Source organism: Punica granatum, chromosome 4 (genome assembly GCF_007655135.1).
Source record: "Punica granatum isolate Tunisia-2019 chromosome 4, ASM765513v2, whole genome shotgun sequence".
Classification (NCBI taxonomy): Eukaryota; Viridiplantae; Streptophyta; class Magnoliopsida; order Myrtales; family Lythraceae; genus Punica; species Punica granatum.
The window spans coordinates 34,575,364-34,642,215 of record NC_045130.1 but is presented as its reverse complement, the minus strand read 5'-3'; the positions used below and the strand labels follow the sequence as shown (position 1 = coordinate 34,642,215).

The window sequence follows — 66,852 nt, the reverse complement described above, 5'->3', positions numbered from 1 at the left end:
TCAAGAAGAAGATCATCAAACGACAACAACAACCGCCGATCAACAGCTTGATAAAAGTTCTCCGCCCGAGAGTCTACATCACAGATTCCTCCGCTTTCAAGTCCCTTGTCCAGCAGCTCACCGGGAATGGAGTCCCTGGTATGCCTCCAGTCGATGCTGATATCCCAGTTGCACCGGCCTCCAAAGCTCCGGTCGTAGATATAGGAACTGTCATGCGAGAGCTGGAGGAGATGGTGTCGCCATCCTTTCATGATTATTCGTCACCATCGGGTCATCTGGCATCCCTCGATGAATCCTCGCCATGCCCATCTGACGATCATAGCTCGTACAATAGTCAGCAGGAGGCTGATCACCATGACCACCAGATGATGCTATCTGATTCTCCGGTCGATGAGAGCCTGAGCTTCTTGTTTGGTGATTTGGACATGACGATGACAGAAAATTTGTTCTCTTACCATGATCTGGAGTCCTGGCTTCTCGATCTGGAGCCACCGGAGGTCAGCGTATATGACTACCCGCTTACTGGGCTTTTTTGATCAGTTTTGTCTATTGGAGTTCTTTTGTGTGCGTGTGTGGGTATAATAGGCATGTTCATATATCGATTTCAACGTTATCGGCGAGAAGATTATCAATCATTTACTAATATATAGCTCGGGGACGTCTGAAGAACTGGAAGTTAAAACCATGCATGGTTTTTTATGCATATATATATATATATATTGTATGTGTATGTCCGTCTGTATGTAACAATGTTTTTGTATATATATCAGAAAACCATGCATGGTTTTTGCTGTATTTCTTGTGTACCTGTAAATTAATGGTGTATATATATACACACACTCCCTTGTTTCGAGTATTATGGAAAGCAATGATCGATGGCGCAGATATACATTTGTATATGTACTTGTGACGCGTATCAAACTCAGGATAACTATTTAATTACTCTTGCTTAGTATAATTCCAATCCTTATCCGAGATAATGATCGATCCATATATGAAATTTCAATTACCGTGATGTTGCGCGATGTATTTTTCATGTAGTTTGATTTCTAGGTTGTAGATATCTTGCAATTACATATGCCAACTCCTATTTACTTTAGCTTCAAGAAATTAATTTTTGCTATTTCTAAAAGTACGTAGAATATATCTATACATTCACTTCACTGGGAGACAGATGATATATGAGCTCATCTGATTCGCAATCGACATTAATATACATCGAGGAGAGGACTTGCATGCGTGCAATTGTCCCTCGATACAAATCTTCCAGTATCTTGTGTTTCACAAAAACCAATTCACATCGTGCCCCCGATTTTTCTCTATCATATGTACATGATAACATGCGCAACACATTGGCATAGGTTGGGATATTATTCCCCTCTCTAATCTTGGAGATAAATTGCGCAGAATGATCGCTATTGGTGCTATTTGAACCCCCCCCCCCCCCCCCCCCCCCCCCCCCCCCCCCCCCCCCCCCACGTAATCTTTGGAGGGCAGAACAAATTGATCGTGCAAGTCCAATAACATCTTCTGTGGAGTTTTCCGATCACGTCCTTCAGAAAATATTGTGAGAAATTTCTAGGAAGTGTAACGGATGGAGGACGACTGGGACCGCGTTTGCTTCCCGAGCTCACGTCACGGAAATTGAGACTTGATTTCCTCGACTTTGTACATTCGGAGAATTCTGCTGAAATTTCATGGCTTTTGCATCATACTGCAGCAGAGAAAAGGTTTTAGACATTGAAACAATAGTTATACATATCGTTAAAGGAGCAAGAAATGACTCCGTGGCCCAATGGATAAGGCGCTGGTCTACGGAACCAGAGATTCTGGGTTCGATCCCCAGCGGAGTCGTTTTGCCCTTTTTCCTGTTTTCCAATATTAGCAGACGTTTTCTTCATCGTTTCTGGGTGGAATAAGAGATGAAAAACATGCATTTTTTTTTTCTCTTTTACCTCCCGAGTCTTGGACTTATCTCGTACTTGTGGATCCCGACATATAAACCATATCTATTCCGAGAAGACACTGTTTTTTTTCGGTGAGTCCGAGAAGACTAGTGTTGATCGTAACACAAACTCGCTCCCTCTAGTAAAACCCTCTGGGTATGTTGGATCGGATTTCTCTTCCGGCTAATCCCGCTTGGAACATGACTATAAGACTGGCGGATCGAACCACATCCCGTGCAGCTCCCGGGTGGGGGAAGATTAATCTTGACGGTGCTTACACGTTCTCCATGCTTTGGGAAAAAAAAAATCTATTATTTATATTTTAAAAAAATAGAAAATATTGACCCGTCAGATGAAGAGCGTGGATGATCCCCGCCATTGATGTGAACTGAACTGAACTGAACTCCCCCCACAGAAGAAGCCTGCATATTTTATGTGGAGGAGATGTTTTCGCCTTCTCCTCCTCTGTCCCATTCCATAAGCTCGAGCCTGAGGTGGCCATAAGACGACAATGGAAATTAAAAATCTTTTTCCTTTTTTTTTCCCTTAAGACTCAGAGGCAATGGAAAATGCCAGAACTCAAACAGAACACCAGCAGGGACGCCATTAATAAAGCTCGAGGAGAGAGGATCAAGACACCGACTCCATGGCCTTGAAGTTCATCTCTGCTCCCGTTCTTCCTTCATTCCACACTTTCCCAGAGCACAGCCGTCTGTCCAAGCTTCACCCTTTGTCACCATCTCCATCTCTATGTCCTTCTCCTTCTTGTTCGAAAGCATTTGCTCTGTCAGAAGGAGCTGAAGGTGGAGTCACCGAGGAGGACCCTCCAGGTGAGCTAAAAAAACCACTTTTACCGATTGTTCCGTCTTGTTTTTGCCTCGAGTCGTTGATTGATGAAGACCCTTTCGCATTGAAGGATCGCTGTCTTCTGCTCGGACGCAGCTCGGTCTGTTGGAGCAGCTCACGTCTTCCACCTCCTCTGTCGATGGTGAGTGGTTCTTCTACTCTGTGATTCTGTGATCAAGCTGAGCTTTTGATTGCTTGTTACTTGCTGGGAAGGTCAGTTATTTGTTGCAAGAAATTCCGGAAATCGATATCGCAAGTATGCTCTGCATGTTGCGGTGAATTTGATATGAGATGCGTATTGCGGTGTCTGTGTCCCGTGATACAACATGCAATATCATCACTTGTGTTGTCTGATTTTCTAATCGGAATGGGTCGAGAAACACGGAGTTAAGACCGTCTTTGATGTTGCGGGATGAAAGGGGCAACATTCGGATTTCAGGATTTTCTTCCTCTGTACCAACTACCAAGCATCGTGGATTCCAGTTAGTTGCTGCTCTGCTCCGAATCGGAGTCTTAATTCATTGGCAAAATGTGATCAGGTTATGAGAGCTATGGGAGCTCCCAGAACCTTACGATCCGTGACCAGCTCGCACAAATGGTGGGGGATAGAGAAGGAGATTTTGTCGTCCCGCTCGGCAAGAACCTGAAGAAGGTGAGTGCAAAGTTCCTCACTGTCTCTCAGAAGAGAAACATCAGAAGGCAAACCTACCTTAACGAGGTCTCTCAGAGGAACGATTCAGTTTTCTTCGCCACCATCGGGGCATTTGTGATCCTTCCCCCTTTCATCATACTCGGTATAGCTATACTGACTGGTTATGTGCAGCTCTTCCCCTAAACATTCGTAGTTTAATACACTAGGATTTACATATGTATACCTTTCAGGGCTTCTGCTCTTTTGCTATTGTTTCGAGCATTACGAGATTGTAGGAAGATGATCTGAATCATAAAGTTTTGTTCGAATTTGCTCGATATTATTGTTTGTTCCTTCTTGCAAAAACTATCTAGTTGCTCACGTTGACCTGATTAGCCGATAAAATGATATGTTATGACCTGCATGAAATCATTAGAGATGCTTCTAGGGGGTTGTTAGGTTGAACTTTCTTTCAAGCAATCATCTCCTGGAGAAATTATTCATACTAACTGAGCTTTTAATGAATTCAAAATCTTATTATTATGTATGGGGACACCAAAAGTCCTCTCTCGCAAAAGCAATTGATCCTGAAATAATATATGACTCTAAATCCAATTTACAGAGGCGTTCACTATCTTCCGGATCCTTGTTCTAGAAAAAAAAAAAAAGGCATCTTATCGGCAATCCATCTGCTGCTATGCCTGCAGTATATAAACATCACTGTTTCACCGGGATCAAAGCCATGATTGGAAGCTGAATTTGTATAAAGAATGTTAGTACTTTAATCTCATAAAGCAAGCAAAGATCCGGGAAGGACTCAAGCAAGTTGCAATCCGTTCTGTTTCTCATTTGGTGAGGCGGTTTCATCTGTTGATTTTGATGAATCGGTCCTGGCGATCGACTGGCTTTTCTGTATGTAGACCCACTTGTCTTGGATAAGGTAGAGGAGAGCAATGATGGAGGTCTCCGCGGTAAAAATAATTGTCCAAGTGCTTATACTCCGCGATGTCTTCTCATGGTAAGCAAGCAATCCCGTGTATATGTTGATAACTCCAAGCAAAGCCACCACAGTTCCTAATGCCCAATGCCCTAAGAACCACATGCTTCTACCTCTCGATCCTCTGCAAAAATAGCACAAAGTCGGTCAATTTTTTTTAAAAAAAAGTCAACAATTATTCAGTATCCATTCAAATGTTGCACTCAGTAGGTTTACCTTTGGGGTCGTGCAAACCCGGTTATGGCTTGGACCCAAATAAGGCCATATAGGACAATACCGATCCTCTGGTGACCGTTGTTGAAGGAGTTATTGAAGTTCTTGATCGACATTATTGCTGCCACTGTGGAGAGAAGTACAGAGAGCATCTGCTGGAGAAATCAAAACTGCTCATTTAACTGATAGAAAATACACACAATTTTGGCAATTGGTTATGTTAGTTATCGGTATCCCGGTTTTATGTTTACTGGTACCCGGTGATAGGAAAGATGAGTTGATCCACAAGGCATAATGAACTTGAAGATATGTTCTAACTATTAGCACCATTGACGTTAATGCATTGATTGTAATTATCTCAATCAATTTTAATGCGAACTAACTATCTGGGTTCAAATGGTGGTTACAAGGTCATGGTCGACGCATAAGAGAAGCAATCATTATATTTTTTAATTTTCTCTTCATTATTCTGTAAAGTTTCATAGTGGGGAATCTCCTTTAGATTACGTTTTAGAAACCTCTTCTAATCTGTAAAGGGAATGAATGATGGCTGTGGTGGAAGGCTATCTATACGAATAGCTGTTTGATTGTTTCTATTGGGAATGTCAAAGATTTGCTGGAAAAGTAAGCGTCTGAGAGAGGGAAATCCATTTACTCGCCTGAAGAATTGCGTGAGCTCGAAAGAGGGCTGTGGCTCGTTTCCTGCTAATTTCTTCTCCATTCGCCATCCTAATGGTAAGAATCCCGATTGGCATCAAGAAACCCAGCGAGGCCCAGAGGAGGAACCCGTGCGCTGTGATCTCGTACATTAGTTGTGAGTTCACCTAATACAAGAAGTTTCTGAAAACTGTTAACTTGTAGTAATTCAGCTTGGAGAACAGCAGAGTTATGTTTTTTGATGTTTCAGGCCTGTCGTGCGACCCTGAGTGGTTGCTTGGATTGAGGGTTATGGTCATCGTATAGAAACTCTCATAACCCTCCAGAATCCTAGCCTCCATAACCCGCAAACCAAACAAGATGTAAGAGTATCTAGGAAAGGAGTACTCGGTTGTACAGATAAAAACCGAAGTACCTTATCAGAACTGCTGCCTGCATTTCCGGGGTTCTCCTGCGACGAGCTGATGGCTGGAAGCGAGAGAACCAGCAGAAATGCACGCGTTGTGAAAGAAACTACTATGCCGGAAACTCGCATTTGTTTCTCCAAGACCATGAACGGATACAAGAACCGAAGGAGACCCAATAACCCTTTTGAGGAGTGACCACTGAGGATTTTGCAGTCTCAGAGGATACAGAAAGATTGTGATAAATTGAATGTGGGAAGGGGATGGAGGGATTTAAAAGGAGCAAAAGTTATAGTGGGGAGAAAAGGGCATGTGGGGCTGAAGTTTGACAGCTTTTTATGGAATTGGTGGAGTTGAAGCAGAGAGCAAAATGGAATGTCAGGCTTCAATGGTGGGACGAAAGAAGGCAAAAGGAAAGGGGCAAAGTGGGTAGAGACTAGAGTGTATACAACGATATGTGGTGCAATTGGCAAAATGCATATTATGTGGGAAGCTTTACATGCAGTGCAAGGTTTTTAATCTCACTGAAAGCATCTCATGGCTAATCCTGCACATATTAATTTAAGTCAATAAGATGAGGACACTTCGGAATTTCATTGGAAGAAAAAAGTGAGTGATGTGTAGAATCTCCCGTAGCAGTTAAGATCTCTTTCTGCAATCCCCACTTACGCTACAATATCTGTACACTCTTGAGCATGGACAATGCCGTCCACCCGAACAGCAGAATGGATGAAATCTGTTATCGACATGGCATAAAGCGTTCGAATGGAACAGTTATCGTAACAAAAGATAAGGCGGTAAGTGCTTATTTTACTGCAGTGAAAGTCGAGGGTCAGTTTTCTGTTGTCGTTTTTCTTTAACGACACTAGGTAACATGTAGTTAAGCTATAAAACTGGTCATTTTACATCTGAAAAAGTCAAAGAAAAACCAAACGCGTATCGGAGCATTTTCTGTGCTACCAGGATCCAGAATGCTGGATCGGGTCAAGTGCATATGAGAGACATGGATGGAAGAAACAACACGCATAGAGTTCACGCCTTTGCTTCTTTGCGGGTGTTCAAAGATGAACTAGGAAGCCGAACGGCACACCAGATCATTAAAGCAAATGAGTCTTCAGGCTTTGCCTTTGCCATTATGTCACACTCTTCTTCGGAACCGGAATAGCAGTTATCAGAAATGAAGATTGTGGTTCCAACAACTCCATTGCCCGTCCATCATGTGTCTAAGGAGCCAAAAAGAAGGATCATGACACAGGGTAAAGTACGTACAGAGGATTGGTCAATTTCATGGTTGTAGAAGCAGAAAAGTGAAACTTTTGGCTGGCTGTAAGTTTCAAATGGTAGGATTTTTCATTAAAAGCAGCAAAACTGGGGACCCTCTCATCAAGTATTTTCCTAGGAGTCCTTTAGTTCATGGTAGGGCCTTTTCCATGAACTTTTGTTTAATTTATATGTTAGCGATGCGAATATATACTTCTTTAGCTAATTGTTTTTACACTCTCTCACGATATATGTTACCTTGAGCTAGACATTCAAACCTAGTTCAGGGTCCTGAACTTGTAGTCCTTCACTGTGGTTGGAAAATGCTATATGAATAGAAGTATAGTGCCAATCGACATGGACCGATCTCTTCCATTAGGTCATCATTTAAGGTCATGTTTGTTTTGGACGAGCTTGTTTTGTCATTCGAGTGGATTTTGAATTAGTTGTTGCGTTCGGGCCCTAGGAATTCGATTGAAATCATTCTCAGTCATCCAGATAAGTTGGTATTATATATCGAAGATGGTTCATGGACTGAAATTTGTGGCTCTTAGAATGTTTTCTGGTTATATGAGCCCCTCGGTTCCGGCAATCTTAGAGTCCCTTACGAGTTTCACCATAGCCAGAGGCCATGTGGTCGTCCTTGCTCTAGGTCGGGATTGCTTGCCTTAATTAGTTAACTACGTCCCCGCTGAAGCCTATGGAGTATTCTGTCATCTTTAGAAACATCGGCTACTGGGTTAATTAACTGGACTAATTAACCGGTCGTTGATGACAGGAGCGGCAGCAGCAACTCCCTCAATTGCCATAACAAAACATCGATATGCAATAAGACATCCTAAGAAGCTACCTTAAAAATGTTTTACTATGCTAAACAGACACAGTCGAATATTAGCCACAACATTAAAAATATAATCTTGCGCGCAGATTTAATCGAGTCCCCACACGGGCGCAAACACATGTGCCGATCATCACTGACATTCCCTAACGTTGGTTGGCATGTCTCATTATGTCCCTCCCAACTGCAAAATTTCCACCATTCCAATCATCAGAATGCGAGAAAATTGGGCTTAATTACTAACTGCAATGATGCAGAAATCTCCATTTATTGATGTAAGATAAGGAAAAGGTAATCATGGGGCTGTAATTTCTATACGGGGTCAGCATATATTTTCAAAAGCCATGAATAGTAATGAAAAAGCAGCCAAGTAATGTCTTATCTCTATTGATGGCAACATGTTTAACTAATATGCTTGTGAAATTAATTTTTGGCTTTGCAAGGTATAATCAATAGCACTTGATTAGAATCGAGCCCTTTAACAACAACCATCTTTCTTTCATAATTGAAGGAGGTCTTGATTGAAGGGTACCAAGAAAGATAAATAGGAATATTCAAAATGAAGGACAAACATATATTTATTCAGTTGATTAACAGGGTCTCAAGTTCGACTCTCTACACTTGCATGTTGCCTCTTATCCGTTGTTGCGATAAATATAATCGATTCGCGCAAGTGCACGTATTGAATAAGTAATAAAGAGTGAATAGAGTATCGTTCCCACAAGGATTGATTTAGATTTTCACTAAGTATCAAGATATAAACAGTCAGCTTTTATTCAAACAATTGATCTTCGGGAGATTTTAGCTAAAACTAAATAAAGCATAAAATTAATAAAAACGATAAATCTAGTGGTGATAAGATACCTAGAGCATACAATTTCCCCTAGAACTAGACCTAATCCAATCACTTACTACTCTTGCTATTGACTGATTGAATTTAGTGTTAACCTAGGATTTTCTATCTTCTCGCACGTTTTCGGATAGCTACGAGAATGTATCCCCATGTATAAAATCGACTACACTATTCCTGGACAATCGACTAGTGAGGACCCATTATGATCAAATCATAATTAGCTACCTAAGATGATTGATTATTCCTAATCCTCTAGCAAATTAATCCCGTTTTCCAACTTGAAATAATCCTAGGCTATCCTATTTTGAGCTTAAAACTAGAATCTGTCTTCCAAGTTCATCTAAGTTGCTAGAACAATCTAATTGGTGGTCAATCAATCAAATAGCACTAAGATCGAAAAATAATACCGATCAATCAATCAATAAGCAAAGAAGCAAGATCACGAATTAAGAATAAACCCTAGGTTCCATTGATACCCTAGGAAACGAAATTAGCTCATAGTAATGGAGTTCAACAATCTGGAATTCGAAGAAAACATAATAGAACTAAAGAAGAGTAAAAGAAGAGTCATTAGAAACTCGGTCGAGATCGGGCTCAAGTTTTCTCCGTCTTCTCCTTCGCCTCCTGTCGATCTCCTACGCTCTCCTTGCTCTCTCGGTGTTGACTCACCTTAAGTTCAGCCAAAAGGCTTCTTCAATATCCCTAAAAATCTTGCTAAGAAATTCCGAAAGATTCTAAAAATAGTTTCCTAAAATAATGCGAAATATATCTTAAAAACATATCGTTCTCTAAAGGAAGAGTCATAAGAAATTCGGTCGATCTCGGGCTCAAGTTTTCTTCGTCTTCTACTTTGCCTCCCGTCGATCTCCTACGCTCTCCTTGCTCTCTTGGTGTCGACTCACCTTTCAATTTCAGCCAAAAGGATTCTTCAATATCCCTAAAAATCTTGCTAAGAAATTCCCAAAGATTCTAAAAATAGTTGCCTAAAATAATGAAAAATATATCTTAAAAATATATCGTTCTCTGAACTTAGCCCTCAAGGTACCCCAATACAAAATATATCTGATATGATGTCATCTAATCTAAGATTTCCCTAATAAATCGGGAAAGTAAAAAATTCACAGAGCAGCCCCCATTGCCGGGGCAAAACGGTAATATTGCAACGACAATTTCATTTAATTCGGTTGAACAAAATTGCTACGGTAATTTTAGAACTTTGCCACAACAATAAGTACTGAGATGAAGGTCTTGCAGGAGTGTGGTATTCATAGTCTAGAGACCTTGTTAGATTCTTATGGACACAAGACAAATCAATCACGCGCTCATCATTCCTGTAACTCACTCATGATATTCCTATAGTCTAGAGACCGGTATCACCCCTAATGAGTTTATAGTGTGATGAGATAGAATCATCAAGATTTTGTTATGAGCATTTTCATGGAACTTAATAAAATGGTACTATATATTCTAAATCCTCTAGCATACGTATATCCCAATTCTTATATTTATCGCCGAAACTGGTTTTTTATGTTTGTTTGGTACGAGAAAATGGAAAAAGGACAAAGAGTAATAGCCAAATTCTAGCCAGTGGCAATGATAACTGTCAAAGACCAAATGGTAGTTAGTAAATGACAGTCAATAATTTGGTTACAGAAGTCAATCTTAGCTTTAGGGCTCTCGTGAGCAAATTGATCAGCAATACATAGTCATTGTCTTCCACGTTCCAAAGTCGGAAGATTCGAAAATGGGCTATCCAAATCCAACCAAAAGAATATTATATGGAAAACATATAATCCATGTAGAGTTTTACCATATATTTATATATATATAAAACTATGAGTTTATATGAGACTTGGGTATCAACACTTAATCAGCTTGAACTTTTAAGTGAAAATGGATCCGAGTCCGTATAAATTCAATGGAAATCTAATATAGTATTGAAGCTCAGGTTACGAGTATGCACGCCAACGCACGTGTGCGCATCGACACACAACAGGCTCAATATGTTTGAATGCAATCAAGAGTGTGCCTCGTGTAAGCCCCCCTTTCTCGAGCACAGAAGATGAGCTCGGCTCGAGGTCAGTTATTGAGGACGGGTGTTAAAGGGTACGTGATAACGTGTAAACAAAAAACGACCATATGTTGCAAGTGAGGACGGGTGTTGGGTATCGTAATCCCACATTGGAAAATCAAGAAAATAACCATGAGTTTAAATGTGGCTTGAATTTCATCACTTATTAGGTTGAACTTTTAAGTGAAAATAAGCTTAAGTCCATATAAACTCAATGAAAATTCAATAACATACATACATATATATATATATATACATATATAAATTACTTCAATAATATAATCACTGTGGATAGATCAGTAATTTTACGTGATTAAACATAGATATTTTCGCGAACTGACAAACAACGGTCCTTCCTTCCACTGATTATAAACGAGTATGCACGTCTGGAATAGGCCGGTGCATCAGGTCGAGCAATGTCATGTTAAATTCTTGCATATGAGTGAGTCAGTGACTTGTCACCACTAGAGCAGCATGATGCTACATGCTTCGATAGATCAGGACATTGTGTTTACGGTAAAAGGAGGACACGAGCAATGCGATCGAGCTTCTTGGTATCCGCGACAGACATAGCCTTATTGACCATAAATTCCATAGGTTGAGCAAGGACAGTCACAGCGCTTGCAGCTAGATCACGTGGTGAGTTTTGTATTTCTACTGGGCCGAGCTCTTGGACTAACGGCCTGCAATTGCTGGGCCCTGTGGGCCAGACTGAAAATGACAATGGCCAGTTGTCGGCCCAACCTTGTCCTTTGCTTTTGTTTTGTCGGATGGTCCCTTCTGTTCGCACCAGCTTCCTCCGACTGTTGTTATTTAATATTTACAGATCATCCATGGCTCAATCCGCGGGAAAATTTTCCATACGCCAGGCTGATGCGCCCTCTTAGCCAAAAGCATAGGGGGTCCCTCCTTTGCTAATCATAGGGCGCATCCACCCGGTGCAGCCAATGATCGAACAATCACTGCTTACAGCGAAGACGAAACAAGAATTTGCATTGCGATTGCGAGCGAGCGAACGAAAGTTCTTCCCTTTCCTCTTTCCTCCGAACGAAATCGGAATTCCGTCATCTGGGTTCCTTCTCCGGCGCCGATTTGAGCTAATAAGGAGCGGTCGAGGTGAGACGGAGGAGGAGACTACTTCCATGAGTTGACCTCTGCTGGCAGAGACCTCGGCATCGGAGGAGCTTCAGCTTCAGCTAGGATGGCGAACGTGTCAGTGGCGGCGGAGTGGCAGCTCCTCTACAACCGGTACTACCGGAAGCCGGAGCTGTACCCTATGCGATGGAAGCACATCGATCTGAGCCGCAACAAGGTAGCCTGCGCCCCCTTCGGCGGACCCATCGCCGTGATCCGGGACGACTCCAAGATCGTCCAGCTCTACGCCGAGTCCGCCCTCCGCAAACTCCGAATCTTCAACTCCGCCGGCGTTCAGATCTCCGAGACCGTCTGGAAGCACCCGGGCGGCCGGTTGATCGGCATGGCGTGGACGGATGACCAAACCCTAGCATGCCTCGTCCAGGATGGCACTATCTTCCGCTACAACATCCACGCCGAGCTCGTCGAGCCGAGCATTTCGATGGGGAAGGAGTGCTTCGAGCAGAACGTGGTTGATTCCGTCTTCTGGGCCAACGGGGTGGTGTGCCTCACGGAGTCTCAAAGAATCTTCTGCGTGGCGGACTTTAAGAACCCGAAGCCACATGAGCTAGCGGAACCAGGATTGGAGGACTCCGCGCCGCTCTGCATGGCAGTGATCGAGCCTCAGTACGTGATGTCGGGGAATGTGGAGGTGCTGCTCGGGGTGACAGAGGGGGGGCTGGTAGTGGTAGAGGAGGACTCCGTGCAGAGAGTGGAGACCGTGGGAGGAGAAGTGCTGGGGCCCCTGCAGAAGCTGGCTGTTTCCGGTGATGGGAAGTGGCTGGCAGCATTCACACATGATGGGCAGCTGTTGGTTATGCCCACTGACTTTTCTGAGATCAAGTTTGCGTGCAATTGCGAGGTTAGCTGCTCACTGCTTTATATGCTTCATAGTTTGGATAGATATCTATGAAGAGCATGATTGCTTTCTTGTAGTTCTCTTTACTTGTGGCAGTGGTTGACCCTGATGGAACGGTCGTGTGACTGTCGATGTTCTCTTTGTGGTTGTTGTTCATTGTCGGTCACAAACTTGATTACCTAGGTTTAGTTTTGTAAGAAGCCAACGTTTTCTGACAATAAGCTAATTTTTCTTTCCTTTTTCTGTGAGGTAGTGAAGTAGATGTTATGATTAAGTAACACCGGTGTTATACTCATTTAGACTTGTCCCAAGGTATTGGAAAATGATCAAGAATGATGCGAGTACTTTGTGTACATCCTACTTGTACGGGACACATTTCAATCATTTGAAATGGTAAAAATGATTTAGTGAATAATATTGCTTGGTCAAAATTGTAAGCTCTTAGAAAGTTTGAATCGTACGGGAAAAGAGAATGAGTGTGCTCAGGGTTCCATCAGTCTGGCAGGTCAAGATTACATCCTTTATATATGTTCGTAGCAAAACTATAAGGAGTATGATAAAGTGCTGGAAAAGAGAGGAGAATGTTCAGAGTTTGATTAGTCTAGTAACAGGACATCCGACATGCTTGTGTAATTAATATGAAGAATGCTTGCTTTTAGAGATTAAAGCTCACATTCCTTCTTATTTGTTTGAAAAAGAGGGGGGAGATGCAAACTTCTTACCTACTGCCAAATATATCCTGCAATGTTTTGAATTTTCCACCCTAGATTTTCAGTGTTATCTCTAGGAGTCTTGAAAATTCATCCGTATCGTTGAGATTTCCTTTTTGTGCAAAAGAATTTTCCTCTTTTGAGGCTTAGCAGGTGCAATATCATGTAATTATTACTTCCTATGCAGTCCGCCCTTCCTCCAGAGCAGCTAGCTTGGTGTGGAATGGACAGTGTTGTACTTTATTGGGATGACATGCTTTTAATGGTGGGTCCTATTGGTGAACCAGTGCGGTACCTCTATGATGAACCAGTCATTCTTATTCCAGAGTGTGATGGAGTGAGAATACTATCTAACAGTAGTATGGAGTTTCTACAACGGGTTCCTGATTCCACTGTATCTATATTCAAAATTGGGAGCACGTCCCCAGCTGCTTTACTCTATGATGCTTTGGATCACTTTGACAGAAGAAGTGCAAAGGTCAGTGAATCCCTTTTTACAACAAGAAATTGTTTAGTGTTCTCAATGATTGAGCTGGCTTCAATATTAGCATATTCAACATATCTAGGATGTTTGGAAGTGTTGGCTGGTAAACCTTTACGTTGTGCCCTCTGCGATGGTTTCATATTTATTTTCTTGAATGAACAGTTATTTCCTCGTTCTGGATTCTGCAATATTGATCTGTTGATGCTTGTATTACGGACTTTAGCACTTGGCATCTTTTCTCAATGGAGAATCCAATTTGATGAATAGATGGTCAGAAAAATGCTTAAGAGAATTAATATTATTCTCTTTTCAGGGAGTGATACTGGGGGGAAGAGTGAGATTGCAAATCTTTTGCTATTGAGTGTTTTCAGATATATTTAGAATTCAGACTCTCTGTGCGTAAGTACTCATTAAGTAATTTTGTTTCCAGGCAGATGAGAACCTCAGGTTGATAAGATCTTCCTTGCCTGAGGCTGTTGAAACTTGTATTGATGCTGCTGGTCATGAGTTTGATGTTTCACGTCAGAGGACACTGTTAAGAGCAGCCAGCTATGGGCAAGCCTTTTGCAGGTACCACTCATCTATCTATGATCTGTGACAAAAAACAGTTGCATATCATAGATTGCTAGTTTCAATGTGCTTGCCAAGGTCTTATGACTTCGGTTTTACTTGTCCCTGATTTTTGTTCTCGGTAATGATATCCAGTTGGCTTTGACAGTCACTTTCAACGCGATCGTATACAAGAGATGTGTAAAACCTTGAGGGTCTTGAACGCTGTGCGCAGCAGCGAAGTTGGAATCCCTCTTAGCATTAAGCAATATAAGGTTGTTGAAGCTTTCCTATGATTTACTTTCATAACTTTTATTGCCAGATAACTCTGCTGTTCCTTTTTCACTTACTGGAGCACCTCTTGCATGCAGTTACTTACGCCATCAGTTTTGATTGCTCGTCTGATCAATGCTCACCAACACCTTCTTGCTTTACGGATTTCAGAGTACCTGGGACTTAACCAGGTATGATTCTTTTGGATTTATTTAAGAACCTTCTGCTGCTGGGCAGACCGGTAGACATCCATATTGTTTAAATGGTGGATCTGTTGGATATTGCAGTACCCAGGATATATGAACTTTCATTGTTGCATGGCAGCTGAAAAATACTCTACTTCCAAAAATGATCTTAGACTAATGCAGAATATTGCTTTATCCTGAGCTCACGCTCTATTGCATGAGATAGAAGTCATAACCATTGTTGGAAATCATGCTTATAACAATATTCATGTTCTATTCATTAGAATGAAAAATGTAATTTAAGAGCAAAGTGAGCTGCAACCTTGTGCAGTGTAATTCGTGGGGTAAAAATCCCTCTTCTGGTGACTTAGTCCAACCTATGCTGCAGTCTCAAGTATTTGTGCCTTGTCCAATAGTACTTCTTGCTATAACAACCCATAGTGCTGAAGAAACTCTCAACTATTCTTGGGGTTATTTCAGTCCTCCCATTTTCTCTTCGTGCAACTTTTACTAGTATGCTTGTTACTAAGTGGTAGAAATGTGGTATGAATTGGGGCGTTTCTCCAAGGATTTAGCCTTCTGGTGGATCAATTTCAAATTGTTTACTCGTGATTGCAATTATAGATTGCTCCATCTTCTATGCTGAAACTTATCTTATTATCAACTTCATATTTTGTGCAGGAGGTGGTGATAATGCATTGGTCATGTTCAAAGATAACAGCTTCTTTGGCAATTCCAGATGCAACTCTTTTAGAAATCTTACTTGACAAGGTTTTCCCTCCTTTTTAGTTATTCATGAAGTTGCTCTTATTATTATTATTATTTTTTAATATTTAAAAATGCATGAAGATTTACAACAGGCATGTTTTTCTTAAATCATTTCAGCTGAGACTATGTAAAGGAATATCATATGCAGCAGTTGCTGCTCATGCTGATAAGAATGGCAGAAGGAAGTTGGCTGCCATGCTTGTTGAACATGAGCCACGATCATCTAAACAGGTAAGCATAACTTTCTACGATCCTTTTAATTTATTAAGATTCCATCTCATGTATCATGCGTAATCGTGGCTGCGTTTGGTTGTGCTATTGCTCTAAAGATTGTCCTTTTTTTTCTTTTCCCAATCTCATGGAGCATATCCTTTATGTGACGTGTGTGGCTCTTGCTTGTTTCTTGCTTCTTCTACTTCAGGTTCCTCTTCTGTTGAGTATAGGAGAAGAAGACACAGCATTAGCAAAAGCCACTGAAAGTGGTGATACTGACCTTGTTTATCTCGTCCTATTTCATATCTGGCAGAAGGTACTGTCATCTTAGCAATTAGTAACTATCAATTGATAAATTCTGCAATTAGGCTGCATGCTTGTCTCAAATAAATATGTTGAGGAAAAATTGACCTTTATTTCTTTTTAAAAATAAAAAAGTTATGCACACCAATAATCCTTTCCTTTCTTTTGATTGCAGAGGCCTGCCCTAGAATTTTTTGGAACAATACAAGCCAAACCCCTTGCACGTGATTTGTTCATCACATATTCCAGGTGCATACTGCTGAAAGTTTTGTCTTTCTTGAAAGTTGAAACACTGTTATTGCATAGGATTGGAACGACACTGAAGATAATTTGGTGTACTGATGTGGTTTTGTAGCTAGTGTCAGTTCTAGAAGTTTCTTCTCTTAGTGCCTTATTATATTGACTGTTTTACTTTCACCTACCTGGCGTTTCTGTTTCTTCATGTCACTATATGTGAAAGGCTGTTTGTGATGGCTGAATCTGCTAGAAAGGCTGCATGGCAGCAGAAGAGGCCTTTAATCAATTTTATGCAGAATCCTCTTTTGGGAACAAATACTCATTTAGTTTTTTTCTCTCAGATGTTATAAGCATGAATTCTTGAAGGACTTCTTTCTTTCAACTGGACAACTTAATGTGAGTATCATATTCATTTATTTTCACCTCCTTTGACTTTTACATTACGTGCTGAAGAGAATTTTTTGTGAAGTTAAAGGAGTGTTCTTTCCTTGTTACTAGGCCACAGTCCTTAGATTGGCAAGAGGTTGACAGGCTTTTACTTATAAAAGACAGTGTCAGTCAAATTTTTACATTAGCATAAATATTAGATATCGTGAACATATGGCTTGCATTTGCCTTTTGCACTATTGACATGCATCATGAACTTTCACGCCACCTGACACCTATTCGTTATTTCTGAACTTCTGTAATGTGTTATTTAATCTGTTACCACTTTATACTCCGCTTGGGATCTGGATATGCCTATGAACACTTAGTTCCTTTGGAGTATCAATGTCACTTGTACTATGTGGTCTCCAGGAGGTGGCTTTCCTTCTGTGGAAGGAATCATGGGAGCTAAGTAAGAATCCGATGGCAAGCAAAGGGTCTCCACTTCATGGTCCGCGCATTAAACTTATTGAGAAGTCTCAAGGTCTCTTTTCAGAGACCAAGGAACATAATTTCGAATCCAAGGCTGCGGAAGAGCATGCAAAATTGTTGAGGTCAGATACTTATTTTCTCATACTGCAGAATATTACTGATTATGCTGAAGCAGAACCATGATTTTTTCCCTTAGTTGAAATTTGTTTGTTTTTCTTTATCAATCAGTTAAAAGTTATTAGTTGTTTTACATCAGATGTCATATTAATTCATATTCTCTCCTCCGTTACACAGAATACAGCATGAGTTGGAAGTGTCTACCAAGCAGGCCATTTTTGTTGACTCCAGCATCAGTGACACAATCCGCACATGTATTGTATTGGGAAATCATAGGGCTGCAATGAAAGTGCGAACTGAATTTAAGGTTCGTCTAATTCTCCTAATGCTCCCAGCTGAATTAAAGGCCGAATTTCTGCTTTTTTGACAGATCAGTGGACTAATGTGTGTGTATATACTTTAGTGCTAGTGACAAGCTATCATCATTTTCCAGTGAATTTCTAAGTTTATATCGTCTTTTTCACTTGATATGGCTGCTTCTTGATGTACTGTATTCTACTGTCTAGGTCTCTGAGAAGAGATGGTATTGGCTAAAAGTATTTGCTTTGGCAACAATCAGAGATTGGGATGCACTAGAGAAGTTCTCAAAGGAGAAGCGGCCGCCCATTGGTAGGTTTCCTACCCATTTATTTCGATTCATGTGTAAGATGATGATACTAGAATTTCTTTGCAATAAATTATCTTTTCTTCAAAATTCATATGATTAAAAGCTACTTGCCCAATGCAACATCTTTATGAAATACACAAGGGTTATGCATCAAGTTATAAACTGAGACTGCTATGCTGCAATGAGAGCTTTTCTTCTCATGTCAGTTCAGAGTGCTCTGAATTGCTAGAGATTTTGTGGACCTGTTTCTTTCCTCAATATAATCTGATAATCATGGTTTTCTGCCATTCCCCAGGCTTCCGTCCATTTGTGGAGGCTTGCATTGATGCTGATGAGAAAGGAGAAGCTCTGAAGTACATTCCAAAACTTGCAGATCCCCGAGAAAGAGCTGAGGTATCCACAATTCAACTGCTAGTTCCTTACCATCAAATTTGGAATGTTAAAATGGAAAGGATTTCTGTGTCATTTGGCTTTTCGAATTGCGACCTAAGGTCTCGCTATGCTATTGAATTCTTATGAGTTTGAATTTTGCCCACTCCCCTCTCTGTCTGAGCAGTCCTACGCTAGAATTGGGATGGCCAAGGAAGCTGCTGACGCAGCATCTCAAGCGAAAGATGGAGAGCTGCTTGGTCGATTGAAGCTGACTCTCTCACAGAATACATCAGCATCGTCCCTATTCGACACTCTTCGGTCGTCCTTCCAAGGTGTTTCATAGCCTCTTCAACCTTTCATGCCAAGCCTTCCTCTCTCATTTTCGAGTTGATCTTTCATATCGGTGTGAATATATGTTGGGAAACCGCAAGTTGGTGTGGATGTATGGTGCGAGGGATGTAAAATCTTTTGACTGTTCTTCGTGGCCATTTTGCTTCTTGGCTTTCCATTTTGCTCCGGATAAACCTCTTCCCTTTCCGTCGAGTCAGCTGATTTTTCGCGTTGTTCTTGTTATGTTTATTGATATCTCTTTTTTTGTATTTAAAACAATTTCTCTGTAGAGATGTGATTATTGCAATGGAGGAAAGGAATTGCTTTTTATGAACCCAAAGGATTGGAGCCCAAAAAATTTGGACGAAAGGCGGGCCATTCCTTAATAAAAGAATACTTCTGGGCTAAAAATTAAATACAAGGAATTGATAGACAAACAGTAAGTCAAAGGTCGGCACATCTCGGCGGTGAATCCAAGCCTCGATTCTTCTGCGTCATACAGCACATGAAAATTCTTTTGCTGGTAGTTTCCAATAATCGAGAATCGATCGTTATCGATCCTCAATATTGCTAGGCACACAATCCCTTCGGGCTGGAATCGTATGAAGACATTCTCGGCTGGGAAGTTCCACTCAGCTCCATCATCAAATGTGATCCGGAACTCGGGCATGTCCAGTTCTTCCTTGCCAGATGCCCCGTAACGTAGGCCGAACCTCTCATCTTCAACGACTGGATAACCTCTCACCTTCTTTGCAAACGCCTCCTTGATGATCTCATGAGCCGGTTAGATAAAAAAGCTGAGCGTGGACCCAGAATCTATGACCGTACCACCTGACCCATCGGGGGACACCTCCCATATCTCCTTTGGTATGATTAGGACTTCCCTCCCACCGAGACCGGCTCTATCTGGAGATAGTAAAACGTCTCATCGGGATTCGGCCTTTTAGCCACAAATGAGGTGAAGTTCATCGGCTGGCGTCCCAAGAGGTTCTGCCTCGACCCGAAGACCAGCTTGCTCGTGGCATTTCTCCCTGCATTCGGGTCGACGAGGCAGTAGGAAAAAGCGTTTCCGTAGAGATACTGGAGCTGTGTGGAAAACGAGAGCGGGCATCTTCCTAGTCCTAGCATTCCGGAGGCCCCTCGGAAATTAACCCCGTTCCGATGGCCGCAACCAAAGATAAGGTTTCTTCCTTTGTTTTTTTGTTCGTCCGTTGCACAAAGTCAATTTTTTTGTCTCAATGTGGTTTGCTTTTACCGACGACGATTCGAAAATTCGGAGGTTCTCTCATACTTGAATTGAATGTCAACTCAAAAGTGAGGAAGTCAAAATCAACGCATTGACTTTGAATAAAAATCTTTCTGATTTTTGCTAAACAAAATGCTAATTCATCCCCCTCATTTCAAAAGTTGCTAATCTAACAACTGTTGTATAATGTTTGACTCAGCCATATATATAAAACCATTTCGTGATAAATTGATTATAACGTTAGTCGGTGAGCACGGAATTTAATAGACAAAAAAGTGAGAAAATAGTCTCAATCAGAATCAGATTCATACCGAGAAATGCATCTGTAGTGAGTACTGAACACCGAACAATCCATGGAGCATACGAACATGACGTCGAATCCAACCTCATAATGAAGATAGATACAAATGATTCTGGAGTCAGATGATCACAAGAAGACTGTTTATGGATTTATGTTTTGTATATGAGATACAAAATTCGAATACAGAGGTCAATTTGTGGCCAGCAAGTAACCTCTATACTAGGGGTATGCTATGAAGAGGTGACCATGGAATCAGCTGGACACAGGCATGGCGTATCGGGACTTTTACATTATTATACGTACTTCCACTGCCGAATGTTTAGTTTGTGAAATGGTATCAATGGTATAGTTTGAGGAATCGATGAAACTTCACAAATAGATACATAAGTAGAACAATGATTTTCTAGCAATTTACCCATGAGTGTTTATTATATATAGATGCTTAAAATCATGGTAAGTGCATAGGTCACGGCAAATACAATGATTTTTCATTTCTCATGCCAACATAAACCCAAACTAATATAATCATAAACATTAGCATGATCAAAAATACAACTTTTATGGAGCAAATCTTGTTCCAATTAGACGTTGCATCTTGGAGTTGCAATCTCATTCCCATGATCTCTTTCTCCATGTTGTCATTTCTCCATTTCAATGCTTCCACCTTATCCTCAAGTAACGATAACTTAACAAACAAAATCTCATTATTTTCTTTCATCAACTTTAGCTCTGTCACATGGGCCTCCTCCTCCTTAGTCAAATACCTAATAACATCCTTTGTGTGTTTTGTTTCTTCATGATCATACCATTCAAAATATTTGCAATCATCATCCTGCAAAACTTCCAAAATCACAAACTTAATTTTATATCATGAAACATTAAATACAAATCCAGCATAATCAAGGCCAGGAGAAATTAGCAATGGTTACAAACCTTCCAAAATTTGCATCGGAGGAATCTTCTCCCTGGGTTTTTCTCACTTCTCGAGGTCAACATTACCGCTTTAATTCCATGATGACATTCCTTATCACCTTGAGAGACAGTGGACGATATTGGAGAAGCTCCCCCGATCTCAATTGATCCACTTGATGCCATTTCTTTCACGGCAATTATACTATGTATCATGCATCAGCTAGCAACAGAGGCAAACAAAATTAACCTTGAAAAACGCAAAATTACAAGAGAGATGCAAAAAAGAATAATCGCGTACCAGCTGAAAAAGTGAAACGAAGCATAATCCAGCTCAAGATCACCTCTTATCTTTTATGATTGCAACTGAAATGATTTAGGAAATAAAGAACCCTAAGACCGTTTAAATAAGGGAAGTTTAAATAAGGGAATGGGACCTTGAAGCTGAGTTGGTGTGGCCGGCTGAGCACTATTTGTCTAAATAACATGCCACATCATCGTTCCGTCAATCTCTTGATGGGAATATCATGATTTGATGAATAGTGAAAAATTAATAAAATTTTGTAATGTATCGTAAAATTATTTGAAAACATGATGTGCGGTGAAATTATTTTTCAAATAAATGATGTCATTTTTTCCTAAAGGGTAATCGCCGAATTCTAGCCGGTGGCAATGATTACTGTCAAAGACCAAATGGAAGTTAGTAAATGACAGACAACAATTCGATTACAGAAGTCAATCTTAGCTTTAGGACTCCTGTGAGCAAATTGATCAACAATATAGTCATTGTCTGCCACGTTCCAAAGTCAGAAGATTTGAAAATGGGCTATCCAAATCCAACCAAAAGAATATTATGTGGAAAACATATAATCAATGTAGACTTTTACCATATATTTATTTTTATACATAATATATATATATATATAATTACAGATTTATATGAGATTTATGTATCAACACTTATCAGCTTAAACTTTTAAGTGAAAATGGGCTCGAGTTCATATAGGCTCAATGAAAATTCAATACGATATCAAAACATAGATTTTGCATATGAGAGTCACTGCACGTGTGCACACAGAAATCACACCAGGTCCAATATATCCAAATGCAACCAAGAGTGCACCTCATGTAGATCCTCTGTCGCTTGAGCACAGAAGATGAGTCCCGTTCGAGGTCAGTTGTTGAGGGACAGGTGTTTAAAGGCACGTGACAACGTATATGTAAAAAACGACCATACGTTGCATGTGAGGACAGGTATTGAGAATTGTAATCCCACATTGAAAAATTGAGAAGATAACCATGAGTTTAAATGTGGCTTAGGTTCCACCACTTATCAGCTTGAGTTTTTAAGTTAAAATATGTCCAAGTTCATATAAGACAAATGAAAATTCAAAGAATATATACGCATATATATATATATATATATACACATATATGCATATGCATACTCTTATTATTTCGGAACATATAAATTACTTCAATGATACAACCACCGTGGATAGATCAGTAATTTTACGTGATCAGATATATATATTTCCACGGACTGATAAACAATGGTCCTTCCTTCCAGTGATTATAAACGAGGTCGAGCCGCCTAAATACGCTCAAGTGCCCACGTCTAGTATAGGTCGGTGCATCAGGTCGAACAAGGTCATGTCAAATTCTTGCATATGAGTAAGTCAGTGACTCGTTACCATCACAGTAGCATGATGATGCATGCTTCGATAGATCAGGACATCGTGTTTACGGTAAAAGGAGGACATGAGCAATGCGATCGAGCTTCTTGTTATCCGTGATGGACATAGCCTTATTGACCATAAATTCCATAGGTTGAGCAAGGACAGTCGCAGTGCTCGCAGCTTGATTAGGTGGTAAGTTTTGTATTCCTACTGGGCCGAGCTTTAGCACTAACGGCCTGCAATTACTGGGCCCTGTGGGCCAGACTGAAATTGACAATGCCCAGTTGTCGGCCCAACCTTGTGCTTTTGCTTTTGTCTTGTACGATGGTCCCTTCTTTTCCCACCAACTTCCTCCGACTGTTGTTATTTACAGATCGTTCATGGCTCAATCCGCGGGAAACTTTTCCATGCGCCAGGCTGATGCGCCCTCTTAGCCAAAATCATAGTGGGTCCCTCCATCGCTATTAATAGGGTGCATCCACCCGGCGCAGTCAATGATTTGAACGTCGAACAATCACTGCTTACAGCGACGACGAAACAAGAACTTGCATTGCGATTGCGAGCGACGAAAGTTCTTCCCTTTCCTCTTTCCTCCGAACGAAATCGGAATTCTGTCATCTGGGTTCCTTCTCCGGCGCCGATTTGAGCTAATAGGGAGCTTGGTCGAGGCGAGACGGAGGATAAATTTTGACTACTTCCATGAGTTGACCTCTGCTGGCAGAGACCTCGGCACCGGAGGAGCTTCAGCTTCAGCTAGAATGGCGAACGTGTCAGTGGCGGTGGAGTGGCAGCTCCTGTACAATCGGTACTACCGGAAGCCGGAGCCGTACCCTATGCGATGGAAGCACATCGATCTGAGCCGCAACAAGGCAGCCTGCGCGCCCTTCGGCGGACAGATCGCCGTGATCCGGGACGACTCCAAGATCGTCTGTGATCCCGAAGTTGGAATCCCTCTTAGCATTAAGCAATATAAGGTTGTTGAAGCTTTCCTAGGATTTACTTTCATAACTTTTATTGCCAGATAACTCTGCTATTTCTTTTTCACTTACTGGAGGCACCTCTTGCCTGCAGTTACTTACGCCATCAGTTTTGATTGCTCGTCTGATCAATGCTCCCCAACACCTTCTTGCTCTACGGATTTCGGACTACCTGGACTTAACCAGGTATGATTCTTTTAGAGGGAAAATTACTGGAGTGATACAAAAAATTTAAGTTGTAATGCGAACGGTACAAAATCTTTTTTTTTTTTTGTAACAATTTGGGATAAAACGTATTAAATTGTTTCAATCGAGGCCAATTCGTCAATTTTCACCGACGCCGTGAAGACTTTCTAGCGTGGTACGTGACGTGGCAAGTCGTATTCACGTAAGCTAACAAATGGGTACAAAATTTTATTAAGACGTAATAAATTAGTATAAAACTTTATTAAGAGTACTAAACTTTATTAAGATTGGCAAGAGGTTGACAGGCTTTTACTTATAAAAGACAGTTTCAGTCAAAGTTCTAACATTAGCATAAATATTAGATATCGTGAACATATGGCTTGCATTTGCCTTTTGCACTATTGACATGCATCATGATCTTTCACTCTGCCTGACACCTATTCGTTATTTCTGAACTTCTGTAATGTGTTCTTTAATCTGTTACCACTTTATACTCCGCTTGGGATCTGGATATGCCTATGAACACTTAGTTCCTTTGGAGTATCAATGTCACTTGTACTATGTGGTCTCCAGGAGGTGGCTTTCCTTCTGTGGAAGGAATCATGGGAGCTAAGTAAGAATCCGATGGCAAGCAAAGGGTCTCCACTTCATGGTCCGCGCATTAAACTTATTGAGAAGTCTCAAGGTCTCTTTTCAGAGAGCAAGGAACATAATTTCGAATCCAAGGCTGCGGAAGAGCATGCAAAATTGTTGAGGTCAGATACTTTTTTTCTCATACTGCCGAATATTACTGATTATGCTGAAGCAGAACCATGTTTTTTCCATTAGTTGAAATTTGTTTGTTTTTCTTTATCAATCAGTTAAAAGTTATTAGTTGTTTTTCATCAGATGTCATATTAATTCATATTCTCTCCTTTGTTACACAGAATACAGCATGAGTTGGAAGTGTCTACCAAGCAGGCCATTTTTGTTGACTCCAGCATCAGTGACACAATCCGCACATGTATTGTATTGGGAAATCATAGGGCTGCAATGAAAGTGCGAACTGAATTTAAGGTTCGTCTAATTCTCCTAATGCTCCCAGCTGAATTAAAGGCTGAATTTCTGCTTTTTTGACAGATCAGTGGACTAATGTGTGTGTATATACATTAGTGCTAGTGACAAGCTATCATCATTTTCCAGTGAATTTCTAAGTTTTGTATCGTCTTTTTCACATGATATGGCTGCTCCTTGATGTACTGTATTCTACTGTCTAGGTCTCTGAGAAGAGATGGTATTGGCTAAAAGTATTTTCTTTGGCAACAATCAGAGATTGGGATGCACTAGAGAAGTTCTCAAAGGAGAAGCGGCCGCCTATTGGTAGGTTACTACCCATTTATTTCGATTCATGTGTAAGATGATAATACTAGAATTTCTTTACAATAAATTATCTTATTCTTCAAAATTCATATGATTAAAAGCTACTTGCCCAATGCAACATCTTTATGAAATACACAAGGCTTATGCATCAAGTTATAAACTGAGATTACTATGCTGCAACGAGAGCTTTTCTTCTCATGTCGGTTCAGAGTGCTCTGAATTGCTAGAGATATCATGGACCTGGTTCTTTCCTCAATACAATCTGATAATCATGGTTTTCTGCCATTCCCCAGGCTACCGTCCATTTGTGGAGGCTTGCATTGATGCCGATGAGAAAGGAGAAGCTGTTAAGTAAATTCCAAAACTTGCAGATCCCCGAGAAAGAGCTGAGGTATCCACAATTCTCACAGAATGCATCAGCATCGTCCCTATACGACACTCTTCGGTCGTCCTTCCAAGGCGTTTCATAGCCTCTTTGACCTTTCCTGCCAAGCCTTCCTTTCTCATTTTTGAGTTAATCTTTTCATGTCGGTGTGAATATATGTTGGGAAACCGCAAGTTGGTGTGGATGAATGGTGCGAGGGATGTAAAATCTTTTGAACGTTCTTCGTGGCCATTTTGCTTCTTGGCTTTCCATTTTGCTCGGGATAAACCTCTTCCCTTTGCATCGAGTCAGCTGATTTTTCGCGTTGTTCCTGTTTCATGTATTGATATCTCCTTTTTGTATTTAAAACAAATTCTCTGTAGAGATGTGATTATTGCAATGGAGGAAAGGAACTGCTTTTTATGAAACCAAAGGAATGGAGCCCAAAAATTTTGGACGAAAGGCGGGCCATTCCTTAATAAAAGAATTCTTATGGGCTAAATATTAAATACAAGGAATTGACAGACAAACAGTAAGTCAAACGTCAGCACATCTCATGGTAGTGAATCCAAGCCTCGATTCTCCTCGGTCATACAGCACATGAAAATTCTTTTGCTGGTAGTTCCCAATGATCGAGAACCAATCGTTATCGATCCTCAATATTGCTAGGCACACGATCCCTTCGGGCTCGAATCGCATGAAGACATTCTCGGCTGGGAAGTTCCACTCAGCTCCATCATCAAACGCAATCCGGAACTCGGGCATGTCCAGTTCTTCCTTGCCAGATGCCCTGTAACATAGGTCGAACCTCTCATCTTCAACGACCGGATAACCTCTCACCTTCTTTGCAAACGCCTCCCTGATGATCTCATAAGCCGGTTCGATGAAAAAGCTGAGCGTGGCCCCGGAATCTATGACTGTACCACCCGACCCATCGGGGGACACCTCCCATGTCTCCTTTGGTATGGTTAGGACTTCCCCTCCCACCGAGACCGACTCTATCTGGAGATAGTAAAACGTCTCATCGAGATTCGGCCTTTTAGTTACGAATGAGGTGAAGTTCATCGGCCGGTGTCCCGAGAGGTTCCGGCTCGACCCGAAGACCAGCTTGCTCGTGGCATTTCTCCCTGCATTCGAGTCGACGAGGCAGTAGGAGAAGGCGTTACCGTAGAGATACTGGAGCTGTGTGGAAAACGAGAGCGGGCCTCTCCCTAGTCCTAGCATTCCGGAGGCCCCTCGGAAATTAACTCTGTTCCGATGGCCACATCCGAAGATAAGATTCTTCACCCTTACGAACTCAGAGTTCCCGGTCGCGGAGGTGAGGTTGAACGTGAAGGTCTCAGCGGCAAAGTCCCCGGTCGTGTGGGAGCTGTCCCCATAATTGTAGTAATAAGGGCACGTCTGTGTAGAATCATTAGCATCACAAGGCCGGGAAAGATCAGGAGGCGACTTGACCAAACGGCACCTCGTATCATGGCAGCTTATGTTCTGGAAAGAATTCGACCGCCGAGGATCGAAGTAAGGCTCTCTCTGATCGAAGCAGTCCCGGCAAGGAGCGCACTGAATCCAAGTGAGGTCGCTCCCGGTATCGAGAATCAGCGACCGGCGCTTTGGAGGAGTACCGATGAGGACGTCCACCAGGTACTCATTCATCCCGAGGTTGACACCGGGAGTCACTGTCGCAGTTAGCAGGCCTGGGTGCCCGGCGTAAGGTAGAAGACCCTTGTGCCAGTGGGGCCATAGCTCCGGCCTGTCGTTCGGTTTCTTTCGCCTCGGAGTAACCGAAAACTGATTATTCTTTTCTTCGTTCTGCTTGATTGCCTTGAAACGAGGAGTCCGAATCTGGTTCGTGCCTCTGATGCGATGCTCGCCTGCGATGGCAGAACCACCGGTCTCCTCGAAGGAGCGGAGGAGGAGGTAGAGGAGAAGAAGCAATGAGAGACATAAGATTTTACATGCCATACATATGATAAGATGACGATGGTGGGCTGTCGTCGTTCGGAACATTCCTAACGACTGAACCCGAACCGGTCGGAGATGCAGATAAAAGAAGATGAATGGATGAACGAACGGACGAATGAATGAATTGGTCGGCGTGGAGAGGCTGAGAGAAATGTAAAGTAGAGGAGCTTGGGAGGTTTGCCATGAGAGTCATCAGGCTGCCTACTTTAGTCTTTCATCGATTTTTTTATCTCCTACTTCAGCTTCATCCAATGAAGTCCCTCGACTTTATAAAAACTCCAATTCCGTCCTCCATAATAAGATCCTCTAATTCATCCCAGCCAAACTGAGGCCCCAACTACCCACGATTGGAACAGGGAAGTGTTCCGTTCCAGGAATCGAACTCATGGCACCCTCCACAACGTCGACTGAACTTGGTGTTCTCTATATGAACTTGTTCACTAAATTTGATAACAGGAATGGACCAAGGAGGGGACTGATGGGACAGTTAGTTTTATTTGTCCAATTTTTCATGAAATTCCTTTTATTTGTTCCCTTAACTCAAAAAAGTTACCATCCTATATGCCCCTCGGGAAGCCCACTCGCCCTCAATTCAAATTTTGGTTCCCTCCCTCATGATCCCTAGTCGAGGCCTTGCAGCCTTAGATGAGGCTCCAACGGTTGAGATCGAGGACAAAGAACCCAGATCGGCGGAGGTCCGGAAGCCTGAACAAGTGACAGGCAACCAACTTTCAAAGAATTCGTAGAAAGTTGGGGGACTTAATTAAGTAACTGCTAAAGTAGAGGTGCAGGTTATGTTTAGACATGAAGCCTGGGATACGCGGTTTCATTAACAAAAGTAGAATATCATAGGAAAATGCAAATTAACCCGACCAGGTCTACTCTCTTGGCATTGACTTATTCTTTATTGCAAAATCTTGATGTATCCATATCATTCTCTTGCTTGTCAATTCTATCCCCTTTTACCCTTAACTCGAAAAAGACCATGTATTGTGGTCACACCGATGTGATTGACTAGCCACGGTCCACTCTCCACGCCTAATCTATCCCGAAAACGACCAAACTCACTACTTTTGGAAGAGCTCACTCGTGTTTTCTCTCGGAGACCTCGTTTCGGCCGTGTTCCCAATGTGTAATAGGGACAGTCGGTCAGGCCCACATCAACCTTTGAACAAATCAAAAAGCAAGTCTATTAGTTCGGATATATACATCATGCATCTTTCTGCTGGGTTCATTTCAATGGTCTTTTTTCATGATTGTAGGCTGCAGCTCGCTTGCATGAAGCCAGGAACCGTTGGTAATCGCCTCGTTGTTGCGATCACTGATTGGATGTCTAACAGTCCAGGCTAGAGTGCATTGATACTGATTCGCCGATAAAGTCATAACTGTTCTCTGTCGTCGAACAAGCCGGGAGAAACTCGACTTACCCTGGTCAGTCGGGTGACTCCTCCGCGAGAAAGAAACAAACCTGGATCGACCGCCACCTACGAGTGAAGAAATGCTTCATCAGTTTCTGTTCATCTGTCCGTTGCTCAAAATCAACTTTTTTGTCTCAATGTGGTTTGCTTTTACCGACGACGATTCGAAAATTCGGAGGTTCTCATACTTGAATTGAATGTGAACTCACAAGTGAGGAAGTCAAAATCAACGCATTGACTTTGAATAAAAATCTTTCTGATTTTTGCCAAACAAAATGCTAATTCATCCCTCTCATTTCAAAGGTTGCTGATCTAACAGCTGTATAATGTTTGACTCAGCTATATATATATATATATAACCATTTCGTAAGAAATTGATTATACCGTTAGTTGGTGAGCACGGAATTTCATAGACAAAGAATGTAAGAAAAGAGTCTCAATCAGAATCAGATTCCGCATCTGTACTGAGTACTGAACACCAAACTATCCATGGAGCATAAGAACATGACGTCAGACATAACCTCGTAATGAAGATAGACACAAATGATTGTGGAGACAGATGATCACAAGAAGACTGTTATGGATTTATGTTTCGTATATGAGATATGGAAGTCGAATACGGAAGTCAATTTGTGGCCAGCAAGTGACCTCTATACGACGGGTATGCTATGAAGAGGTGACTATGGAATTGGCTGGACACAGGCATGGCATATTGGAACTGTTATATTATTATACATACTTCCAATGCTGAATGTTCTATTAAAGTTCCCATTTTCTATCAGAAACTACTGAAAGTCATCAATATTAGATTTAAAATTGATGACTACTCACAGATTTATAAAACGCCTCTGTGCTTTGCTTTGTATCTTATTTCACCCTGCCTAGAAGTAGCAATGCCATACCTGGGTATGTAAGCCTAGTTAGATGCAGCTCCGACTGCCTCCGAGGAGAGGTCTTGCAACCCACAGACCATATTTGCAGGGACAGCCACATCAATCATCTTTGGATATGGTAGGTTCAGATCTGCAGCATAGTACACGGGAATCACTTTGTTGAAATTTCATTGAATATGAATGGTACTAAGCCCATTGGTAAAATGAGAAAATCAAAGAACTGAACTCACTTTCCATAATCTTCTTGAATGTCTCCTGCAAAAAGGAGAAAGATAATGCTTGTTTTCAGAATAAATCAACGCGTAAAGCACAAAGCAAATTGAACCAAACAAAGTCAATGGATTATGCGAATTGAAAGAGAGAGAGAAAATGACCTCGTCCTTTGTGAGCCGAGGATTGTACAGCATCTCCTCCCCCACAGTACTAACCTGAACCACCGAAAGGTAACACAATGAGACCAATTGTTCGAATATCAGTTGCTCTCGAGAGAATAATTATAAGTAGTCCATACCGAGAATCCCCTATAATCATGACCAGGATACACCAACGTGTCCTTGGGCAATGTCAAAATCTGAATGTCCCAGAAAGAAGGAAAAGGCAAGTATTAATAATCTCATACAGTTACTAGTGCCAGTAGATCAACTACGAGCTACTTCTCTACCCCCAATGATATTGGCCTACTGATGCACTTACCTGTGAATGCACCGAATGATAAAGTTGCAGGGAATTTCCACCCTGACAGAAAATCATCCAGTTTAATTTAGAGAACAATGCTTTAAACATACCCGACATATCGAAGCAAAGAAAAATTACACAGATCTTTGAGGGGCCATAAATCTTATTGACTAGGCTTGAAGCTGGGCACCCTACCTGGAAATCTGTTCTACCACACCCACGAATTAGCAAGGCATCTCCTGTGAAAGCCATCCTTGGTTGAGGTTGACCAGGTCTGTCCCCTGAAACATACGTAACACACCCCAATGTATGGCCAGGTGTGGCACGGACCTGCTCAAATGAGAAACATGATTAGGAGAAAACTTAAAAAGGTACTATCTTTTTTCTATTTTCAATGCTGAGTTGAAAAAAGCCCGCAGATTGAGCCAGAATAAATAGAGAAAACAATTGTGTGCATCCCAGCATGCATGTGGTTTCATAAGACGTTACCATGCCACAAACCAATTAAGAGCATATGCAAATGAACAGAAGAATTGCTTAGGAGTAAGTATAATTTCAGTCCAAATGTTTATATATTTCAAATCATATACTTCATGCTTACACAAGGATAATATTCCACTTAAAGCCTAAATCTATATATTTTCCGAGTTAAAAAGAAATTGCAACAGCATTCCGATTCTCAATGTACATATACCAACTTTAAAAGAACAGATAATTCAAACACACATAAATGAGTCCTAGAGCTTGATGGAGTTTAAGTGGTCTCTATGTTTGGCAAGAATGGCCGTGTTTCGAATACATTGATCAGCCGGCTTGCAGAACATGTGACTTCAACGGTGCATTTTCAACAGTTGGAACGAAGCTCTTCAACTTCTCCGAAAATTTTATGTCTATTTTGCATTTGCTATTTCAATATCTGAATACTTCGAGAAGTATTATAATTTCTCTAGTCTTTACCAAGTCCTGCATTCGACTAGTATAAGCGTCATATCTAAGGTTACCTCCAAGAACAAATCACCAAAACAAATCTTGTCCCCAGCTTCAATAAAATGATCAGCTCTTGAATTGCTTGCTCTTGAAATGACAGATTTAACACCAGGGACCTTCATCTGAAATAGATGGTAACAATTAGGAAAGACAGGAGTTAGAAGCAGAGCACGTAAAACTGTGAGTTTCCAAAAGACTAAGCGAAATTCAACTCCAGAGAAACCAAAGTCGCAAATTTGAAGCGAAAAGTTTACAGGTACGAAACGAACTTAAAACCTTTATCAACCCAGTCCCAGTTACATGATCAGCATGGACATGAGTGTTCATAGCATAAATTAACTTCAAGCCGAGTTCTTTCACCAACGAGAGGTCCCTCTCTGCTGTTTTGTCAACCGGATCAATCAACTGCAGGAAAGACATTAAGCGAATGATTAAGCAGAGCGTGCAACAATTCCGAATAGTTCAAAGTACACCCAAAACCCAGAAAACAACAAGAAGAACAAGATATACTCAATTAGCAATGAGTAACTTGAGACATCATCAGGCTGATGGCAACTAATCCTGACATGGAAACTTCCGAAATTCTCCGAAGTAAGTTTTCGGCTACAATTCGATCAGTCGACTCGCAGCTATTAGTTTGATACTATCAGCATAACATCACAACCATACGGTTTGCTTGAAAGTAAGTAGCCCGACAGATTAAGGGGGAATTGGGAATCCTGACCACGGCAGGCTTGTCGGGGTGGGAGACGTCGGCGAGGAGGTACGTGTAGGTGTAGGACTCCTCCTCGAACAGCTGACGGAACAGGAGCTTCCCGCCACTGGAAGACGAAGTCGTGTAAGCGGCGGCGGAGGAGGACCGAATCCCCCACAATGCCCGCGACTTCGGGCCGCAGAGAGCGGGGCCGCTCCGGGGCTTCAGGGAGGGCCATGAAGAGAGAGAGGCCCGAGCGAGACCGTAGCTGATTCGAAGCATTGCGCTCCGCGTCTTCGACGTTCTCGGGATCGATTGAGCTGCGAGGTTCGATCGGATTGAGCTAATGATTGATTGCTCGTTCTACGGCAGTCGGAGGAAGAGGACGAGGACGAGGACGAGGACGACGAACGGAGTGGGTAGGTGACGTCAGGGCGGGGCCGGATCGCAGCCGTCGGTTTCGAGCGCCGGACGTTGGATAGTGCCGATCGGTGGCCTGATCCGACCAATCAAATCGAGGGAATCCCATAAACGGTGCGTTTTGACGTGGGGAGATGAGGAAAGGGCCGGGCGAAAATGGGCCTTATGGGAAGCCCAATAACAGTTTTTCCAGCTCCAAAAGCTTTTATTATTATTATTATTATTTACAAGGAAAGATAGATAGAAGAATATGAAAAGGAAACATAAAATAAAGAATAGAAGGAAGTATTCGCGTAGAAAAACCCAAGACTTTTGCTTCCGTTCAAAATTAGGATTCTTTCGGACAATAGTTCTTCACCTAGCTTAGACATCATCTTCTTCCACGAGAACAGCTATTCCGATTATATCCGCCATCTTGGTCGTCGTCATCATCGAAATGGAATCATAAGGAATATGCCCGAGCGAAAGGTGACCTTCGAGGAACAATAGTTATACTATTAATAATTACTAAATGCAATTATTAGTGCTCGAGTGTTCTCAAGTTTGTCTTGGACTCAAAATAATCATTGTCTAAGGTATGTCAAGTCAAAAGTAACATCGACCGTCATGACTCGTAATTCAATTGATGGCCATAGTATGGGGAAGAAACTGCTTCGGCGAGATTCTCTTCTTAATTGCATATGTATGGTATGCGATGATTGTTAATCAATCAGTATTTATTGTAATATCTGCACTTCAAAGTGTTGCGAGCGGAAAAGAAGAAACTGAACTAGAGAACAACGAAGTAGAGGAAAGAAAAGAGAAGAACGACAGACCAATTTACGTGGTAAAATCCTCTCGATCAAGTGGGAAAGAGAAATCAAATAGGAATGTGGAATCCTAACCCCAGGTACAAAATGCTCTCCCTCGCAACCTCTCCCCCAATGAACACAAAGTGCTAAAACTACTTATTCTTCTTTTTTATTACAAGGGAGATCTATGGTCTAGTAGGATGAAATAAAAGGTTATGAATAGTCTCACCGAGTATTGAATCAGGAATCTTGATTATTAAGTGAGAACGTATGCCATTGTGTTACACTCTTTTTGATTAAAAAAAAATATGTAGCTCGCTGCTTTCTAAATTTTCTATCTCTATCGAAGACTTCACTGATAATCAGAGCTTGGGCTTTGTCGTGTACATCGAAAAAAGACTTTGGCGATAAGTAGAAAAGGAAAGATTTTTAAAACCTTGCGATGTGTGGTATGGGATATAATAATTTTCTTTGATAGCTCACTACTAGGTTTTCGCTTCTCATGGATGCGCTCTTGCATGTCGTTCTACAAATATTACCTTGGAGGTGGACTCTGAGGTGGCTTTGCGACTTCTCAAGTCAGTAGAGAGTTGCGCACCTCAGGTAAATCAGCTAGTACACTCTTTCGGGAGTATCTTATTAAAGGGTTGGATTGTCGGGATACAGCACAACTACAGGGAAGGGAATGTTTGTGCAGATTAGATGGCACGTTTGGTAATTTAGTTGCCGCTAGGGTCTCATTTCTTCCCGAGCCCTCTGGTGGGTCTTTCTTCGCTTCTTTGTTAACTAGTTGTGAAGCGAGTGCGTCTGCACGGGATTGTTTCACCAATTTGAAGAAAATAAAAATTGCTTGGAGAATCAAAAGCGAAACGAAAATAATAAAATAAACAAACCTTCGCGTTTAGTGGTAAAAAAACTTACTTTCTAAGAGCTCGTGTATAGGGGTAGCAATACCTTTCGAGAGATGGAAACTCACACAATCAATCTCGAAAAATAATATGAAAAAAGTAAAAGAATTAGAGAAAAATAAAAGAATGAAAAATTTCGACAAAAATAAGATAAAAATCAAATTATAAATTTAGTCAACTCACTTGCATCTAGAGAGAGACATAATTTCGAGACGTCGTATCTAGTTATAGACGTATTTTTTGATAGCTAAATAGGCTTTATTTATGTTTGTGATAATTCATATTTATAACTATCACACAAAATATAGCTAAAATATAATCTGATTTGGTTTTTTTTTAAGAACAAATCTGATTTGTTTTTTAAAAAGAAAATATAATTTATATATATCTATAAATATTATCTAATCTATTTTTAAAAATAGATATCCACAAAAACATAAAATTCATATATAGTTTTTCTTACTATATATGTACTAAACGTTGTCCACATAACCATATATTAGCATATTTTATATTATGTATGAACATATACTTATTTTGATGTTAAAATTTATTTATCAAATAATAATTTTTATTTTTAAAAAATTGGAGATTATTAAATAATATCTATACATATAATAAAATCTTCTCATTTATTTCAAATACAGGATATAAAAATTAAAGAAATCTAGAAATTGGATTTTATGATGAGATATCTTTAAAAAATATTTTTTTTATTAAAAATAACTCCGAAAATAAAATTTTCAAAAAATATGGAAAATTCCATATATATCTCTAAAATATTATCTAATCTATTTTAAAAAAATAGATATCTATAAATAATATAATTCATATATACTTTTTCTTATTATATATACTAAAAGTTGTCCATATAACCCATATATTAGTATATCTACATTATGTATGAATATATAATAACATATACTTATTTTGATGTTAATATTTATGTGATGAAATATTATTTTTTATTTTAAAAAATTCAAGATTATTATATAATATATTGATTATAAAAATTAAAAATTTAGGAAATAGTATTTTATGATGAGATATCTTTTAAATAAATATTTTTATTAAAAATAATTCCGAAATTAATAAATTTTAAAAGAGTAGAAAGTTCCATTTAGACAATTCCTATTGTATTTAACAGAGATCACCATATAACCAAAAGATTTTATGGTATTCTCGATTTTATTAAATGAAATATTATTTCAGAATATTTTGTTGTTAATTTTATACTTGAGTATAATTTAAAATTTTTTAAAAAAATTCATTCAGAAACGAAGCGCTCTAAGGCCATTTGGAATGAAATATTAACTTTTATATTAAAAAATTCAAGATTATTAAATAATATATGAATTACAAAAATTAAAGAAATCAATAAATTAGATTTTATAATGAGATATCTTTTAAAAATATTTTTATTGAAAATAATTTCGAAAAATTTAAAAATTATAAAACCTAGAATGTCCATTTAGAAAATTCATATTACCTTCAATTGGAGATTATTATAATAGCAAAAAAATTTATGATATTTTTATTTTTTAAATAAAATATTATTTTAAAAGATTTTATTGCTATAAATTTATAATCAAAGATATTTTAAAATTTTAAAATCTCAAAAAATCATGAAAATTCTATTCAGAAATGGAACGTTTTGATGTCATCTGACCGGACCCACATCGTATATTGCTTTCATGTAGTTATAGATATAGATATATAGATTACTATATATACATATAGATATAGACTTCTTATTCCAGAATAACGAAAGTACATTTTCACCCTTTTGTATACTAGGGGATTTCACAGTGTTCACTCATTTTATTTTAAGCTATTTTATCATATTCTTTTTTATCATATTAGTTTATCAACTTTCTTTCTAAGACAAAAAAGGAAAATTTTCCAATCAAAATATTTTCTATCAGAAAATTTCTCCATATTCGCGTTTAGTTTCAGAGTTAAAGTAACTTTGATTTTGATCGTAAAAAATGACAAATGAGTTGAGATTATAAATTTGACTTGGGAAACGTGTGTTTTTGTTATGTAGTGTGTTGAGTTAAAGTTAAAGTTAAAATTTTTAACTTGGAAAATGTGTATTTTTATTGTGTAGTGTGTTGAGTTAAAGTTAAAGTTAAAATCAAGGTGATTTTAATTTACAAACCAAACAGGCCGATAATATCCTCTTCTCCCGAAGCTATATCCAAACTTGAGACATAGAATTTTCTTATACTATTGGGTTAGATATGGAATTAACTACAAACTTTGGGCCATTTAACGCAATAAACCCAAAATAGAGACGAGTAAGGAGTCTCACGCCTGAAGCTCAGTTAGCCGCGAAGCGCCGCCGGCAAAGCGAGAGCACCACCGCCTCCGCCCGTTGGCGAACTCTCTACTTAAGTGTCTGCGGTGATTTGCGTCCACTTGAACCGGAGTCTTGAGCTCTCTTATTTCGCCAGAAAGGTATATCCATTCAAATCAGTTCCTTTCATTCGTTCATGTTTCTAGTTTTGTGGGCTGTAAATTGAAGTTCGGAAGTTTAGTGTGGATGCAATTCTTGCGTTGAAGCTTCAGTACGAGTTTCTTGATGGTTTTACTGGTCTGGTTGACTGGCGGGTTGTGGTCGGTTCAGGTGCTACGCCGATGCAGTCGACCTGTTTGTTGATATGCTTCAATAAGACTCGACTCTGTGAGAGTTTCTGGTTATTTTGTTTCATGGCGATTGAGTGTGGAAGAAAGCCCGTTCCTTTCGTCGGATATGTGCATTTTCTTTACTGGGTTTGAACTTTTTCGTTTACTTAAGCGAAACTTTCTTGACTTTTTTGATTCTAAGATATGAATGGTTGCTCTATGCCCCTTCTCGATTCTTTTAATTTGTATTGTTTGGAGGTCTTTTTATGGTTTAGCTCGTGTTCCGAAACTAGAATCGTGATAAGAGATTGTTGGACTCTTCAATTGTTTGTCCCTATCGATTCTCAATGGTAGAGTAGTGGGAGCTCTAATTTGTTTCTATTCCAATTTGCAGACCCAGACATGGTAGATAAAGAGACCAAAACAACTCTCAACAAGACTACTGGGTTGCCCAGGAAGCGTTTCTACCGAGCACGAGCTCATAGCAACCCATTGAGTGACTCTCACTTCCCCATCCCGCTCTTCCCTAGCCAATTTGATTATTCCCAGCATTACCCACATTTCTTCCCTGCATCTTCCGAGAATGCTTCCAACAAAAAGATTCAATTTGCTGATATTGGATGTGGATTTGGAGGTCTTCTTGTTAGCCTTTCAACTCTTTTCCCCGATACCCTGATGATCGGCATGGAAATAAGGGATAAGGTGACTGAGTATGTCAAGGAAAGGATTCTCGGCCTGAGGGCGACCAATCCCGGTCAGTACCAGAATGTTTCAGTTGTACGAACCAATTCCATGAAGTACATCCCAAATTACTTTGAGAAAGGGCAGCTCACCAAAATGTTTTTCCTATTTCCCGACCCCCACTTTAAGGAGAAGAATCACCGACGCAGAGTTATAAGCCCTCACTTGCTAGACGAGTATGCATACGCCCTTGCAGTTGGTGGCATAATATACACGATGACAGATGTTGAGGAGCTTGGGGAGTGGATGAAGGGCTGTTTAGAGGACCATCCGATGTTTGAAACCCTCACGGAGGAGGAGCTCAAAGCCGACCCTGTCGTGAAGCTTCTGAGCTCTGCTACCGAAGAAGGGCAGAAGGTTGCAAGGAATGGAGGGCAGACATTTCGGGCAGTATACAGACGAATCACGCCTTCTCAATGATTGAATTCATCAGAGATCCCGGGTCTGTTGAATTTTGTTTTCATCAGGTTCTATTGGTTTTTGACATCTTTGTTTGATCGGGTTTCGACCAATATTTATGGGAGACATTAGGCAGGCGTTTGCTCTGATGTGAGAATAGTATTATGGAATTGGAAACCTGCAATTGCAATGAATCGGGATAATTTCATTTAAAATAGGATTGTGATTACAATTGAAGTTGCTGTAATCTGCAATTATTCTTGCTGCCTTGCATTGGTATGATTTGGATGATCAAATATCGTGTTTGCATCACTGATTGCTTTGTTAGATGCTGTGCTAGTTGCGACCCCTGGCTGGTCGAATCGGCACTTAAGACTTCCACTATTTTATTTTCCCGACCATTATGCCTGCCGTTGTTCAGATTGTCTGTGATTGCTGCTTCATCTTTCGAAGATTATTGAACATTATCCACCTCCGTTTTACTTGCAAATTAATATTAAACATCCTACAATACGCAAGCACGAATGGGAATGTCAGGTCATAACCGAGTAAACCACTGATAGAAGAGAGAGCGCAAGTCTCGGGCAGATAGTCTAACGAAAGAGTACGCCAATGGATAATCAAGTTGCTGTAGTTCTCGCCGGCATTATACGTATTACTGACATCTTACAATTATTCGACTGTGATGGCTTTATTCTGAATGTGATACTGTAATTCCATTGCTTAGCTACATTACTTACGTGCCTGGCCCTTCTGCTACCAGATGCTCAGTTCATGCAGAGGCTGATTCTGTGACTCGCCTGCTTTCGAGGGTCTTCTCGTACTCTTCAATGGACTTGAAGAGCTCCGAAAAGTTCCCCTTCCCGAACCCACCGCATCCTCCCTTCTGGTACTCCTTTCCTTGGTCATCCTTGAGCATGCATCCAATCCTTTGGATGATCTCTATGAATATGGTTGGTCTGTGAGGTGAATGACAAGTCAAGTTGGTTAGACAGGGTGGTTAATACTAAATCATGATTATCGAACAAAACCTTTCCAGATAAGGACCGGAAACCGCAAAAGCATAGGAAAGATTGCTTCCACATAACGATCATCAGAAACTTGTGACTACGTTTGGGAGTCATGTTAAAGTAGTGCTGGTCACAGGGACTACGGGTACTAAGCCATTCATGAGTTTCAGATATTCCAAAATCGCGACCAACAGTCTAAGAGCGCAGGCTGATGCTTAATCAACTTAATTGAAAGAGGCATCGAGCAGAAAAGTGCAAATGGTTCTATAGTCCGAAATCTACAATTAAGGGGCAACCGGTTCGAACTGTATCATATGATTTTCGCTATCAGTCACAAACTCACTGGCACTTTTGCTATCAGCTAAGCCTCAACTTAGACAATCCAATCCTCGTTAAAACCGTCATGACTTCTTCGATTGCAGCTCGGTATGAATCATAATTTGGACTATGAGAAATTGCTAATAGTAATTTTCTCCATCAGACATCAAAGGACACTGAATTTCCAATAAATCAGGGAGAACAATTGATCCAACAAAGAGATAGAGCTGAGCGGAACACATACCGATCGCCAACCGGCTTGGTGAAGATCTGCAGTAGAGTGCCCTGATCATCCCTATCCACCAAAATCCCGAGCTCCTCGCACTCCTTTATCTGCTCGTCCGACAGAACATCCCCTGCCCGGTTCTTCAGATTCTTATAATAAGTCGGAGGGGGAGACGGCATGAACTCGAATCCTCCGACCCCACTTCTCTTCCTCATCTCCCTCAGAGTCCTAAAGATGTCCTCGCTCACGAGGGCCAAGTGCTGCAGCCCCGCCCCTTCATTGTGCTCTAAGTAGGTCTGTATCTGACTCTTCCGCTTGGTCCCAAATACGGGCTCATTCATCGGCAAGAGGACTGTTTCATCATTGTTGGCCAAGACGACCGAGTTCAGGCCACTCTCAGTAGTCCCCACATCCTCAGCAGTGAACTCCGCAAACTCGTGAAACCCAGTGAACTGCTTCACGTAGCTCGACGCAGGGCCGAGCTCGGGCACGTTGCCGACCGCGTGGTCGAGCCTCCTAATCCCGTAATCCAAAGGGTAGGATGAGGAGCCGTCGACCGGCTCGAACCAGGGCAGGAACCATGAATCCGGCCGAGATGGGTCGGATTCCTGCTCCGGGTTCTTGTAGCTGATGTACCTCAGAACGACGTCCCCGTACAGGTGGACCTCCGCCATCACGGCGCGCCCATCGAGAACCACGGGCGGGGACACAGGCTTCGCACCGTGGGCCACGCTGCTTCCAAACGCCACCTCGGCGTCCTCGACCTCCAGGGCGACGGCACGGACCGCGAACCCGTGGGTGGCGGCGAACTCGCGGCAGGCGTGGTGGGAGAAGGACGGGATGGAGGCGGCGGGGGCGGGGTCGGAGGCGGAGATGGAGGGGGAGTAGGGGGCGGTGAAGAGGAAGGAGAGGTCGCCGGAGCGGCAGAGGTAGGATGCGTGGACGGGGTTGCCAGTGGACAGGTCGGACTTGGCCACGATGGGCATGCCAAGGCCCCAGGACAAGCGGCGGGCGGCGTTGGTGGCGTCGGCGCACCAGAATTCCACGTGGTGGAAACGTACCACCCGAAACCGGTCCGAGCGCGGGTTGACCCGGACGAAGTTCTTGTACCCGACGAGCTTAAACTCAGCTCCTCCGTTGGCTTTCCCCATCTGGGTCGTCTCTTCCTCCGTCGTCCGTCTGTCTCTCTTCACGGCGGCCGGCCAGGGCAGCGGCGGACGCGAGGTGGAATTTATAGACGGGAAGAAGGCCGGGGAAAAAGACTTACATACGTGTGAGACCCGTTGGGATGGTGACACGTGGAGGACTGTGAGCGGGTAGTAAGATTTGGATGTTCCTTCTACGTCGGATCGCTTGCGTGGACCAGTTGGAGTGGGGATGAGGCGGTGACGTGGCGAGCTGATCGCCGCCGTGCTTATCAGCGGGAGCATGGAATTGGCAGCCGTGTCAGTCGCGTGGCAGAGGATACTTTCTCTGCTCTAGGAAAGAAATCTAATCCAAATACCGAGATGTAATGTAAATGTAATAGAGCGAAGTCTATGGGGGGCTTTACTTCTACTCAGACAAAAGCAAGGAAGTGAAAAGACACGATTGCCCTCAAACATATTCGGTGACGTGGGTGGCGGAGGCGGCTAGGCACGGCAGCGGGAACGTTGGCGTGGCCGTGGGCGGCCGCGCGGTAGGGTGGGGTCAGGCTGTTGGGACAATTTCAATCATCAGTTCATGACGACAACTAGCAAAGATATGTTAATTATATTGTAACTAGGTAAATACTCGCACGTTGCGGACGCTCTTGTTAATTAAATTTTTAATCATTTTACAATCTATTCAAGTTATTCAGTAAAATATAAAAATATATATATAAAAATTACTTATGGAAGTATCATGTGAGAGCTTTTATGTATATAGGGCATAGAAATATGTTGAGTATATTACTAATTACCATGCAATTGGAAAGACATAACTGAGGGAAAGAAATCAAAGAATAACATGGAAATAAAACCTCTATGGTAAAAAATAATTGTTTCTTATATAATACATTACCTTTCTAATTATGGGTGTACATGGATACCGGCTATATCCGAAACCGATCGGAACATATCCATTATGGTAGGGTCCGAACAGCTAGTATTGAAAATATGATAGGATTCGAGTATTAATATAAGGAATCGGTGAAAACCAATTTTGATTTTGGTTATTGCATATAGAGTACTTAGAATAGAAACCGGAACCGATACCCAGACTCGGGTAATAATTTTTCCAATTGTATATATATATATATAGTTATATTCATATATTCTTATATTTAAATAATATAGTCACTAATTTTAAAAAAGAATTAAATCTATTTCGACATGCTATTTTGCTTGATTACTGATTATTGATGAGACATTTTTTATTTTATTTAGTGAGATAAAAAAAATTCACAAGTTCCAATAGGGTATCCGGAACCTGTGGTATAATATAGGTTTTAGTTTCAGGACTCAACAGGGTAAGGTCTAGTTCCAAAATCTTGGAACATGTCCTTTACAGGATAAGGTCCGGGTATCATAAAAAAAAAAGAGATACGCAGACCCGCACACCCTTATTTCTAATAGTTGCTCCATTTTCGAAATTTGTAAATTGTACAATTGGTGGCCGTAGATGTGGAAGGGTGTATTATCATGCATTTTTTCAAATGAAGAAGTAACTTTAAAGAAACAATATGAATGATTTAATATTTATTCAAATTAATTTGATCAAATTACTTCAAAATTCTTTCACGATCGTTGATGTACTGATGATGATGGGAGGTTCCAAATCCTCATGTAAGAAAATTTCTTCAATCTATTCCGTCATTGTGTCACCTTTATCTTTTCATCCCTAAAATATTAATTTTGTGAATTTGAATTAGTTATATCATAAATATGAATCATTTACCAATTAAAAATTAATTAAGTAAAAATAAAACCCTAAGGTAATAGTAAGTAAAGTCTGTTGCAATTTTAACTTTTTCAATGTCTCCAATAAAGCGGAGCTTATGAAAAAAAAAGAGATATGATGTAAATAAAACAAATTAAAACTATAACAATTACCAAAAATATATTGATTTACCTATTAGTTGAATGTTTATGCCATTGTATCTATTTTTTATTATTTGCATATCAATAAACTCAAACTTACGAGGGTCGTTGGGTAATTGATCTTTTTTTCAACTAGGTCACTAATGTTGTAGTAAGAACAATTTCTTTACATCAGTATTTACTGGATAGTACCTTAATGGGGATGTAGTTATCTTGAAATTCTTGACGGTGTATAAGCCTCCTTCACGAAATAACGATTTAAACAAATCGAATTGAGACCTTTTTTATGCTTGCATGCGTTAAAGAACCCCTGATTTTTTAGAAATAATAATAATTTAATAAACAATCAAGTTTTGCATTTCAAAATAATATATTTAGTAAAAAATTTCAAAATATACTTTTTCATCAAGGAAAAATATGTAAATAAATGACTTCATTAGTATTTATGTTCACGACATTCCACACAATTTTGTCAATCTCTAATTATCCATGTGTCTTTCTAAGATCCCAATTATTTTATTATGTGATAAACCATTGTAGCACCTCAAAATCTCGTTAAAAAAGATGAATGAATGAAAAGAAAAAATCAAGTCTATCATCCATGAGCATGATTTTTGGATAAGAAATATCATACTTACCTGTACTCACGTAGCGCCTCATATTATTGCTTTCATCTAAACAATCGACACACTATGCCTCAGATTACTTACCCTTGCCATTCATGCTTTATATGTATATACACACACGTTGAATTGTCACATGCACTATTATTGGGGATATATTGATTCTTATTAAATAAGGAAACTATATATATCCAGACGTTGATATATTGATATGTTATCTATTTTATCCTGTTGTACAATATATTTAAGCTGAATGCGAATGGCATCCAATTATTATATAATATATGTTATCTATTTTCTATCTAAGTTTAACTTTATTATGTTGTAGATAATCTATATATTGGGCAATTCATATATAATGTATATCGTCTACGGCATATTTTATTCCTTTGCATATATTTTGTTGACCTTTATGCATATAATGTATATATTCTACTGTATAATTAATGATAAAAGAATATAAAAAAATTCTTTAATTCAAAAATGATGATGTGGCAATGCAAGATAGCTCTGTTTTATATTTTCGATAATGTGGTGATATGAGAATTCAACTTGGTACTTTGTTTTCATATAATAATAATATGTAAATATAGAAATAAGGAAACTGTATATATGCACATGTTGATATAAACTTTATACATGCATATGTTGATATATATGGATATGTTATTTATTTTATCCTATTATATAATATAAGTAAGTTCAATGCAAACGGCAGCAAATTATTGTAAAATATATATTATCTATTTTATATGTAAGTTTAACTTTATTAGATTGTAGGTAATCTATATATTGCGCAATGTATATATAATGCATATACTCTACCACATATTTTGCAATGTATATATAATGCATATACTCTACCACATATTTTGTTCCGTTGTATGTATTATGTTGGGCCATATAAATATAATATATTATACTGTATAATAAATGATAAAAAATATAAGAAATTTTCTTAACCCATAAATGATGACGTGATATCACAAAAAGCTCCGTTTCGTAGTTTCGATGATTTGGCAGCGCAAAAATTTAGCTCGAAAATTTGTTTCATGTATATATATATATATACAGATTAAGATGTCATCGAATCGAGCCGGAGCAGCCAGTGGTAATGTTTGGTATTGAATTCATTTTCTTGTGAACCGCACATAAATTGGAAATACCCGATAAATACTTAAAACTTCAATAGCAAAATGCGTCCGAAATATTAAGGGTAGCTATGGCAGCCTCTACATTTAAGATTATAGCTATGGCAGTCTCTACATCTATGATTATCTATATGCCAAACAATAGTCGGTAACGGCAACAGCCGCCACTTAGTGCCGAGTCCGCGATGCTACTCAGCTGTCTCTAGTCTCTACATAGGTTCGTGATTCACCTCATCTTGGGGATTTCCCAGAGCTTTGATATGGCTCCTGAATGAGGCTGCAGCTTCTTCCCTCTCCTCAAATCTCCCCAACTTATCGTATGTGATAGCCATAAGGTAGAAAGCTTCAGCCGCCAATTCATGATACTGCGTGGAGTCAATGGTTCGATTATCATCCGATAAAAATTGAGAACTCAACCAGGTCTCTCTGTCGGATTAATATTTACTATGATCATGAAAATTCCATTACATTTTTTTTTTCTTTTAACCAGAAAATCATGAGTAAAGCATCGGCGACATAATCTTACAAACTAAGATTGCCCTTGCTTGGTTTAATTAGCATACCTCTAAGAGCTGAAGCTCCTCAGTAGCCTGCCTCAGAGAGTCCAGCACCATCTCGGGGTCTTTAGAAACTAGAATTGAAGATAGACAAATATATATACAATAAGCTATAAATGCCGAGGGAATAAATTAATACTGCCAGTGCCAGTTGACTGCTAGCGGCATTCAACTGAATACCTGAAAAACTTGGATCAGAGAGATAGCACTTTGCTTCTGCAATACAGGCTCGAGCACGAAGCTCCAGACCTCCATGACCAAGAATCATGGGAAGAGCAGAGTGAATGAGCGCTAAAGCCCTTTTGGCATGGTTTGTTCCCAGACACAACCATAGCTCAGCCAGAGTTAAAGTAGCAGATGCTTTAAGAAGATCCAAGTTCAATGACTGGCAAAACGAGAGGCTCGCCAGTGCGTATGGGAGACCTAAAACAGCATTGCCTGATTTCTGACAGAAGAAGAGACGATATTAAAACAGTTTATTTGCAAATGGAGAAGAGAAAGATAACAAGATAGGTCCATTGCAGGGTTTGTACAAGAAAGAAGGATAAACTAGTTGTTTAGAGCCCTAGATAGTCGATCTAATGCAGTGATGAATAAGGTGCAGCCTGCTTCAAGTCTCTCCACCTGAAGTTGATTGCAGTGAACCATAAAATTGGTCTCTGCTGGTTGGCATTGTAGCTCAATCTTAATTCTTAACAAATGACAGGCATAATCATGATGGACCGTGACTGTACCTTGTGGATTTCTGCTAGCAAGAGAAGAACGCTGGCATTATGAACATGCAGATTGAATTTGTAACACATGCAGAACAGGGAGTGTGCAACAGCTGCTGCCTGCAAAGAGAAGACTGGAGAATTCAGTTGAGGATAAAAAGAGAGAGCAAATTGATGTACACATAAGTAGTTATGTAGGTTTTTGACTAAAAAAGAAAAAACTCGATGGATTAAGTGCCCGAACTTAGTCGTCCCGAAAAGGAGGGAGGGGAAAGTGGGGAGACAATCTCAAGAGAGATCTAAGTTCATCCAGTCATTTCTATTACTTAATATAAGTTATTTATAACGTAATCGATACATCACGTCTCACCCAGAGTCTATCCACCTTCCATTTCCTTATTACTCATCTCCAGCTTGTTTGTTTTCGATATTTTAAGCATTGAGAACACACCATTTTTATAAGCCGGGCCTTAGACTTGGTTTCAAAATTAATATCTACAGCTCCACAAGAATATTATTCCTTACCCACTGTTCCATTTCTATATTCTGAAATCACTATTCTCCACCTTCATGAAAGACAGCCCAAGAGCATAGCTAGATACATAAAAGAAAACTGGTTACTATGAATGAAGACTCCAAACCTTGCTGAATTGTTTTGCAGCCAGCAATGTACGAGCATGACGAAGACTAGCTTCTGTTTTCAGATCCATATCGACACCAGTGACGGGTGAAGCCATAACACCAAGTTCATTGCTTACTTGTTGGGCCACCTTTAACTGTCCTCTGAGTGATAAAAGAATATAAAACTTTAGCAAAAAGATGTTAACTACGCCACTATGGACACTGCATCAGAGTTAAGACCAGTTTAAAATAGGCACAAAGACACAAACCGATGCAAAGCATGCTCATGAAGCAGTTGCAGTTTCACTGTCAACATTTGCGACTTCGAAACTGATAAGAATCTGTCTTCTGCTATCTTAAGAGCGGCAAAAGCAGCTGAAATAGGAAAGCGAATAATGTGTCATCTATTATGCGTTAGGTTAGTTTTGTGCATGAGGAAACAAAAGTAAAACATTGCAGTTCCATTCTTGGCATTTGTCCTAAACCTTCCATATTAAGTGTAATAATGAAGATAAAATGTTTCATATGTGGAATGACAACACATCTCTTCAAATTGCAACATCTAAGCCTATATCTCCAATCTAATCAAGCATCCTATGTCCCTATCCATTCAAAAGCAGCACAGAGGCCAACCTTTATATCCTTTGTAGGTAGCTAAATACACGATAAGCTTCCCATACGCCAATGCTGCATCAGCTGAACTGCAGCACCCCAATAAAAAAGAACAATAAGTAACAGGAGAAAGAAGAACCTTGACAAGGGTGCCGACATAAACCAGATGCCAAATTTACCTTGAATGATCAGCAAAGCAATTTGCAAAAGCCAGAGTATTAATCCGAGCAAGAGGTGCACTGGATGACAAAATGGAAGATAATATGTAATCCTTCCATGTGGGAAAATAAAACAATCTATAATTTATACAAGTTTTACCACAAATAACAGTGCAAGCCTAATTAAGCTGCTTGCTATTTCAAACCAGAATACTGAACATTCAGGGTAAAATAGTTATCTTGAAAGTGTAACCAGTTGTGACGGAAATGTTGGTCAAATTAAAGATAAAAAAAGCGCCACCATTTTGACATACTTTCTTTCATTTATGGGCTGACACAAGTCTTAAAGGGATAAAAGATACTTGGCAGTTTACACCATCACTAACATAGCCAATGGATGAACATCTATAGGCATGAAGTGGTACAGTATGGGCCGCTCATTTTAAAATCTAGCTAATGCTTAGGGTTTTGGCATGTAGCTGAATACTAATTTTCATCCATGTTTCAGAAATATAAATCAAGATTGAGTAAGCTACAAAACTAGATCTTACCTGCCGTATATTTCCCACGCAGTGGCACGGACCAACTGCAAAGAACCAATATGTTGCAATACTGATCCTGGAATGGAACTAGGTTGTGCAAAGAAACTGGATGCGTAAGGTCTATTTCCAGATATAGTTTCTTCAAGAAACACTGACGAACCAATAGGTTTCTGTAAGTTCTTCAACCATGCAGTGCTTTGTGCACCATCAGTTGTCATTACGGAATTTTCGCTACCAAATTCAGTAATCAAAGAAGAACTCAGCCTCAATTCCTACAGTTCCAGTTGAAAACAGATCCTGAGCCAGTTGTGAAGTTAATTGAACTAAAGCAACCAAAATATGTGAAATCAGATGATACAAATGAGAAAAAAAATCCCTCACTTAAGAAAGTTCAGTGAATGGCATGTAACCTTGCAAACATTGATTGGACATGTTTTGAGCTTCATCAAAGCTTTTGGCCCAAAAGACAGAAGTGGTCTCTGCACATGCTGCACATTAGATATAAGAAGTAACAAATTATTAGTGTAATTTACCAAATTTGGGAATGAAATGGCATTTCCTCATGCACATGTATCAAAACCCACAGTAAATTTCTATATTTAGTCTTACCATTAGGTGAAATTTAGCCAAAGTGAGATGATTGGAAGCAACCAGTCGTTTCAACTTCAAGCTTTCGGCTCGTTTAAGAGATCCTCTTAATAGCACAAATAGCTGTTGTTGCACTGAGAATGATGTTCCCATGCGGGCGATGGGGGAATAGGACGATCTAAGCAACGGACTGGTACTTGATATGCCAATTTCGGATAACAGATTACATATGGCTGCTAAGGTATATGCCAGACAACTATCATTATGATGCTGCATGAATGTAAGCAAGTGCACCTCAGTGAACTATAAAGAAAACCAGGAGATTTCATTATCTAGCCTGCAGCATAATCTAACAGTGTCCTACCACTCTTGAACACTGTAAACATAACTTTTGCTAAGAGAAGTTCCAAATGAATGAAATTACCTGCTGAGAGACTTGGACCGCTTCTGCTAAAACCTATGTATTAGAAATCAATTCATCAAACTAACGAAACAAGAAGGTTGAAGTACAAGCTTATGCATATCCAGTTAAATAAAATGGAGGCCTGAACACTGATGTTCATTCACCAACTTGCAGGAGGAAACTTTCCCATGCTTACCTCCAGAGCTTGCTTTGGATGTCCAAAGTGAAAATGCAACATTCCCTGACATAATAAAGCAACCTCAAATCTTCCATGATTATTGATCACACAGGGTGAAGCAACATCCAATCCTTCTGTCCCTGCACTTTTCTTCCAACATTTGCTCAATTAGTTCACTATACTCGGATTTTCTAATTCCATCTTTTGGTTGACTTGGTATTTAAGCTGGTGAATTCCATGTACAATGTCCATGAGAAGATCCAATGTCGTGGCACCTAGATTTTATCAAGATAGAATTGACAAAGAATATAAAGAGGAAAAGGCAAGGTTGACCATCTAACATATTATCTATGGGGGTGAATATTAAGAGCACAGATGGAATCCGCATTCATTTTACTGGTAAAACCAATGTATGTTTCCAGATTTAAATGATTTCAACCATGCAACTGCAAAGGATCTTTCCTACAACAAATTTCAAGATCAATAGTAACTGTCCACATCTACCTGGAAAAGGGAAAATTCAATGGTGCAAATTGATGCAAAATAATATGTGTTATAGAAAGGAAAACCGAAGGTAAGACAGATAAGAATACCGACAATTAAAAACCAAAGGGAATCCAAAAACTATTAGAATCATCAAAGATATTTAAACAATATCAACTTCTAAGAGAAGCTAAATTGCGCAAACTGCCCTTTACATTACATTTGAAGAGCAAGATATTTTCTGGTTAACAAAACCTAAGATGTTGAAACTTGAAATTGCTGATTGAAAATCCAAATATTCACCTAGAGTCAAAATATTTGTGAAGATTCTCCAAAGCAGCAGTATAATCATCATGATATAAGCTATTTAAATATCGCAAGAAGTGTACCTGCAATAAAAGTCAAAGTTAAAAATTATCTTGAGCCACCACAAGTGCCCTTGATACTATTAGGAGAAAATCTCAAACACAATAGATGGTTTTACTTACACGATGCAGCTCAGGTGCTAGCTTTTCAAGTTGCCTCAACATTAGTTCAAAAGCATTCAAAGAAAAGGAACTGCCACGCCTGGTATCGAGAAATGATAAGGAAACACATTAGTTGCAATTGTGAACAAGGTAAAGATGAAAGCAATAACAGCAAGAAAAGGTATGACTTACTTCTCAATTGCATCAGCTTGCTCAGCCAAGAATCCTTGTATCTGCCAATTAGAACGTAGAAATACACCATCCATATCTTTGAGTGAATCATCAACACAAAATGCATATGGAGAAGCCTCCTTTGCTTTGCTGCTTTCTTTGAACTTTGCCTTGGCAGAAATGTTAAAATCTGCAAGATCAGGTAAGCTCAGTAGTGATTCATTGGCAACTGCTGATTTACTCTATTTTGCTTTTGCTTGGTGCCATTTTGCAGGAGACCTATCTTGACCAGTGTCGCTTACTCTGTTTAGAGAAACTAAGATTGCAACTCCTAGATGCAATTACAGGATAGGTTTTATACATTTAATCCAAAATACCACTCCTCGATAAAAATAAAACATATATAATTTTCTCAGGAACAATCTTCAACTTATATCTAGCGATGTATTTAATTAGCTCAATATATGATCCCAAATGCCTTGTCAACTAAATATCTTTCATGTCAAGAATCAAACCATTTAATTCTGTCTACTGGAATATAATTAGTATATTTGCCTACCTTCAACCAAGCCAATAAGTGTAGTGGGTGTGTGAAGATGGAAAGGAATCTTTTCACCAGCCCTTCTCTTGGCCTCAATCTCTTCTGTGACTTTCTCATAGACAAGTTTTTCCAGATCCATGTTTTCGTAATCTGATGTTGCTTCCAGATCATGACCAGAGTCATCCAATGCAGCCTCATAAGAAGCACAACCCGAGAGGACTTCTTTACAATAGAAGTCAATGTTTGTCAACACGTGACATATGCCCTGTGGTATAATTGTATTATTAATTAGTAAGAAGCATTTAGTTAAAACCAAAAACAAAAACATTCTTTCAAACTACAGGAAAAAATGGGTCTCATTTAATGCAAGAGAAAGATGCAGTGCAGTCACTCTATGGATGCTAGGGGTTCTGGAAATAAGCGAGACAAGAAAAATTCAAGAGGTAGAAAGAAGGAAACCACGTTGTGATACATATATCATAACTTGTGACAGTGTAACACTGAGCCGGAAGATGTGCAAAAGATGACAATCAACATTAAATTGTAAGAAAGTGTCTGTACAACTGCCTAAAAGATCACCGAGCTATTGAAATTTTTAACAAAGCATTCCGATCATGCAAACATATATCAATCAAAGCTAAAAACCAGACCACAAACAAAAAAAAGAAATTAAATTTGAGAACCGAGGTCTTCAGGGTGAAATTAGAAAGCAACATCACCTCGAAAGGTAAGAGGTTAAAGGCAAGTATGCACCGCCGAAGAAATATACCCAAAATGCTGTTTGGATCTAGGATAATCTGACCATCTTCAACTACACCATCATAAAAGCCCGCAAGGATTCCTACAAGATGATGGTAAAGCTTCCGGAATCAGTGATGTGGGACAGTCCATAATTGAGATTCAGAATTGGCGCTGGCAAAGAAATACGCATAAAAAGTGGAGCAAGCACGCAGATAGGACAGTCAAGACCCTGACCTCTCATATCCGCGAAAAAGTTGAACAAATCGTCCGGCGATGATAGAGAAGAGAGCCTGCTGGTCAAGTGATCAAGTAACCAATCCGCCGACGAGCTAAAGATCGTCCTCAATTGATTGATAAGGTCTTCTAATTTCGGATCTACAATATCATCGCACGACTGCAACAGCAGAAGCAAGCGCGAAATGAAAGCTCGTTCCCGATATCGTGCACGAAAACTGAGCGCAGTACATTGTGCTGCTGATGTACCTTAGTGTGGGCCAACAGGAACAGGCCGAGGCGGTTGTGCTGCGAAACAGTGGAGAAAGGGTACGGAACGCAGGCTCGGTTGGGACCCGCGTAGACTTGGAGAAGCACGCACACTGATACCTTGTGTGGCGTGATCCCGAATACTTCCGGCGCCTGAATAATCCCCGCCATTTCTACAGGTCCACCGTCGGTCTCTCTTCCTCAGTTCTGCTTCCACCGACACGAGCCGCGAGCTATGCAGAGCTCAGGAGCTCTACCGCTTCAATGGCGATTGGCATCTTCAGCACAGTAGGGTTTTGCAGAGAGTGTGGAAGTGGGAGTGAGCGTGAGGGAGATGACGGGTATTTTCAAAATTATCCCGGGAAAAGAAATCCAGTAACGGGTCAAGTCATTCGGGTCGGATCTAACCTTGGGCTGGGCCGACCAGCCCATTGATGGGCCCTTTGCCTAATCCGAGCGGCTTCGACCAAAGGACCGTAGACCAGCCTTTATTCGTCCTCGGGTTTGACCACAAACTCGTGCACCTTGAGCTCGATCGGGTACCTTCTTCGAGTCCACACCGGCCTCGATGTCATACTCAACCAGCTCCGGCTCTCAAACTTCTTTGAAGCTCGAGGCGAGTATTTCATAATAAAACACGTGACTACTTATTGTAATCTAACATACTCACTCATAGAGATAATAATATATCACTCGCGCCCCTTTTACAATCACAAGACGGTGGGAATAGACAAGATTAATCTTAGATAGAGTACAAATAAAATCCGATCCCCTTTCGCTTTCATTTCTTCTTATTTCTTATTTCTCTTTTTTTATATATATATTTTATTCATTATAAACTGTTCAAATTCATTTTACTTCAAAGGAATTGGGAGTTTTTAGGATCAAGTCACTAGACCTCCGACCATATATATATATATATATATATTTATATATTTTCCGTGAGAGTACCTTGATTCATTTGCACTATACGACACAAATGAACGAGTTGTACTCTCACAAAAGACAAAATATGATTGGACGACGATTAGTGCAATCGCTTGTGAAAAGTTTATAAATGGGAATATAACATAAATAAACTTCAAATGCTAGTGAATTAGTTTCTTCATTGGGTGTCTCATTACTCAAATGTTATTCAACATTGTCAAATTGTGGTTAAAATTAAATTTACATATAATAATATTATATGACACAGTACAATAACTGACCTTCAGCTTTAATGAGATTGATGATTTTCACCCGTCTAAGCATGGCACGAGCATCAGAAAAATGTTTGAAACTTGATTGAAAATTTTCCAAAAAAAAAAAAAACAAAGGGGAAAATGAGCCTCCACCGTCACCTCCACCTGCCAGTCCATGGAAATGAAACCTACCGGCCTCTGCAGAGAAACCTCTTCGGCTTTCGGAATCTCAATCTGGTGATTAGTTCTCAGCTGATTCAGCTCTTCCATCTCTCTGATCTCCCCAGCTATGGCCTCTAATGGAGCTTCCACGGTCAGTTCTCGGTCCTCTGTCTGCATTTGCACGCACCCACGCGTCTGCACTGTGCCCAGTTTTCTCGTTCAGCTAGCTGTTCTAGGGTTTATGGTGGTTATTTCTGCTGCAGAGAGCTGGAGATGCGGAGAACAGCTTGGAGAAGATCAAGCGGCAGCTGGCCACGGGCTCCGGTAGGAACCTGCTGCAGGGACCACTCCTCAAGCGATCCGAAACTGTGAGTCCCGGTGCCCCTTTTCGTCTATATGTATCAGTGTATGTGAATTTTGATGATCTAGTGATTGTGTCTCGATAATCCGTTGCTCATTGGAGGTCTACTCAAAGCTTTGAATTTTGAGCTACGATTGGTGAATGGGGCTTATCAGGGTGGCACGCAGAGAGAAGAAAGTAGGGGCTTTGTTGAGATTTAGGCCATTCTGATGAATGTCGGAGATAGCAATACTCATAAATTGAGTTCCGGTGGATTTTCTTTTGTCAGTTTGGAGAAAGGATTTCTTGAGCTAAAGTGCATGCATCGGTCTATTAGGATTAAGTTTGTGCAGAGTTTTTTGGAGAAATCAAAAGGGTTTCTAGATCTTTGTGCATGAATTACTAGTGCCAGGTTCGATCGTCGGTAGTTAATTTGATCAGGCTCGAAAGATGGACGCTTGTTATAGTTTGTTCGGAAGTGGCGACATTTTGAATCCTATAAACCTACTGGATGAGGCTAGATAACAGTTCTTTTATACTCACAAAAGGGACTAGTTCCTGCTATGAAGAAATACAAGAGGAATGCTGGCTGTCCGGGTTGTGAGATGCTTCATTCTGTCCATGAAGATTACATTAAGTAATTGACCAGTTAGAGGACGAGACAAGTTCTGGACAATCTGTCCATAGGGATTCAGACTGTAGGATTTGTTTATCAAGCTACTATGCTTATCCAAAGAAAAAGAAAAAGGAAAACTGGAAGTCAATGATATATTTTCTGCAGTTTAGAATGAAAATGGATGAAATGCTAATTTGAATGGATTGTCCAGTCCAGACTGGAAAAAGAAATTGCTTGATATTTTTGGGACAGTGTGCTCCATAAAGCTTGTGTGAATCTGGGAATTTTACGGTCACAAAGTTCCTGTGATATCCCTGCAATAATTCTTTGTATTGATAGATAGCTTCTGCTCTTGTCTCTTCTAAATAGCTGAGGAAGTGGAATGAGCGATGGGTGATCCTTGACCCTACCACAGGGAGAATGGAATACAAGTAGGCTTGCTGTCCATGAGATCTCCATCATTCTCTCTTTATCGCTGAAATGCTGGCGGTAAAATTTGCTTTTTTGTTGTTCCATTTTGTCAGGATTAGGAGAAATGAACCTGCAGTCAAGGGAACCATTATCTTTGATGCAAACAGCACCATTACAATATCTCCTGTGAACTTTCAGTAAGATTTAGATTCATAAATTGTACAAGCTCTGTGATGCATTCAGCTAGCCTTTTTTCCTTTTGGCAGTGGATTTGACTTATTGGTTGATACTGTTTCTCCCTCCTCTTCTATGTGATATTTCAGTGGGTTGCCGAAGTATGATGGCTGCTGTTTCTGTATCCTCTTCTTCACTGTTCAACAAGTTCTTTGACAATTCTCCTTTATGTTTATTTCTTAAAGTTATTATGCTTAATATATGAACTTCATCCATGAAAGTGGATACTTAACTTTACTGGTAGATATTGGCACCCCAACAAAGAAAGACTATTTTCTCTGTGCTGAAACTCCTGGGGCAGCTAGAGCTTGGGTCGCGACACTACAGTAAGTACTTGGTAACCTGCTATTCAATATTTGTCTATGTCAAACCATATGAAATCCATTCATGCTTTACCTTATGAATGGCAATAACAATTGGAACAGTTTCATCCTTACTGTCAAAAAAGAGCAGAGATTTTAGCACATTTTCAACCTTACTCAAAAGAATAAAGAAAGTTGGCCAACCTGAAAAAAGAAAGTTAAGTGGAGAGGTGACAGCATATATCTAGTAAATAAGGTCCTAGAGCGGTTTTAGGAATTTCTCTTGCTGTTGTTAATGTACAATACATATGCTTATGTTTTACCATCATTTCCCTTTTCCACATCAGTTCATCGCAGTTGGTTCTGAAGGCTCATAAAGAAGCTGTGAACTCCTTAAGCGGTAATGGCTCCGCAAAATTGGGAACTGTGGCAACTGTAGTTGCTGCAGCTAATTCGACGGCTCTAGAATGTTCAAAAGAAATTGAGGCAGCAATGCAGGTGTCAATGAGAAATGCTCTGGGAGTGATGACAAATAAACCAATTGACGGTCCAATGGATGATTTGACTATCATGAAGGTACAGAAGCAGTAATTTCTTTCAACATATTCACAGAGATGATATTGATTGAATGTAGATTGCCAATTGTAATCATCTTGATGTGGAGAATTTGGGCATCTTTTTTACATGTTAATATGTGAGCCTCACTAGAGTTCAATTGCATGAGACACCTTTCAGGGCCAATGTATGGGTCCCATATTTTTACTATGTAATAATTTTGTAGTATCAAAGATTGCTTTAGGCGAGCCATTTCATTATCACCACTTGGATGACTGCCATCCTACTTGTGATCTTTTAAGGATTCATACATATGCCTGATTGGGCTGCTTTTCATAGGTGAACTGTGTGCATGCAATCTCCTTTTTTGGTTCTTGATATTATTCTTCAGTTACATTTTCGTGAAATATGTTGTATATGCTTTATCAGCATATGCTGTTAAGGGTCACTCTGATTTTCGCCTTGATAGATTATTGCTGCTTTCACCTGCTTCTATATTTGAGGGAAGCAATCACCTGAATGTTATTATTGACCTTAAATATTCTAAGAGAGAAAATGTGTTTGCAGGAAACGCTTCGGGTTAAGGATGAGGAGCTGCAGAATTTGGCTAGGGATCTCCGTGCACGTGATTCAACTATTAAAGAAATTGCTGAGAAACTCTCGGAGACTGCCGAAGCTGCTGAGGCTGCAGCATCTGCCGCTCACACAATGGATGAACAAAGGAGAATAGCTTGTTCAGAAATTGAACGCTTGACACAAAAATATGAGAAGCAGTTGGTGTCGTCAAAGACAAAGGTTGGATGACTTCTGATATATTTTTCTACTTTTTCTGTACATTGTCTAGATTTAAATTTTATGACTTCATGGGGATTCTTCTCTTGCTCATAAAAACTTGTTTTTTCAACAATTTGATTTCATTTGTCCATGACATGTTTGGTTTTGCATGACCAGCTAAAAGAATCTGATGAAAAGGTTGCAGCCCTGACTAGGGAAAGGGATCAATTGATTAAGCAAAGAGACTCCGCCCTTCAGGAGGCACAGCTCTGGCGTTCAGAGCTTGCAAAAGCTAGGGAACGTGCTGTCATACTGGAAGCAGCTGTGGTACGGGCTGAGGAGAAAGTGAGGGTAACAGAAGCAGATGCTGAAGCTAAAATAAAGGACGCTGAGCAGAAAGAGTCGGCCGCAATGAAGGACAAGCAAGAGCTTCTGGCATATGTTAATGTGCTTCAAGCACAACTTCAAAGGTCAGTTTTCAATTTCTGAACAGGTTCTAGAGTTGGTAATTCAATGGTAGGATCTTCACCCCTTAATTTCTTGTCTTATGTTTGCACTAAATATTGCAGTGGAATACCGTCTGTCTTCTTCTCTAGATTAGGGTCGTAAGATAACATAAGGAATGTCAGTATCTTCTTAGAACCGACATATCTTCAATGTCAATATCTTCTTCGATAGTATTATAAAGACAGCACCTTTCATTTGCCGCCTCCTTGAATTCTGAAATTTGAGTTGCAGACTTACAATTCTTCACTTTCAACGTAACTTGTATATAGTTTGGGTTCCTGTGAAAAACTTTGCTTCACTCCTTGTGATGCATACATCACCATCTTAGATAATAAAATATTTCTCCCCTTTTTAACTGAACAGACAGCACATCGACTCGAAGCAAGTGTTTGAAGAGAAGGTTGAGTTCTGCTCGGACATGACGAAACATGTGGACTCGTCTGAGGAGAATGTGGACAAGGCCTGCCTCAGCGTCTCTCGAGCAATCCCTGTCTCTGGAGAGAGCGTGATCCACATGTCAGAGGACCAAGCCAATCCCCAGCCAGTTCGAGAAGGTGAGTGGAGTGATATCCAGGCAACTGATGCGAGGATTGCTGATGTTAGAGAAGTGGGCCCACCTCAGGTGGAAGCCGGCAGCTTGGACATTCCCGTGGTTCATGACACCCAAGAACAAGGAGTGGCCTCTTATCATCATCAACCTTGAAATATGAATCCAGCAGGGTAGATATTGCGACCGAACAGTTCCAGCACAGATGACGGCAGTCCATATAAAGGGAAAACAGAGAAGCTGTGTTAGTCATAGGATGATTTGATCTTCTTGTGACCTAATTGATCAGACATGTCTGTTCCATCAGAAATGAATGCTTCCGGTTTTATCTTCCATGTGTATACAATAAGCTATCCATGGTATATGTGTAGTCCTCCCCAGCTTTCCGAGGAGCTTTCATGTAATGTAAATCTTTCGATGGTTGATGAAGATTGTATCGGTCTTGCTATTCTATGCCGGGACATTGTGGATTGATGACTGGTATTCAGCGTGGATATTGATATGAACCATGCCGGATCCTTGGAGTCATCACACGGGCCAAGGGGCCTTTGACTCCCTCGCCTGGCACTTGTGTTTATATGAAAAAAATATTCTGAGACTCTTAATTTGGACGAAAGCAACTCGTGACGACTTTTCTTAATTTGGACTCTTTCTTTGCCTGGACCTTCAAGGAATTGGAGGTGTCCTCTGCGAGACAACTGGTGACATAATTGGTATGTTTGCTGCTCTAACTGGCATTATTGTATCGAATCCCGGCGAGCTTCTTGCCGTTAAGAAGGCCCTTCATCTGTCGTCTTGCAACTCATCGCGGTTCAGCTCTTGCTTGGTAATCGAGTGGATTCAAAAGCATATGGTTCGCCTTGGAATTATAAGGATATTTTTACTGACTTTTATCTCTTGGCTCTTCACTTCAGCGCCATTAGCACTCCTAAGGAAAGCCACTTGTCCTCTCTGTTTTGCTCTGTTCCTCCCGTACTCCCGCATTCTCTTAATGTACTGAGCTTTAGGTTTTAATGAAATTTCATTGAATTATATATATAAAAAAAAAATGAAAGAATTATTCGCTCTTTGTTTGGAGCCCGTGATTAGAAGCCCTCGGGCCTTGCAATTAGAAGCCCTAAAGCCTGAGAGCCTGGGCCTAATAGGAGTTAGAATTCTGATTATGAAATTACATGTAAAGCGCTTACAATATGCCATTGCCTGGAACTACTACGACCACAAGGTTTTAGGTTCGATTTTCATCGATGTGATTTTGCATGTCTCCTTAATACTCTTTCCCTTATTTATATTTTAGATCCGTGGGCATCTTTTGTAACCGAAAAAGACTTTACATTCGAGGTCTATGAACATGTAATTACATTAACGGGCCCTCATGGCATGTGAATAATCCAGCAAATATTACATCGAAAATCTATCGTCCGTCATCAGCATAATAAGATGGAACAACCGTTATCGCCACAGACAGTGCTACTTATTTACTTGTACAGGCCCGTGTTATTGTGTAAAGTAGTAATTTCGTATATCAGAAAGGATTTAGAAAGAAATACAAAGCATCTATAATCAGTAAAGACGAGCTATACGTGACTTCTTTCGTAACTATGTACAGTCAAAAGCTTGGGAATGGTGATGAATGGCCCGCTCGACGACGGATCTCAGCTCATCCCAGTTACTCCCGTAAGTTAGCAGATCGTCGCTGCTTGCATTCCAAAGTCCGGGATGATGATAGTAAGATCCTGGAAATGGTGGCAGACTATAAGGAGGCATGGAATTGAAATGACCTGCTAGAAACAAGGGGTTCCGGTCATCCACGCAAGTGTTATCCATGGCTGCTCTTGTTAGGTCCCTGTTCGGGCGGATCATCGAATCTGTGAAGCTCATGTACTGTTCACTGCTGTGTTCAGACTCGAAGCTGCTGCTGGTTTTTGAACATGAGTCAGTGATCGGGTTATTGCACTTGACAGTATTGGTGTTTACGTGTTGTTTCGGATCTGGTGTGTACTTCCTGTGAGTTGGGATCCTCTTGAAAATCCTGCAGAGGGTCCAAACTTCCTGCCAATACAATAAAAAGGAAGAATTCTTCGGTAAGGCTTTGGCCATTTTCCTAGACATATCGCATGTACCGATAATTGGACAAATACGAATTATTTGAGAACAATAATATTGGAAACACAACGTTAGAGGAGAAGAGCGATGTATTGATGATCAATAATAGAATTCCCGAATATATACAAAACTTTTGATCAATTATTGATACCCTAATAAGAAACGGTGACAAAAACTCTGTCCTGGTTGTGCTTAAGATATATTGAATGAAAGGGATGCAACTGAGACTGAGCCTTACCGCTTCTTGAGCAGTGTCCTTAGTATGAGGAGCAAGACCTGCACTATTATTCTTGGTTATGGGAGGGAGCCTGAACTCGTGCATCATCCAGTCGGTCTTGGTGCCTTTCCCTGCGCTCCCGCGATAGTAAACTAAGGATTTCTTGAGACCTATGCACTCATGGGGCTCATTGGCGGCGTATATCGGCTTGTCAATTCCAGTGGCTTTCCAGAAGCCCGAGCCCGTGACTCTGTTGGGCCTTATGCTATTCCTGTACTTCCTTCCTCTCATGCAAAAGAAGTACCACTCTTTCTCCCCGACATTGCTAACTTCTTCTTTGCCATCCCAACAAAAAACATTGTATCAGATAGTTTCGAGACAAATCCACTTATCGTATAGATAGTCTCTTCACGCATACATATAGTGCAAAAAATGTCCCAACTAACAATATAAACGTACCAGACTGGACATGAAGTGGTGGCAATAATATATATGTCTGCTCATAAAAAGTTTGAAGATCTTATACCCCAATAATGCGTAATGATTCAGTACGTGTTTTCTATGTTTCTAAAACCTTCTTAAAACAATAAAGAGAACTAACAAGGGATGGTCAATCAACAAGTTAATTACACGATGGACGGTTCACTTTTGCAGATAAACTGACGCAACAAGTATTGTTACGAAACAATTAGCCCTACTAAGCAAAAGCTATTATGTTCTTAGGGAAATAACCTCTTTCTTGATCGTGGCTAAGCACTAGTATTCAAGCTTATTATCGATATGAAATGCCCTGAGGATGCCTGACTAGCGATCCGACAACCTTTGTCCCGTAATAGTTACATAATCATTTCGAGGATTCTTTGAGTTGGACTTCACCTTGTATATATATGCATCAAACCATGAGTCGTGACGAGGAGACTGGATACGGTTTCGGCCATATTATGAACGAGTTGACCAAGAGAAAGTACCTTTTGTCATATCGTTACATTAAATAGAAATATGCAGTCTAACTCGTATAAAATGGTTCCTCGAGTTCAAAACTGAATAAACAGAGTATGGAAGATCACGAGCTAGGCGGCCTTACTCGGAAGATCCCAAGGATCGTATTTGTATATGTCGATCTGCTTGATAACTTCTAGCGGTTTCTTCTCCACCTTCCTCCTCAGGTAGAACGATACGAGCTCCTCATCGGTCGGGTGAAACCGAAACCCCGGCAACTTTATGGTCTCTTCTTCATCGTCTTCTTCCTCCTTACTGTTCTTGCCATTCATCTTTGTTATTGCCACCTCCATGATCGATCTCTACTCCCCCTCTCTCTGGCTCTCTCTCTCTCTCTCTCTATATGGTTTCATTCATTAAAAGTCTCGAAGGAGAAGGGCTTTGTTTATAGGGTTCGGAGACATTTTCTTCATCATCATGTGATGGGGTCCACATTTTGGTCAAAGTCTGGAGCTCTGACATCTTTTTTTATTGGATTTTTTTGATGAATTTTTTTTCCTCTATAATAACCCCTCTGGAGATCAGAACGGCTCCACAGCTACCATTAAATGTTCTATTCGTTCGAATGGATAAAGGGCTCAGTGAGACATTCAGAACAGCTCTCATAGAGTAGAGGATAAGGGTCTACTAACGCAAGCGCTTTCATATTTAAGTCGAGTTTTAATCCTTTGATCTCCCATTTGAAAGAGAAGTCCTTTATCAGCTGGACTACCACATTGATAGTGATTTTTTATTTTTTATTTTTATGAATTAAGAAATTGGATTGAGTCGTCTCAGAAGCTCTATATATATATATATATATATATATATATATATTCGATATCTATATATATCCTAGTCCTCGTGTTTTTTTCTATGACTAGGGTTTTTTTCCTGCAGCAATAATTATTTTTTCAAATGGAATTTATCATGTTGCTTTCCCTTTCAATCAAAGCAAAAAAATCAATCCAGCAAGGCTTTTTCAAGATACGGAAAGACATTTAATTCAGAAGAGCAAAAGAGATACGTAAGAAATTAACATTGAAGGTTTCAAGATAGACATTTAGTTCATCCTTCGAGAACATGCGAGCGCCACCCCTCCCCCCCCGGTCTACGCTGCCTAGTATCCAATCTCATGAGTTCTAATTAATTCAAGCTCTAATTTAAAAGATCCAACTAAAAGATAAAATGCTCACAATTGTGAATTTTCTACTATCACAAGATCCGAACCTCAAACCTTACTTAAGAGTAGTAGACATTGAACCGCCCGAACTAACTCATGTTGGTGTATATTGGCATTTCACGTAGCTGTATATGTGAAAATGGAGATGTGATTGGATCAGCCTGATAATGACCTTTTGATGCACATATATACAGCTGATTGATATGTTTTCCGAATTATAGAGTTTTGTGACTTATAGTATTTTTTAACAAAATTATAAGTAATAACATTACGATGTTAATTAGTAGTAGCATATCTAAATACTATGACGTTATATACTAATTTTGGGCTTTATAAGAGAGACTTGGGCATGGTTTTCATAAGTACTCTTGCAAATTTCTTTGCTTTTGGTTCATATTATTTTATTTTACTTTATTTTTTTCAATATTTAATTAATAAAAAAGAAAGAAATTGTATCCTTTAGTCATGTTGTTTTATTAGGCATAAATTTAAATGAATGAATTATCAAATTCATAAAAAGAAAACTATTTTTTTGGTATTTTCGTAAAAAATTTTCTATCATCACAATTCAAACCTTGATTAATTCATTGAAATAATGGCTGTTACTATTTACATGTACTATTTGTATTATTTACCAAACTTAAAAAACTTCATTTTTTTTACTTTTAATATTAATTTTCACCATTAATTAGATTATTAAGTAGCTCAAATTTGTAGCCACCGGTTAAGAACCCAAATAATTTTGCCACCCCCACTTCCGTATTCTGTCTTACATTTAGGTCCGACCATCAATTCTTTTAATGAAAAACTCAAGTGGACGTTTATGTGGCACTAATGATGTCAAAATTAAATTGCAACAAAAAGGCATCGTTTTAGCGAATTTTCTTCTTAAATTTAAATAAACATCGATTGGACAGACACCTCCCTTGCAGGGGAGGTCACCGACGGCATGTGACGACCCGACGACCTCCCCTTAGGTCTATGGCCGCTCGTCCGGGGGGGGGGGCTGGCTGGCTGGCTGGGGGCGCTCACCCCCACCTGCAGTTAGTGACCTCACCTTAGGGCCTACCTTTCTCGTCGGCTCCCTCGGCCGATCACTGTCCCTTGAGGGGAGGTCACCAGGGGCATCACTTGCCACTAGGACCTCCCACGAAACAGAGAGTAAGAACGGGGCAAACCAATTGGGGACTCCGGTCACCGCCCTCTAAGGGGAGATCATTGGGGCCTTACGCTCTCTCACTTATGGAAGGGGTAGATCGGGCTAGGGGCTCCCCAGTAGGCCACTGCCCTCTCAATCCCAATTGGTCTACTCCCAGGTTTATTCAGAAATAAAAAAAAACCATTAAAATGATGTAATTTTTGCAATTTCATTACAAAATTGTATTTTTGATATCTTTCGTGCCATATAGATGTCCACATTAGCTTTCTGTTAAAGGAATTTATAACCGGACCTAAATGTAAGACGGAATCGGAACTGGAGGATTGAAGTGGTGGCAAAAATTATTTGGTTCCTGAAGTATTGGCTCGCTACTAATTTGAGGATCAAAGTGATAATTTACTCTAATTTATTGTTAATATTTTTCTATTTTTCGTAAAACTTTGAGCGGAGACTCTTACATTGACCCCACTTTATCAACTTTCATTATCGTCTAAAGCAACCAATTGGCCATTATAAACATCTTAATAGTAAACTCTTGCCATTAAATTTTGCACAATTAATTGTATCAAACGATAATGTAAATATACGAACATGCGATGCACAAACACCATAATATGTATAAATAATAACACCATCCGGTTTGTGCATAAGCCATCGATACTAGTGTACCTATATTATTATCACAAACAAAAACTGTTATGTTAAATTAATCGTCCAATTTCTCTTCTTCTTTTTTTGAACAAGTAAACAATGAGATAAACTGAATTTAACTGATAGTTACATGATCGTCAGAGTATAATTAATAAATAAGAGATGTTGAATTTATCTTGAAAAATGGAAATTCAACAAAGCTTAATAAAAGTCAGGTAAAAGCGCATGTTTATAATGAATTAAAAATAGACAACTTTTTGGAATTCTTGAAGTATTTATTTGTTGAATAGCATACCATCGATCAATACATTACAAAACAAAGTCAACCTCAGTGGCCCTGTTTGTGCTTTGACTTATTCACCTTTTTGTCTTTTGCCACCAGAGAAATTCAAACACAGAGACCCTTTCATTTATTTTGATCTATAAATATATATATATTATGGACAAATTAACAACAATCAGCTAAGTTTCGAGTTTTTGACACTATTTTCACCTATAAGCGCGCTTTCTAAACTTAGCATGTTATACTACACTATCTAATTTTCTTATCAAATTTAGCACGATTAAGGCCTTTGGCGGCTACATCTGGGCGGGGAGCTAGCCGTGGTCGATGGTAAACACCCGCTGTCAGCTCAACTTTCATTCGGCATTTTTAACGGACTCCTAATAGTGTGGTAAATTTGACCCAAAAAAAAGGTTTGTATTGGCATGCTAAATTTAAAAACCGTGCTATGAAGTGAATATAGTATTAAAACGGTGTAAGCTGGTGCTATTTTTTTTTCTATTTTATACATTGAAAATTATCTTTAAGAAGGCTCTCGTGAGTATGAATCAGCCCAACACTAGAAGATCCTCTGATGACCAAATTTTATTCACATATAATAAAATACATATTTTATATATTTGAAAAAAAAAGGAATGGAAAACGAGCCTTCTTGGACCAGAGAAAATTCGCGTTGACTTGTGCACTCATGTTTATTCTAAATAAGCAATCATTTATCAACCGAAAAAAATAAAATAAGCAATCATTTAAATATTAATCAATTCACTGTTAATATTGTCATATGAGGTATAAGAGGAATGAGTAAACATTTCTTCATCGAGAATTTGTTGCTTGCAATGTGACCAACAATTGGTCAATCTAATTAATCAAGTACCCTTCCATTGTTTATTTTATTTGTTCTTTATGAAGATAATCGAGTTTTACAAGCGAACCCTACACAGTTATTTGCTAACATACCTTATTGGTAACCATAATAAAATAAAAAATTAAAGGAAAAAAAACAACGAGGTTCGTTGTTATTTTCCTGATCTTCTATTGCGGGTTAATTAATTGCCGCTACAGAAAAATGACTTTTACTGACGCTTTTTAACCTGAACTAAGAAAATGAAGCTAAATATATATATATATATATATATAGAAAAAGGGGGGGCGTGCGTCTTTTTTTATAAAGTAATATTAAGTGCATGGTTTCATTTCTTAAAGAACAAAAAGCCATATTTTCGATTTATAATTACATACAAATACTTTTCATCCCCAAGAAAAAAATCCACATAACAGATTACGGACATGTAGAAGGCAAATAGAAAACTAGAGGATTCAAAGGAATTATCATAAAGATATTTCTATTTAAAATAATCATATATTATTTCACCCGCAGCGGTGTATTATCACGTAAATATATGTATGTATGTATGTATGTATGTATGTATATTGACATTTGATATATATAGTTCATAAGTTGCCTTCTGATGATAGCATGACGAGCATTTTTTTTCCTATACCCTTGACTTTAAGCTTAAGGTGAGGTTAAAGAGGCATCGATACTCGATAGCATGACTAGACAAAATCGATTATCGCTTAAAATTTAAGTACGTACAAGTTATATCTTTCAACTTGTTCTATCAGTTGTCTCCATCTGGTCCACGACTCAGAAAGAGAGCGTTATTGCTTTAAATTCGAGAGAATCGCATAAATGGTGCTATAAGTTTGTCCATTTTTTTACATCGAGTCTTATATGTTTCATTTTGGCCTTTTCAATCCTAAATTTTTGCTCCGTTAGATACTTATGGGTCAAATCGTAACTGACCATTAATCGGTGCTGACCCGGGACGTAAACGACGTTAAATCTTTTTCACCTGTATTTAAAATGATTATAAAAGAATTATTGCGTGATCCTAAAAGCTTTTCATTTCCTGAATATGAGTCTTACAAGTTCAATTTTATAAAAAGCAATCCTAAATTTCTTCAAAAATTGACAATTTTGGTCAGTTCCATAACCGGCCGTTAACGAATGATGTCGTGGACTTAACCCCGTGAAAAAGCTTACAGCTGGTAGTTAAAATGGCACATGTAGACCAACCATCGCACGCCATTTCAGAAAATTCTTAAAGATTTTAAAAAATAAAAGCTAGAAAAGAAAATTTAAAAATTAAATAAGATTAACCAAAATTAAATAAAAAGTACAAAACATTCAATTTTTTAAATTTTAAAAAATTAAAAAATTTGAAAGTTTTTGAAAAATAGAAGAAAAGTTCAGAAAAAATTACATAAATTAATTATTATGGAAATTTTGAACATTTAAAAAAAAAAAGAAAATACATAAAAAAAAATTCAAATTCAAAAAATTACAAAAAGTTCATAAATTTTTTTTAAAGATTCAGAAAAATTAAATAATAAATCAAAAGTTAGGAAAATAATAAATATTAAAAATAACTTTATAAAACTAAAAAAAGTGGAAGATAATTTTCAAACTAATCGAAAAATAAGAAGGGACTGGGTAGTTACCAAGATATCAAGGGGGATCTTCCGGCCATCCCTTTCTACGATGAAGTCATCAGAGGCTCTGGCTAGAAACCTTCCCCTTTGTGATCATTCCCTCCTCCCCATCTCTCTCTTTCGAAGAGAAGATGAGGGAAGGATCGGGAGTTGGGCTCCCCCTTCCGGCCACCTCAGCCTACCGGCGATGTAGCCGGAGCTCCAAAGCTTCCAACAGCCTCGTTGGGAAGGAGGAGTTGCCTGAAGAAGTCCC

General features: G+C 39.7%; 12 protein-coding genes, 1 long non-coding RNA gene and 1 other non-coding gene across 17 annotated transcripts; 6 read left to right on the top strand and 8 right to left on the bottom strand.

The window, feature by feature from the left end:
• Nucleotides 1-1,781: 1,781 nt before the first annotated feature.
• On the top strand, nt 1,782-1,854 carry TRNAR-ACG. The gene has a single exon. It is a non-coding gene; the product is annotated as a tRNA-Arg (tRNA).
• A 599-nt stretch (nt 1,855-2,453) lies between these two features.
• LOC116202368 lies at nt 2,454-3,789 on the top strand. The gene is made up of 3 exons (XM_031533905.1): nt 2,454-2,776; nt 2,863-2,934; nt 3,332-3,789. Exons 1-3 carry the CDS (start codon nt 2,593-2,595, stop codon nt 3,625-3,627), a joined length of 552 nt encoding a protein of 183 aa, XP_031389765.1. The 5' UTR covers nt 2,454-2,592; the 3' UTR covers nt 3,628-3,789.
• A 149-nt stretch (nt 3,790-3,938) lies between these two features.
• On the bottom strand, nt 3,939-6,062 carry LOC116202367 (cytochrome b561 domain-containing protein At2g30890-like). Of its 2 annotated transcripts, none has more exons than XM_031533903.1 (4): nt 5,706-6,062; nt 5,293-5,457; nt 4,637-4,788; nt 3,939-4,544 (listed from the first exon to the last, which is right to left on the bottom strand). In XM_031533903.1, the coding sequence occupies exons 1-4, from the start codon at nt 5,841-5,843 to the stop codon at nt 4,241-4,243; spliced, it is 759 nt and encodes a 252-aa protein (XP_031389763.1). In that variant the 5' UTR covers nt 5,844-6,062; the 3' UTR covers nt 3,939-4,240. The 2 variants fall into 2 exon arrangements, with proteins under 2 accessions (XP_031389763.1, XP_031389764.1); XM_031533904.1 differs by having other exon boundaries at nt 4,637-4,785; nt 5,706-6,059.
• A 5,454-nt stretch (nt 6,063-11,516) lies between these two features.
• Nucleotides 11,517-26,006, top strand: LOC116202272 (protein VACUOLELESS1-like). Its single transcript, XM_031533756.1, has 6 exons — nt 11,517-11,863; nt 23,555-23,824; nt 24,587-24,768; nt 24,940-25,069; nt 25,270-25,372; nt 25,666-26,006. The coding sequence occupies exons 2-6, from the start codon at nt 23,609-23,611 to the stop codon at nt 25,725-25,727; spliced, it is 693 nt and encodes a 230-aa protein (XP_031389616.1). The 5' UTR covers nt 11,517-11,863; nt 23,555-23,608; the 3' UTR covers nt 25,728-26,006.
• Nucleotides 11,851-19,049, top strand: LOC116202268 (protein VACUOLELESS1). Its single transcript, XM_031533753.1, has 15 exons — nt 11,851-12,712; nt 13,607-13,897; nt 14,334-14,473; nt 14,622-14,727; nt 14,824-14,916; nt 15,592-15,681; nt 15,796-15,909; nt 16,100-16,207; nt 16,370-16,443; nt 16,773-16,827; nt 17,230-17,411; nt 17,584-17,713; nt 17,913-18,015; nt 18,309-18,406; nt 18,570-19,049. Exons 1-15 carry the CDS (start codon nt 11,918-11,920, stop codon nt 18,726-18,728), a joined length of 2,538 nt encoding a protein of 845 aa, XP_031389613.1. The 5' UTR covers nt 11,851-11,917; the 3' UTR covers nt 18,729-19,049.
• Nucleotides 19,098-19,843, bottom strand: LOC116204355 (aspartic proteinase nepenthesin-2-like). Its single transcript, XM_031536440.1, has 2 exons — nt 19,607-19,843; nt 19,098-19,487 (listed from the first exon to the last, which is right to left on the bottom strand). Exons 1-2 carry the CDS (start codon nt 19,841-19,843, stop codon nt 19,098-19,100), a joined length of 627 nt encoding a protein of 208 aa, XP_031392300.1.
• LOC116202273 lies at nt 20,651-21,576 on the bottom strand. Its single transcript, XR_004156039.1, has 3 exons — nt 21,473-21,576; nt 21,196-21,394; nt 20,651-21,094 (listed from the first exon to the last, which is right to left on the bottom strand). It is a non-coding gene; the product is annotated as an uncharacterized LOC116202273 (long non-coding RNA).
• A 201-nt stretch (nt 26,007-26,207) lies between the features above and the next one.
• Nucleotides 26,208-28,088, bottom strand: LOC116202270 (aspartyl protease family protein 2-like). Its single transcript, XM_031533754.1, has one exon. It carries the CDS (start codon nt 27,741-27,743, stop codon nt 26,274-26,276), a length of 1,470 nt encoding a protein of 489 aa, XP_031389614.1. The 5' UTR covers nt 27,744-28,088; the 3' UTR covers nt 26,208-26,273.
• Nucleotides 28,089-28,549: 461 nt separating this feature from the next.
• On the bottom strand, nt 28,550-32,875 carry LOC116202271 (persulfide dioxygenase ETHE1 homolog, mitochondrial-like). Its single transcript, XM_031533755.1, has 10 exons — nt 32,396-32,875; nt 31,948-32,076; nt 31,686-31,793; nt 30,880-31,014; nt 30,703-30,744; nt 30,521-30,580; nt 30,384-30,437; nt 30,240-30,264; nt 30,019-30,139; nt 28,550-29,182 (listed from the first exon to the last, which is right to left on the bottom strand). Exons 1-9 carry the CDS (start codon nt 32,645-32,647, stop codon nt 30,033-30,035), a joined length of 912 nt encoding a protein of 303 aa, XP_031389615.1. The 5' UTR covers nt 32,648-32,875; the 3' UTR covers nt 28,550-29,182; nt 30,019-30,032.
• Nucleotides 32,876-36,744: 3,869 nt separating this feature from the next.
• LOC116203589 (tRNA (guanine-N(7)-)-methyltransferase) lies at nt 36,745-38,489 on the top strand. The gene is made up of 2 exons (XM_031535384.1): nt 36,745-36,944; nt 37,507-38,489. The coding sequence occupies exon 2, from the start codon at nt 37,515-37,517 to the stop codon at nt 38,271-38,273; it is 759 nt and encodes a 252-aa protein (XP_031391244.1). The 5' UTR covers nt 36,745-36,944; nt 37,507-37,514; the 3' UTR covers nt 38,274-38,489.
• Nucleotides 38,437-41,272, bottom strand: LOC116203588 (4-hydroxyphenylpyruvate dioxygenase). Its single transcript, XM_031535383.1, has 3 exons — nt 39,825-41,272; nt 38,993-39,211; nt 38,437-38,757 (listed from the first exon to the last, which is right to left on the bottom strand). The coding sequence occupies exons 1-2, from the start codon at nt 41,234-41,236 to the stop codon at nt 39,025-39,027; spliced, it is 1,599 nt and encodes a 532-aa protein (XP_031391243.1). The 5' UTR covers nt 41,237-41,272; the 3' UTR covers nt 38,437-38,757; nt 38,993-39,024.
• A 3,352-nt stretch (nt 41,273-44,624) lies between these two features.
• Nucleotides 44,625-52,241, bottom strand: LOC116205476 (anaphase-promoting complex subunit 5). Of its 2 annotated transcripts, XM_031538098.1 has the most exons (20): nt 51,901-52,240; nt 51,652-51,811; nt 51,396-51,517; nt 50,695-50,941; nt 50,157-50,325; nt 49,986-50,064; nt 49,801-49,886; nt 49,033-49,159; nt 48,858-48,890; nt 48,455-48,703; nt 48,256-48,333; nt 47,855-48,117; nt 47,325-47,384; nt 47,167-47,234; nt 46,803-46,908; nt 46,554-46,695; nt 45,934-46,032; nt 45,380-45,644; nt 45,206-45,273; nt 44,625-45,007 (listed from the first exon to the last, which is right to left on the bottom strand). In XM_031538098.1, the coding sequence occupies exons 1-20, from the start codon at nt 52,069-52,071 to the stop codon at nt 44,852-44,854; spliced, it is 2,748 nt and encodes a 915-aa protein (XP_031393958.1). In that variant the 5' UTR covers nt 52,072-52,240; the 3' UTR covers nt 44,625-44,851. The 2 variants fall into 2 exon arrangements, with proteins under 2 accessions (XP_031393958.1, XP_031393959.1); XM_031538099.1 differs by lacking the exons at nt 44,625-45,007; nt 45,206-45,273; nt 45,380-45,644 and adding an exon at nt 45,686-45,823 and having other exon boundaries at nt 51,901-52,241.
• Nucleotides 52,242-53,234: 993 nt separating this feature from the next.
• LOC116204850 (switch-associated protein 70) lies at nt 53,235-58,060 on the top strand. The gene is made up of 10 exons (XM_031537183.1): nt 53,235-53,394; nt 53,507-53,611; nt 54,569-54,630; nt 54,724-54,807; nt 54,934-54,965; nt 55,089-55,170; nt 55,494-55,722; nt 56,269-56,496; nt 56,653-56,945; nt 57,346-58,060. The coding sequence occupies exons 1-10, from the start codon at nt 53,371-53,373 to the stop codon at nt 57,683-57,685; spliced, it is 1,479 nt and encodes a 492-aa protein (XP_031393043.1). The 5' UTR covers nt 53,235-53,370; the 3' UTR covers nt 57,686-58,060.
• Nucleotides 58,061-58,836: 776 nt separating this feature from the next.
• Nucleotides 58,837-61,205, bottom strand: LOC116204851 (transcription factor JUNGBRUNNEN 1). Of its 2 annotated transcripts, none has more exons than XM_031537184.1 (3): nt 60,934-61,205; nt 59,871-60,184; nt 58,837-59,578 (listed from the first exon to the last, which is right to left on the bottom strand). In XM_031537184.1, the coding sequence occupies exons 1-3, from the start codon at nt 61,139-61,141 to the stop codon at nt 59,126-59,128; spliced, it is 975 nt and encodes a 324-aa protein (XP_031393044.1). In that variant the 5' UTR covers nt 61,142-61,205; the 3' UTR covers nt 58,837-59,125. The 2 variants fall into 2 exon arrangements, with proteins under 2 accessions (XP_031393044.1, XP_031393045.1); XM_031537185.1 differs by having other exon boundaries at nt 59,871-60,181.
• Nucleotides 61,206-66,852: the final 5,647 nt, after the last annotated feature.

Excerpts from the sequence above, each read along its gene's own strand:
- LOC116203589 (XM_031535384.1), top strand. The coding sequence starts at position 37,515 with ATGGTAGATAAAGAGACCAAAACAACTCTCAACAAGACTACTGGGTTG.
- LOC116202271 (XM_031533755.1), bottom strand. The coding sequence starts at position 32,647 with ATGCTTCGAATCAGCTACGGTCTCGCTCGGGCCTCTCTCTCTTCATGG. Across the intron at positions 32,077-32,395 it reads ACCCCGACAAGCCTGCCGTG|TTGATTGATCCGGTTGACAA; the intron begins GTCAGGATTCCC and ends TCTTTCCTGCAG. Across the intron at positions 30,140-30,239 it reads ATTCAAGAAGATTATGGAAA|ATCTGAACCTACCATATCCA; the intron begins GTGAGTTCAGTT and ends ACTATGCTGCAG.
- LOC116202367 (XM_031533903.1), bottom strand. The coding sequence starts at position 5,843 with ATGGTCTTGGAGAAACAAATGCGAGTTTCCGGCATAGTAGTTTCTTTC. Across the intron at positions 5,458-5,705 it reads CAGGCAGCAGTTCTGATAAG|GTGAACTCACAACTAATGTA; the intron begins GTACTTCGGTTT and ends TTCTTGTATTAG. Across the intron at positions 4,789-5,292 it reads GAGCTCACGCAATTCTTCAG|CAGATGCTCTCTGTACTTCT; the intron begins GCGAGTAAATGG and ends TGATTTCTCCAG.
- LOC116202268 (XM_031533753.1), top strand. The coding sequence starts at position 11,918 with ATGGCGAACGTGTCAGTGGCGGCGGAGTGGCAGCTCCTCTACAACCGG. Across the intron at positions 16,208-16,369 it reads TATTTCATATCTGGCAGAAG|AGGCCTGCCCTAGAATTTTT; the intron begins GTACTGTCATCT and ends TTTTGATTGCAG. Across the intron at positions 18,407-18,569 it reads ATCCCCGAGAAAGAGCTGAG|TCCTACGCTAGAATTGGGAT; the intron begins GTATCCACAATT and ends CTGTCTGAGCAG.
- LOC116202272 (XM_031533756.1), top strand. The coding sequence starts at position 23,609 with ATGGCGAACGTGTCAGTGGCGGTGGAGTGGCAGCTCCTGTACAATCGG. Across the intron at positions 25,070-25,269 it reads AAGTGCGAACTGAATTTAAG|GTCTCTGAGAAGAGATGGTA; the intron begins GTTCGTCTAATT and ends TCTACTGTCTAG. Across the intron at positions 25,373-25,665 it reads GGAGAAGCGGCCGCCTATTG|GCTACCGTCCATTTGTGGAG; the intron begins GTAGGTTACTAC and ends GCCATTCCCCAG.
- LOC116203588 (XM_031535383.1), bottom strand. The coding sequence starts at position 41,236 with ATGCTCCCGCTGATAAGCACGGCGGCGATCAGCTCGCCACGTCACCGC. Across the intron at positions 39,212-39,824 it reads ACCAAGCCGGTTGGCGATCG|ACCAACCATATTCATAGAGA; the intron begins GTATGTGTTCCG and ends TTCACCTCACAG.
- LOC116204355 (XM_031536440.1), bottom strand. The coding sequence starts at position 19,843 with ATGCTAGGACTAGGAAGATGCCCGCTCTCGTTTTCCACACAGCTCCAG. Across the intron at positions 19,488-19,606 it reads TCCAGATAGAGCCGGTCTCG|ATCATCAAGGAGGCGTTTGC; the intron begins GTGGGAGGGAAG and ends CCGGCTCATGAG.
- LOC116202270 (XM_031533754.1), bottom strand. The coding sequence starts at position 27,743 with ATGTTCCGAACGACGACAGCCCACCATCGTCATCTTATCATATGTATG.
- LOC116204850 (XM_031537183.1), top strand. The coding sequence starts at position 53,371 with ATGGCCTCTAATGGAGCTTCCACG. Across the intron at positions 55,723-56,268 it reads ATGATTTGACTATCATGAAG|GAAACGCTTCGGGTTAAGGA; the intron begins GTACAGAAGCAG and ends ATGTGTTTGCAG. Across the intron at positions 56,946-57,345 it reads CTTCAAGCACAACTTCAAAG|ACAGCACATCGACTCGAAGC; the intron begins GTCAGTTTTCAA and ends TTAACTGAACAG.
- LOC116202368 (XM_031533905.1), top strand. The coding sequence starts at position 2,593 with ATGGCCTTGAAGTTCATCTCTGCTCCCGTTCTTCCTTCATTCCACACT. Across the intron at positions 2,777-2,862 it reads CACCGAGGAGGACCCTCCAG|GATCGCTGTCTTCTGCTCGG; the intron begins GTGAGCTAAAAA and ends TTCGCATTGAAG. Across the intron at positions 2,935-3,331 it reads TTCCACCTCCTCTGTCGATG|GTTATGAGAGCTATGGGAGC; the intron begins GTGAGTGGTTCT and ends AAATGTGATCAG.
- LOC116204851 (XM_031537184.1), bottom strand. The coding sequence starts at position 61,141 with ATGGAGGTGGCAATAACAAAGATGAATGGCAAGAACAGTAAGGAGGAA. Across the intron at positions 60,185-60,933 it reads CGATCCTTGGGATCTTCCGA|AAGAAGTTAGCAATGTCGGG; the intron begins GTAAGGCCGCCT and ends GGGATGGCAAAG. Across the intron at positions 59,579-59,870 it reads AGGACACTGCTCAAGAAGCG|GAAGTTTGGACCCTCTGCAG; the intron begins GTAAGGCTCAGT and ends TTGTATTGGCAG.
- LOC116205476 (XM_031538098.1), bottom strand. The coding sequence starts at position 52,071 with ATGGCGGGGATTATTCAGGCGCCGGAAGTATTCGGGATCACGCCACAC. Across the intron at positions 50,942-51,395 it reads TTAACCTCTTACCTTTCGAG|GGCATATGTCACGTGTTGAC; the intron begins GTGATGTTGCTT and ends ATTATACCACAG. Across the intron at positions 48,118-48,255 it reads GTCCAATCAATGTTTGCAAG|GAATTGAGGCTGAGTTCTTC; the intron begins GTTACATGCCAT and ends CTGGAACTGTAG.